Below are 72,089 nucleotides of genomic sequence, written 5' to 3' on the forward strand. Positions count from 1 at the left end.
TAAAGAAAATATGTCGTATAGTAGTGTCTGCAACTCATGACAAAGTTATCGGACACCAGGGCAGACAACTCTGAAAAGTTGCCTGCCCGGCCATAAAGTTGCCTGCCCGATTTTTCACAACTTGAAACACAATAAGACGACTAATCACAACAAAAAAAACACAGTGTTGCAAAGTATTAAGGATTGATAATCAGAATATATAACAGAACAACACCTTAAAATTAAATAATTGATGTACCTACCACAAATGTTCCCTTCTTAATTTGTTGTAAATATCCTTTGCAGATGATTTTGCTCCAGTTGTCGTTTGTCCATACACGTCCCGGCAGGTTGCACAGTGCAATATTTGCATTGCTTCGTCTGCTGCAAGCCACGGAAACTCCTCTTTTCACAATGCTCTCAATGTACGTTTATAGGACAACCGACGTCACTTTTTTGTTTTTTAACTGACACCAGAAAAATGTTTTATAGCATCTAAAATACCCAAAACACACAGTATGATATTTTTAGTTAAATGCAAAACACCAATAAAAATGACTTAAAGTGTCCAAAATCTGCAAAAAAATTGAGCTGCGAATTGGGCATTTTCAGAAAGTCCCGTCCCCAGTTTTTGAAGTCACGCCAGGACGTCTTGCATTGATAGTGAATCAAAACAATGGCTTCAGATTCGGAGAGTATGCTTTCTTGTTACACATCCAGTTATGAATATGATACAAATAGTTCTGAAGAGGAAAGCATACATGTTTGCAATCGATTAAAGAATTTATTTTTGCCATTTTGAGCCAACATTGGGGGAAAATCTCTCACCCAAAAAAAAGACGCACAAAATAGCGACCTCCTGTGGCCACCTCTGTTTCCACAGGCTGATACATTCCTTGTATGGAGCTTGGACGCCCTCTTCTGGCCTCCTGGTGGCTTTTGGGTGCAACACGAGGTCCCCAGACCAAACAGGTACAGCAAAATACATTGACGTGATGGAAGGACCGCTACAATGCGTCTTTTTTACGGTAAAGGGCGGTCCTTTAGTGACGTCACGTACATACTCGTCACCAACTCAAAAACAAGACTTCCTGAATATCCAGCGTGACTCTTAAAACGTAAAATATAGCTATAAGCGGTGGAATCTTTTTAAAATACGCTCAGTAGAAGTCATTTGAAGCCATTTTACAAATTATGGACACAACTTGTCCGGAGACGTCGGTTGTCCTTTAAGTTTTGTAGCGTCATAAATTTTGTGAGCTTCTTTTGAGTCTCTCTTCTGGGGCTGAGGTTTTGGCTTGATTAACCACTTATCCATTTTTCTTGTGTTCTCTGTGCGTCTACTTTTGAAAATGATATGCAAATGCATGACCTGATAACACTGGGGAAAGTCTGGGCGCGAAGTTATTCGATGTAGGCTTCTGATTGGCTGTCGAGTATGTCAATTGCGAAACAAACCGAAATTAAAAATTGCCAAACGAACCGAAATTTCAAACTGAACGAATATTTCGAAATCGGTGTATTTTGATTTTTGTTGTTGTTTTGACTTCAAGATGGCGCCGCAAGAGTGGCTGCCTTTACAGCATTCTATACATGTATTTTGTTTTTTTTACTTCTTCCTTTCCTTTCCTCATACTTTCGTCACTTTGTGGCTGTGAAATGCAAATTTCTCCACTGCGAGACTAATAAAGGCTAATCCAATCCAATCCAATGACACATAAAGGTATCTCTGAATAAAATTTGCTGTTGACCAATGCCTGTGTTATCAAACATAACCTCAAACAAATATAGATGTTGTGCCCATTACTGTACAATGAATGGCTTTCTTTCACCTCCAACTAATAGTACTTCTCATGATTATCCTATGTTGCTCACCAAACCCACATGTTGAAAGGATGCGTGAAAGGGTTAAGCACGTATATCAATTATGTTTGAAATTATGAGTTGCAAATGAATCCTTTGCAACTCACTTTTTTTTGCAGCCTGTGTTGACTTGCAAGTCTCAGTCCGCAAACAGTTGACCCTTCACTGGCCTACCCGCCCACAAACACGACTAATTGTATTTGCTAAAACGCACGGCTGTGATGGAAGCGCTGTTGCTCGTCATTGAATTTCAGCTCAGGTGATGGGGTGGGGGGACAACTTGACCCTTTGCACGTCTCTCTCCAAAGCAAATGACTGCTATGATAACACGCTTCCATATAACATGCGCTCAACATAGTTCCTCGACCAAAATGACAGCGTTGTCCTTGAAACCAATAGCCACTTGAATACACAATATATGATAATCAAATGTAAGACTCCTGTAGCGTTCTGCTGAAATGATCATTAAAACCGCATGAGGCATCAATTTCAACATTATGTCTAATGGCCTGCCCATATCTTTTCATCAGTGTCTTCAAGGTTGCTCATTTATTTCCGAGCTATCAAACCATCTCGACAGCGATAAAAGAACACACTGGTAGCGGGTGACCATTTTGCTGAGCCTTTAATTCAAATACTGTACGTTAACCCATTGACTGCCATTCAAAAATTTATTCGGGAATTGAAAATATGATGTCGAGCGCCATTCCCGAATTAGTTTTTTCTTTTCGTGCTTGGGTGCCGATAAAGTGCTGGCCAGACCGCTGGCAATATTTTTCCATTCCACAAGGGGGCAGCAGTGCCCTTTATTTTCATGTTAGCGCTTTGTTCCAGCTTCAACTGTGTTTAAAGGACAACCAACACCATTTTTTTTGTTTCCTAACTGACATCAGAAAAACATTTTATAGCATCTAAAATACCCAAAAGACGCAGGCTGATATTTTTAGTCAAATGAAAAACACCAATAAAAATGACTTCAAGTGTCCCAAAACTGCTTCAAAATGACCTCGGAAACGGTGAGTTTCAGAAGGTCCCGCCCCCTTCTTCGTGACGTCACGCCAGGATACTCCAGACACAAAACAATGGCTTTAGAGAGTTCAGATTCGCAGAAGATGCTTTCTTGTTACTCATCCAGTTATGAATATGATTCAAATAGTTCTGAAGAGGAAAGCATAAATGTTTGCAATCGATTGAAGAAGTCCTTCCGTTTCAATTCGAGCCGTCTGGACTCCAATGTAGCACCCAGAAAATGCACAAGATGGCACACAAGCTCTGTTGGAAATGGGCTGATTTGTCTGCTGAGAATTTGTGTCCACTTTTATGGTGTTACCACAATTGGTAGTGTTGGTGTAACACACAACGATTCACCATCGCGTTATTTATGTGTTTTTACTTCTAATTTCGCCATCAACACAATGTTTTCAGACCAAACAAAGTACCCAAAATGCATAGTGTGTCACTTTCTCGGTCAGGGGCGTTCCTGACGTGACGCCATGTCAGGCATCGTCATCAACTCGAAAACAAGACTTCCTGAATATTCAGCGCGACTCTTAAAATGTAAAATATAGCTATATGCCGTGGAATCTTTGTAAAATGTGCTCAGTAAAAATCATTTGAAGTGATTTTACAAATTATGGACACAACTTGACCGGAGGTGTCGGTTGTCCTTTCAGACGCTATATAAATCAATATGTACTGTATGTATTGCGCTGTATTTTGGACAGCTGCCCACATTTCAAGCTCTTATAACTCCAGACCCATATAATTTAGGAATTAACTCATTTTCTGATGAAAGAAGAGTCTACGGTTTGTTATGCTGCATTGAATGTTTATGTCGTCCTAAAACTCAATATTCTGTGGGTCCTGGAATTCGAGTGAGAATGACAAAAACCCTGGCACTCGAGTGGACACATTTTTGCACGTTTGGCAGTGAATGGGTTAATTGCCTCCACCCTCAAAATATATGCACCCTCTAAAGGCCAATTACGCTAGTATTTAGCTACACATGAACACATTTTTTTGTACTAATCTTAATCTGTCATGATCAAATCAAAAGGCACTTTGTGATATATTTATGCTCCACACTGACCAAGCATGCATGTAAGGAAAAGGAGACCACACAAACAAAGCATAAAGTTAGCTGGCAGTGGAGATGTTGTTGTCTTGCTCAAAGGCACCTACCTCGAACTGCTTCATACAACAAAGATGGTGCAGAAAGTGCTTAAAATCGAGTCACATTAGTTATTACAGTAAAGTCTCGTTATATCGATATCGGATATATCGATAGTCACGGTTATATCGATACTATTTCTATGCACGTGTTGCGTCACACGAGTGTATAATTTTGAAGTGCGCCTTTCAACACTTTCATGTCTTTCAATTTCTTGATCTCCTTGATGTGCGTATCACCCTGACGCATAGCACACGCTTGTAAATTGTATAAAAGGAGCTGTCGTGGGACAGAGAGATTGGGCGAACCACGGGGCAGAATCATCTCGGACTCACAGACCCAAAGAGACTTGCACGGACCCGCTCAGGCGCCCGGCTCGCGCCGGGCGTCGGACGGACATCACGGCACGACTTGCTCAACTCCACGATCAAGCTCTGCGCGTCACCTGCTTGGGAGATCTGACAACGAACCTACTTACAAATAAAGAGAACCATCAAACTCTTTACACGCACGGAGAAAATTACATGCAAACAGGGTCGGATATATCGATAGTCCCGGTTATATTGATATTTTTTCGGACTCCCTTGAATATCGATATAACGAGACTTTACTGTATTTAGTTTTTTTTTTTTTTTTTTTTTTTTTTTTTTGAATTCAAGATGATTCCACGAGAGTGGCTGCCTTAACAACAGCTCCTGTATTTTGTTTTTCTATTTCTTCCTTTCCTCTTATTTTCATCAATTTTCTGCTCTGAAATGTAAATTTCTCCACTGTGAGACAAATAAAGGCTAATCCAATCCAATACAATCCACGGAAAAGCCCTGCACTGGTATAACATGATTTATAATGGGTTAGCGATTCTTTGGAGGAGTGGTGGGTGTCATTGCAATATGACACATTTTTACAGAATTTTAGAATGATTATTATCAGTATTTTTAATCAAATGTAGAGCAAAAATAACATACGTCTATACGGTCTACGTAATGTATACATTGCCCGCATACTGTATACATTTCTTAGCGGAATAAAAAAAAACACGCTCGTTTGTTGTTATTACGCAGCCGTGCTCGATACCAAACTGAAATGTAAATCCTTTTTTTGTGGAAAGCCAGTTGCGAGTTAAAGCGAGGGGTGGCCGTTTCGCCTTTAAGAGTTAAGAAACTTGAAACCTTGTTTGCGCAACAATCAGTGCAGCTCACAGCCGCCAAAGTGTCTAGACTAGCACATGATGGTAGTCAGCCAATGGCTCCAACGCTCTCCTCGGGGGCCCCGAGTGTGAGTGTACGAGTGCGTGTGAGCGTGCGATAGAGAGAGAAATAGAGGGAGAGAGAAAGAGAGGGGGCGGGAGGGGTGAAAAAGAGAAACTGGGAAAGAAAGCGAGCTGGCTCACTAGCAGTTTGGTTGGACTCTTGAGGAGAGAAGCAGGAATGCGCTTCTTGGTCCCCGGGATCTCTCCTCTCCTCTTCTTCTCGTCCGCTCGCATGGATCCATTATTGGGATTGTAGAAAAAGAAGCATTGGCGTCTCAGGAGGACAAGGATGTTAATACCCAGCGATTTGTTTTGGGATTTAATCGTCGCTTCTGTACCCGGCGTGTGACAAAGTGGCAAAGTTCTCAAGTCTGCAGGTTTTTTTTTGTGTGTGTTACTTTTTACCTCCCACCTCAACGATGGACTCCGGGTCTTTCGTTAGCTGACTTCTAACCCACTTGAAGACGCTCATTATACCCCCTTCTTTTTGTTTTAACTTGGTCGCGTTGTGCTCGGAATGTGGCGTTTGGTCGCTAACGTTTTTGTCGCCCGCATAGACGCAAGCGGTGCGCGGTCCTTCTAATGTTGCCGTTTGGCCAGCGGTGCTTGTTGGTCGGCTGTGCATGTCTTGCACGGCGTTTCGCTCACTTCTTCATGTTGAGTGCGTGCAACGTTGGGGCAACTTTACACGAGTAACCCCCACCCCCCGACCCCGAATAGATAGTCAAGTCGTCGTATGTTCAGGACGAAACGCTCAGGTCTTGTGCGGCGACTCTGGAGAAGCCGTTTGATTCCAGATAAAGAGAGGGACGATGGAAATGGCCAAACAAGCGAGGGGTGCAGGGACGATGTGTTCGCAAACAACCCGCAGAAGATTCCCAAAACGGAGTTCCGACCGGTGACGCCCGGCGGGTTCTTGGTCGGCGACGCCGGCGGCCCCGTGGAAGTGGTGGACCAAGATGGGTGCTCGGGATGCGTCCAGGACCAGCGGGGTCCCCGCTCGGCGCAGGACAGCGACTCCGGGACGGTGACGTGCTGCTTATTTAAAGAGCGTGACCACTCCGAGCTCAGGGCTCCAGAGGCGGCCCCGGGTAGCGGGGACTTTGGGTCGTGCCACTTGACGTTCAGGGGTCTCGGCCAGCAGGACGCCGGCTCCCCCGAGGCCGGCCAGGAGGCCATGCCGCGCACCGTGCACGAGCAAGAACTCAAGCTAGCCACGCACTCGCTTTTAAAAAAGCTCAAGGAGAAGGCGCTGGATACTTTATTGGAGGCGGTGGAGTCGAAAGGCGGCCTCCCCAGCGACTGCGTCCTTGTGTCTCGGACTGAGCTGAGACTGGGTGGCCATGTGGCTTCCCCGCAGCTGCTTGTGTGTAAACTGTACCGCTGGTCCGACCTCCAGCACCCGGCCCAGCTCAAACCGCTCTGTGAGTGTAAGAGCTGTCGGGGCCCGGACAGTCCAACTGTTTGTTGCAACCCTTATCACTACAGCCGCCTCTGTGGGCCAGGTAAGGATTCCACTCGCTCACCCATTGCATCCACATTCATCATTTTACAGCAATGCTTCCCAAAAAAAACCCTCCAAAAATTAAATGTAGTGCTGCGAAAACAGACGTACGGTAGGGTATAGTACGAGCAAGTGTTCTTAAAAAAACAACTAATATGCTGGGTTATAATTACTAAAAATAAGTATTGTTCGCATGATGCACTGTTTTTGAGTATTAGCTCATTTAATGCCAGACAATGTCAAATTGTCCATTCCTGTGCCAGGGTTATTGTCATTTTCACTCACATTGCAGAACCCACAGAATATTGAGTTTTAGGACTACATAAACATTCAATGCAGCGTAAGAAGCCCTAGACTCTCCTTTTTCATCATAAAAAAAGTTTATTTCTAGCTTACTTGGTTGTAGAGTTATTTGCATTGAAAGTGGGTGCGGCTGTACAAAAGGTAAATGCTGCCCCCTTGCGTGAGAGAAAAACATTGCCAGAGGTCTGACCTAAACTTGAAACGCGCCCCCTCGCAAGAAAAAACAAAACCCGGACAAATTCAGGAATGGTGCTCCACGTCATGCTTTTCAATTACTGAATACATTCGGGAATGGCAGTGAATACCCTGCAATCTAAGTACTTATAAAAAACGACTGCAGATGCCGGACTAAATGTTCCAAAAATAGTCAACAAAAATTATATCCGAATGTACTCCAATTCAAATTTGAATCCAACTTCACTGTAATAAACAATTTTTTTACAATTAAATGTACTGTAAGATCATGCACAGTTTGAATGTTTAATTCAGTGATTCATTTGTCTACCACTAGAGGGAGCCAACCTGTTGTATAGAATCACTGATCTGAAGCACATTTTTTTTCATCAAGGTACATATTTTACATTTGTAAAAATCTCTGGGAACACCATCATCCAAAAATACATATTTGTGTGTATTGACTTCTAGTAGAAAGTCATTTAACTCATTCACGAATTTATTCGAGAATTAAAAACATGACGTAGAGCACCATTCCCGAATTAGTTCGGTTAATTTTCTCTTGCTTGGATGCTGATAAAGCGCTGGTCACACTTCTGGCAATGTTTTTCCCTTCCACGTGGGAGCAGCATTTCCATTTTTCCATGTTAATGTTTTTTTTTACAGTTAAAGCGCTATATAAACCAATATGTATGAATTGCATTGTATTTTGGACAGCCGCCCTCATTTCAAGCTTAGATAACTCCAGGCCCATATAATTTAGGAATTAACTATTTTTTTCTGATGAAAGAAGAGAGTCTATTCTTATGCTGCATTGAATGTTTATGTCATCCTAAAACTCAATATTTTGTGGGTACAGCAATTTTGAGTGACAATGACAAAAACCCTGACACTGGAATGGAGCCATTTTTGCATGTTAGGCAGTGAATGAGTTAATTATTGGAGCTGTCACTACATGGCACTGGCATAGATACAATAACCAAGATACATAATTTGCCGTACATAAATAATTTTGCATGACATTGAATCGTTTCCAACAGCTCACCTGATGATTTCAGCCATCTATATCTTAATATACTCATCTTTTGTAACTTAACTTATTTAAACATGCCCGAGTTATAATTTTTCGTTGCAGACATTCATTTTTTATCAGAAAATACAAAATATCCGCCACCTAAGCTTGCGTTGTTACCGATGAAATTTGAATTAACTTGTCTTCACTAACTGAGACATGACTGATTATTTTCATCACCCTTTTTTCCAAAGCAAACAAGAGTAACCTCACAGGGATAAAACGGGTCAATTTTAAGTGTAAATTTACACTGTGTAAATTTACTTGATTAAATATGTTTAGATAGGGATGTTTTTTGTCTTCTTGCCTTTTTTGGGGCTTCTGGCTAATACGAATGTTCCATCAAATTGCCTTGAAGTAAATGTTTTGTAATTATATGAACCGGAACATCAGTCATGCCGGTCTATGACATATCAACCACTTTTCATTGCATAATTTTAGACCAGGGGTGAGCAAACTTTTTGACTCGCGGGCTACAATGGGTTCTAAAATTTGACAGAGGGGCCGGGCCAGGAGCATTTGGAGAGTGGGTTTGGGCCAGATATACTAAACCCAAAGCATTAAAGGACAACCGACGCACCCGGACAACCAAGTTGTGTCCATAATTTGTAAAATCGCTTCAAATGACTTCTACTGAGCGTATTTTACAAAGATTCCACCGCATATGCTAGATTTTACGTTTTAAGACTCGCGCTGAATATTCCGGAAGTCTTGTTTTTGAGTTGGTGACGATTCCTGACGTCACGTCACGGAAGGAACGCCCCTGACCGAGAAAGCGACACTGTAGCTTTCATCACGTCATTGCATTTTGCGGTACTTTGTTTGGTCTGAAAACTTCGTGTTGATCTGTGTTGATGACGAAATTAGAAGGAAAATACATAACGCGATGGTGAGACGTGTGTTGCACCGGACAACTATTTGATATTGGATTGGATTGGATTGGATTGGATAGGCCTTTATTAGTCTCACAGTGGAGAAATTTTATCGCTGACAAAAACTCCCAGGAGCTTTGTCGCCATCTTCTGCCTTTTTTGGGTGCTACATTTCTGTCCAGATGCCTCAAAATGACACTGAATAAATTCTTTAATCGACTGCAAACATTTATGCTTTCCTCTTCAGAACTATTTGAATCATATTCAGAACTGGATGAGTCACAAGAAAGCATCTTCTCCGAATCTGAAGCCATTGTTTGATTCTAGGGCAAGGCGAAGACGTCCTGGTTTGACGTCACGAACAAGGGGGCGGGACCTTCTGAAACTGGCCACTTCCGGGTTCAATTTGAAGTTGTTTTTCGACACTTCGTCATTTTTATTGGTGTTTTGCATTTGACAAAAAATATCATCCTGCGTGTTTTGGGTATTTTAGATGCTATATTACACACACATTATACTGTGACTGTAAAGTGTACTTGAGAGTTATGAAAGGCGCTTCGTGGCTTGATGCAGACAACGCAACGCAAACGTTGTTTTGTGCCCCGTGACGGCAAACGACAACTGGAGCAAAATCTTCAGCCATGGATATTTACCGTAAATTAAGCAAGGTCGCATTTGTGGTAGGTACAGCCTTAATTAAAAAAAAAAAAAACTTGATTCTTTGCGACATTTTTTTTTCTTTTGCGATTACAGTACTCGTCTTATTGTGTTTAGGGTTGGGAAAAATGGGGCAGGCAGCTTTATGGCCTTGCCTGCCCTGATGTCCGCTAACTTTTTTGTCATGACTTTCAGACATTGTTTTTACTATAATTTGGACAAGTCCGGCGTGCCAAATTAAAAAGCCTAATGGGCCGTATGTGGCCTGCGGGCTGTAGTTTGCCCATGTCTCCTTTAGACTCTCAAAATTTTTTTCCCCCAACTTTTGTTGAAGTTAATTCCCACGAACAACCAGAATTGTCATACAAATTGTATTTGAAAGAACCTCAGGCTATTGTGCAACTGTTGTGGGCCTCCTTGACTTATTGAAAACATTAATCGTCCGGCAGCGGGCAAGCCTGCATTTTGGCCAAACCCCCAACGTTGGTCCACTTGACCCCTTCCGACGCCATGACAACGCACACTATCATGTGCATAGATGCCAAGTGTCAGTATTTCTGTCTCCTCTTTGGCACAGGAGGCGGATTTTCCATAACATCCATGTTTACAAGCCAGCTGGCTGCTTTCGCCTTTTCAAAGGCATGCGTGCGAACGATATCAAATTAAATGCAGGTCCGTTGTTGTGCATACGGACAAAAAATAATAAGATTGCATGTTTTTGTATTGTTTTCTTTGAGTTGATAACTTGGATGGGAATGTCGTTTTTCTACTGTTGTGGTCAATGTGCTTCCAATGTTAAAAAAAAACAGGAGCTGGATTTCACATGACACATTTCAGGACCCGGGCTCGTAGTAGACATAGCTCACATGCGTTCATGCGTGGCCCAGATAGAGATGGTATTTCTTTCATGCTATTCAAGGCCCGAGTTCTGGATCAAGATCTTAATCACTGGCTTGGACTTTGTTTGGGAATTGTAAGATGCATCAGATTTGATGATAAAAGTATTTTTGAGACGATTTGAAATCGATTTTTAAACATTAGTTTTTGTTTTTATGCCCTTTGTATTTGTTCAGGCATTGTACATTTCTAATGAGATCCGTTTCAAGTTGCGACTTTAAAAGCTTTTTTGTCCTAAGAGGTCCGTCCCCTCATCCGATTTAGGCAGAGGAGTGGTGATAATATAAAGTTTGCATACTCCCGGCGCCAGACTGACTCGCCGTGTATATGACTGAGTTCAGATCCTGGCAATTACTGCCGCCACTCTTAAAAGGACCCTCTGCTATTATGCTTTTCTCCTTCCCTCTTTTCCCTGGTGCAAGGTCACACACTTTCCTCCCGGCCCTCCTTGTGCAAAGAACTCTCCAAATGTCTCTTCTTTACATAAGACAAAATCATCCTGTAAAAAAATAAGCTCACGTTTACTTTCGGCGACTGGAACCGCTTCCTGTCCGTTTATGTTAAACACTGGCGCTGTTAGCATATTAGCGCTCTGGGTGTTTTGGATCAAGACATCGTTTGTCTTTTTTTATTTTTATTTTTAGGCTTCTATCCTGTCTTGTAAATGTTACTTTTAATTTTACATGCGTTGTAGATCATGTTCACATTTTGATGACCATTTTAATGTCTACACACAAAACTACGAAATGGGTTAAGCCGTGCATACAACTATAATTTTGCACAACAGGGTTTCTATTGGATCTTTTTGCCAAAGAAAATTGTATAGAATTACGATCATGTCCAAATTTCCCAAAGATATATGCTTATTGCTAAGTCCTTGCCAATACTATGTATTATTATTATTATTATTATTATTATTATTATTATTATTATTACTGTTACTATTATTATTAATAATATTATTATTACTAGTAGTATTGTTGATATTATTATTACTGTTACTATTATTATTATTATTGATATTATTATTGCCATTATTATTGGTATTGTTAGTATTATTGGTAATATATATTATTATTTGTATTACTATTATTACCATTATTATTGGTATTGTTAGTATTATTGGTAATATTGGTATTGTTATTACAATTATTACCATTAATATTATTATTATTATTATTATTATTGTTATTATTGTTATTATTATTACTGTTATCATTATAATTCTTTTTATTCGTATTATTGGTATTATTATTATTACGATTGGATTGGATTTACCTTTATTCGTCTTGCAGTGGAGAAATTTACATTTCACAGCAGCAAAGTGATGAAAGGAATAGGAAAGGAAAGAAAGAAGGAGAAAAACAAAACACAGCAGCTGCTGGAAAGGCAGTCACTCTCGTGGCGCCATCTTGAAGTAAAAAAAAATACCATTACTATTGTTACTACCATACTATTATTACCATTATCATTATATAGTACTTGTTATTATTATTATTATTATTATTATTATTATTATTATTATTATTCTTATTATTGTTATTATTATTGTTATTATTATTATTATTTGTAGGCTGATGACATTATGTGGCCAAATAAAATTCTGCTAGCTGATAAAATCACTTATTTGGGGGATGGTCCATTAATACATACAAGAAGAAAGGTATTGATGACTAGCATCACATTTGACTGTTTTGCTTTACTTTTTCCTTTAATATTTGGTTAAACTTTACAAGTGAGTAAAGTTGGTATAAGTCTCCCTATTATTTTTTTTTTTTTTTGGGGGGGGGGGGTCAGGATGCGTCATTATTCGTCTTCTAATATAATTAATCAACCAGGCCCCACGTACACAGCAAGGCTCTTTTACAACAAACCTTAGGGCTATTGTCAAAATATAAATACTCACACAGGGTTTTTTTTTTATAATGAATGGTTAAATACGTCATATGTGGATTTTGTTTTGCAGAGTCACCCCCACCTCCATATTCAAGGCTCTCCCCGAATGAAGAACACAAGCCACTGGGTAAGTGAAGCTAATTATTTCAGCCTTAATATACCTCTTACTCTTCAGCCTTCATCCTACAACGACTTTATCGAGTTGTATCAATCACTACTTTTACGTAATTCAAATCCAAAAAGCGCCGGCCGGGTCAGTCTCCTCCCAAGTATCCCTCGCATTCATGGCGCCACAGTGAGTGCTACGCGTCGTATAGGCTGCCGGGCCGGCTAGCCTAGTGCGAGACCAGTTGAGCTGTTCTGGAAGCACTTGTAGGGGGGATGTCATCAGTTAAAGCCTGTTAGGGAGCCTGCGCTGTTATCTATTATGGGATGAAACTAATAGTCTTTAGTGGATGGGGAACATGATATTGACACCGGCAATGATGAATAGTAGCAAGAGAGCGCCCTGGAGCAACATTGAAGGGAGGCTGATGCACCTAATGAGGGGGCTAATTCCTCTTTCCTTCTTCCCTGCAGACCTGTCAGACTCCACATTGTCTTACACTGAAACGGAGGCAGCCTGCTCACCCAACGTCACTCTGGGGGAATTCTCAGGTGGGTGTGCTCCTCCGACTGTCGTTAGTCCTCAAAGGAGGAGCTTGTGGTGGAAACTGTTCTTAACTCATTCACTGCCATTCACAAATCGATTCGAGAATTCAAAATATGACGTAGAGCGCCATTCCCGAATTTGTTTGGGTTTTGTTTTTTCTTGTTTGGGTGCGAATAAAGCGCTGGCCATGGCGTCTGGCAATATTTATCCCTTCCACAAGGGATCAGCATTTTCCTTTTTTTCCATGTTAGCGCTTTGTCCCAGCTTCAGCTTTTCTTAAAGCGCTATATAAATCAATATGGATGTATTGCATTGTATTTTGGACAGCCACCCTCATTTCAAGCTCATATAACTCCAGACGCATATAATTTAGGAAACTCTGTTTTTCTGATGAAAAAAGTGAGTCTAAGGTTTCTTACGCTGCATTGAATGTTTATGTAGTCCTAAAACTCAATATTCTGTGGGTCCTGGAATTTGAGTGACAGTGACAAAAACCCTGGCAATGGATTGGAGACATTTTTTGCACGTCTGGCAGTGAATGAGTTAATACTTACCAGAAGAGAGCAAAAAAATCTGCACATGTACCCTAGTACAGGACAGTAGTAAATTATTTCATGAAGAATTAAGTGTGCCATGGTGGCTTTAGAAAGAATCTTGAAATATGTGTAGTTTGACTTCAAGATGGCGGCGCGAGAGTGGCTGCCTTTACAGCTGCTCCTGTATTTTGTTTTTCTACTTCTTTCTTTCCTCTTCCTTTCATAACTTTGCTGCTGTGTTACTTCTGGTACACAGCAGCAAATTTCATTTATAAATGCCTATCAAATCTCTCAAGGTCACTTTACAGTAATAGGGTAAGTTTTTCTGTGGGTGAGCAGCGGCAGCCACACACGCGCCAGCGTTCACTCAACCCGGAATAACTCAAATAAATAAAAAGCTAGCTAGCTGGCTAATAGATAGCTAGCCAATAGATAACCAGCTAACTACCCCTTAATGTTCTATACTTTGCTCTGATTGCCCCATTCGCTCTGGTATCACCTCATTAGAATGACTAAGCCTATGTGTTAAAGACCTAAGAAGTCTGTTGTAAGCACGGTCTAAATTAAAATGTAAAAATGAAAAAAAATACCACTTTAAATGACAAGCAATCAAAATAATAGTTATTGATCGTTGTCCTTGAATCACACAACGCAAGTCGTCGTTTGTTTTACACGTTCACAACGCACACAAATTTGTGTCCTTGAGAGTTTCGAAAGGCGCTTAGAAATTAAATGTATTATTATTATTATTATTATTATTATTATTATTATTATTATTATTATTATTACTAGTAGTAGTAGTAGTAGTATTTGTGTTGTTGTTTTATAAATGGTACAATCTTAGTGATATATTTTTAAAATATTTTGTGTATTTTGTCAAAGTCATAAAATTATATGATTGTGTGTGTGGTGAGCATAGTTCCAAGTGCTAAACTTGATCAGAATCATCTTTATTGGCCAAGTAGAACACATAAGAAATGTGTCTCAGGTAAAAGACACTGCACTAGTATGGAGGACACTAATGAAGTCTAATCTAATCTAATTCCTTAATGTAAATTGTGCCTCTCAGGAACAACCATAAAACAATATGCAAAGTATCAAGCAGACAGTGGTTCATGTGAGTACAGAGCGGGAGCTACAATGATTATAACCGGATGATGTCCCGCAGGGTTGTGCAAAATTGCAAAGAGACACTATACAGTTAGATTTGGGTTACTGTTTCGAGAGTTAATGGCGACGGGGGAATAACCTGTTTAAATGATGGATTTGGTGCACATGGATCGGTAGCACCTGCCTAAGGGAAGTCGCTGGAAAAGGTGGTGGGCATGGTGCGGAGGGTCCAGTAGTATTTTCCGTGCTCTTGTCTTGATTATTGTGGTGTGCAAGTCCTCGAGAGTGGGAAGGGCGGTGCCAATGATTTTTTCCGTCATCCTAACTGTCCATTGAAGTCGGATTTTGTCCATTTTTGTGGCGGCCCCGAACCAAACGGTTATGGAAGAACACAGGATTGATTCGATGACTGCCGTGTAGAAATGTCGTAGCAACTCTTGTGGCAGGCCATGCTTCATCAGCAGCCTCAGGAAGTACATTCGCACCCCAAAAAATTAATAACGGTCTTCAAAAGCCACCCAAAAAGACGTAGAAAGTCACTCCTTTTTGATTTGAAGCTGCAATACTGCTCTGCGGTACCTTCTGGAATGATTTTTGCATTTCATTTCCCAAATCACAGAGACATTTTGGAGCATGAAATGTGGTCACTGTGTCCATCATGAGTCAACCCCTAACACACAAAAAAAAACAAAAAAAAACCTCAAGTGCTTGAAAAGACCCAGGGAAGTCATCCATTATGGTGTGACATAAACATTCAGATTTTAATTGAAAAATGTATCCCCAAAGCTTAGTTAATGGCGAGGAGGAAGAAGCTGTTTAAATGCAGCGTCTGAAACTCATGACAAAAAGTTACCGGACACCATGGCAGACAACTCTGAAAAGTTGCCTGCCCGGCCAGAAAGTTGCCTGCCCCATGTTTCACTTGAAACTTGAAACACAATAAGACGACGAATCGCAAAAAAAACCAAAACATTGTTGCAAAGTATAAAGGATTTTTTTTAATTAAGAAGTATCTACCACAAATTCTTCCTTGCTTAATTTATGGTAAATATCCCTTGCTGAAGATTTTGCTCCAGTTGTCGTCATGGTGCACAATGCAATGTTTGCGTGACGTTGTCTTCTAAAAGCCACGTGGACTCCTTTTTCTAAGCGCCTTTCAAAACTTTCAAGTACACTTTACAGTCACGGTATAGTCCGAAGCACGAAACAGGCTTCTGATTGGCTGCCGTGCCAAGTATGCAAATAGCGAAACAAACGTTTGTGTCGCAATTTGCATACTCGGCACGGCAGCCAATCAGAAGCCTGTTTCGTGCTTCGGACTTTGCCGTGACTGTAAAGTGTACTTGAAAGTTTTGAAAAGCACTTAGAAAGAGGAGTCCACGTAGCTTGTAGCGGTTTGCTTGTAGCTTGTCGGTTTTTGTTTTTCTTGAAGAAGTTGTCGGCCACCCTGGCCGAGACGTTTTGAAAGTTGTACGCCCTCTGGGCAGACGTTATTTCATCCATCCATACATCCACTTTCCGTATGCGTTATTTCAAACACTGTTAAATGTCTGTAGGATTTAGTGCGCATAGATCAGTAGCGCCTGCCTGAGGGGAGTTCCTGGAAAAGGTGGTGGGCAGGATGCGGAGGGTCCTGTAGCATTTTTCGCGCTCTTGTCTTGATTGTTGCAGTGTGCAAGTCCTTATCCAAACACTGAAACACATAATTTGTGGACCAATACTAAGAAAGCAAAACGCAACCGCGCACAAGTGCCTTTAACCCATTTGCGTGTCTACAGTCACTTTTTTTTCAAGAAAAAAAAGCATCATAGTTCTTTACGGCGTGCCCACTTTGACAACAACAGGTCAGAAGAGTATTTGGCACAGCTGCTGAGCAGGTGTGAATGAATACACCAACTGACCAGGTTTCATTTTGGCCTTGCGTTTTTATTCCTTCTCATTAAAAGCTATGAAGAGCGTGAGCTGCTCAGATAAAGGTTTCATTGTAAGTAGCCGTTCCGCAGGGTGTGCGGGCCTCCCCACCCTCTGTTTTCCTTTCAGAAATATTTGAGTGGGATAAAAAGCGTAATAAGAGCCGGAGGGTTCATTCAGAAAGACACTCACGCGCGCTGAACTTGTGTGAGTATGCGCAAGTCAGTCTAGCGTTGCTGTCGTGGAAGGGAGGCTTTTTTGGGGGGCGAGGGAGGGACCGCCGGTGGAAGTGAATAGAAGCAGACAGGCTGTCCTCTGATTTGAAATGAAACACACTTTTCTGGTGACAGTTTGCGCTCCCAAACCAATCACCCCACCCACCCGTCTCCGTATCAGCGCCGGTGGCGCCGTCGCATCAATGGGGACTACGTCCGAGCCCCCACTTTGCTAGCGAGCGCATTCATTGGAAGGTTGAGTAGCTGCTTACCTAGCAGAGAGGTCTCTGCTCTTCTCGTTGACAGTTGTCACCACCCAGTGTGTCGCAGTGAGGGCGACACTCCCTGAGTCAACAAATGAGGGGCTTGTCGGAGCGTGCACCACAATTCCTGTGAGACTGTGGTGAGCGGGGGAGTTGCTAGACACGCGAGGCCTTGCTTTCTTTCCTACTGTGTTACCGTTAGCGCAGGGCTGCACTCGGGATAAGAGGCGGACCAGTGGACCAGAAGCGGGTGTTTTTTCTTCCGTGCTGTGCGCTAATTATCGAAGCCGCCCTGGCTTCCGTCGTCTGTTTCAGCTGTGAGAATAGGCCGAAACGTGCGGCTTGTTTTTTAACATGCACAGGCAGGCAATGTTCACCGCGATGAGTCGCTGAACAAGACATTTGTACAAAAGAATCGGAGGAGACAATAAGCAGCAGTTTGGCATTGGGAGCAAATGTTCCCAAAATAAAAATCTGCAAACTGTTGTATAACACCCCCACTTGAACTTTACTCTCAAACGACACAGACAAAAAATACAGTTTGTGCATTGAAAACAAGCACTAGCTTAAAGGACAACCGACACCATTTTTGTGTTTCCTAACTGACTTCAGAAAAACGTTTTATAGCATCTAAAATACCCAAAACACGCAGGCTGATATTTTTAGTCAAATGCAAAACACCAATAAAAATGGCTTAGAGTGTCCCAAAACTACTTCAAAATGACCTCGGAGATGCCGAGTTTCAGAAGGTCCCGCCCCCCTGTTTGTGATGTCACACCAGGACATCTTGCCTTGCTCTAGAATCAAAACAATGGCTTCAGATTCAGAGAAGATGCTTTCTTGTTACTCATCCAGTTATGAATATGATTCGAGTAGTTCTGAAGAGGAAAGCATAAATGTTTGCAATTGATTCAAGAAGTCCTTCCGTATCGTTTTGAGGCGTCTAGACTCCAATGTATCGTCACAGAAAATGCAGAAATGCAATAATAATAATAATAATATCTGTATTATTATTATAGCATATACAGATGTTATTATTATTATTATTATTATTATTATTATTATTATTATTATTATTTAGTCTCCCGCCCCAAGCGCTATAACCCTATGCATGACTATGAATGCTTATCATTCACCCACCTACGCCAGTTCTCATTATATGACACATAAATAAATCAGATTGAACGTTACTTTGACCACAAATGGTGCGGCAACACTTGTAAATGGACACTCTCATAGTCATATATTCTTTATCATCTTTGATACACGACTCATTTCAGCGCAGGTTACTGACAAGAATTTAGTGTCTTTGAAAGGCTTATCAATGTCACGGTTTTGCAAGGTGGTGATGGCGGGTGCGGATCCCAAAAAGCAGGCAGGAGGGAGCAGGAGGTTGTTTGACAAATTGTATTAAAATAAAGGTCAGCAGTAACAAAATGTAAAACATCAAAATGATCTGAATGGAAAAAATACAAAGTAGCAAAAGAAAACCAAGTGTAAAAGTTCGCCAAGGTTAAACAAACACGTACACAATGCATGCAGCAAACAAACAATGAATCAGCACCGGATGATCGTGCCAGGTGTCCTTTTAAGTGTTATTGATTATAACGACCAGCACCTGCGAGGCTGCCGGCAGGGCTGACGTCGCTACCCGCTGGTCGGCAATCTGATCGGAACGACCAGCACCTGTGCAGGTGCAGGCGGGGCCGACAGCGCCCCCCGTTGGTCGCCAACCAGATCATGACAATCAAGCTTCAGTGAATTAGTCATGACGCACAAACCGTGTATTATTTACGTTCCATTTCATATAGAATGCTTTCATTGTATCCTAACATGATAATATGGCACCAAATAAAGTTACTAAAGTGCGATAATCATATTCACCACATATTTTATATAAAAAAGTGATGCATTATTCCACCAAAAACAGAAGCATGTGAAAATGTTTTCCTTGCCTTTTCAGCTCAACTTTAAATAAATATCCTTAGATGAGGCTGGCTATCTGCCTTTGCATAAAAACAGTCCCCACCCCCGCATAGCCCACACACATAAAAACATTACAGGGGTATTTTTTTCCAACCCTGTACTCCTGCAAACAAACAAACAAACAAACAAACAAACAAGCAGATTAAAACATAACCTCCCTGGTGTAGCTAACGATGTAAAATATCATCAGGAGCCTCGAGGAAGTCTCCGTCATTTAGCACTGACATATATTGATTACAGAGCCTTTCGACAAAGTTCTGTCTCCCACGCAGCACTACTAACTCTAACCTCCAGGCCAGTCGCACATATTGTCAAGTCATCGTACATTTAACATGTTGCCGAACTGGAAATCACACTCCATGTGATCCGCCCAGAGAGCGTGCGTGGTGCTTGTATGGGAGCCAGACTCCAAATACTGACAGAGGAACAAGTAAACACGAGTGGGTGGGGTGTTATGTGTGAAATAATCAAACCCAGCGTACGGGCCGGAGACACAGAAATGATCAATGTGCATTCCTCTGTGTAGCACAATAGAAATGATTCCGGCGGTAACATGTGGATTCACATCGATGAAACAGTTTCTTCAGCCGTCATCTGTACTTCTTTGAAAGTGTCGGACGTTTCGCTCCTCATCTGAAGAGCTTCGTCAGTGAACTAAAGTTGTGCTGGTAGCTCTGGCCTTATATCCCTCACATCCAGAGGTGGCGGTGCCAGACCTCTGCTTTGATAGGTCCCTGCTTAGATCTTAAATCGTTACCACGTAGGCTTGGTCATGCTGATGAGGTGATACCAGGGCGAATGGGGCAATCAGGGCCAGTCATAGACTATAATCAGTCAGGACAAAAGAAGTAAACAGTTTACCCCAGGGAGTGGATCTTCTGATCCCCCAACGTTAGATCAGGGACCTATCATAGCAGAGTCCGGAACCGCCACCTCTGGACACTAGGGATATATAAACAGAGCCAGAGCTACCAGCAAATTTTAGTTCTTTGATGAAGCTTCTCGGATGAGGAGCGAAACATCCGACACCTTGAAAGAAGTACAGATAACGGCTGAAGAAACCTTTTCATTGATGGACCACTCCTGTACGACTGAGAGCTTACACAGACCTGTGGATTCACATTTTTTACAAATAGTTTTAGTCCCTCGTGCTAAAAAAACATTCATGTCAAGTTTCCGGTCACGTCGCCGCTATTTATCTTTACTAATTTACAACAGATTCTTTACTGACAGACAGTGGCTTTTTTCTGTTGTAAATTGGTTATCTAGTAGACAGTATGAACGTAACACAACTATTTATCTTTACTGTTGTGTATGTCGTTAAGAAGCATCAAAGACCGTCTGGTCGTTATCAATATCGCGGGCTTGTGCTGCTATCTTTAGCTAATATGTACTGAGAGCCATCTGGACCATTCTCAGCGATTTATTTAAACATGGCTATGTCACATTGTGGGAGAAAGACAGGCTGCACCAGACATTTTGGGATGTCTGTTTACGTCAGGTCAACTCAGGAGCCTGTGTGTGTCTGTGTGTGCCTTGGCCTGCGTTGCACCCCCACCAGTGTGCCCGCACACCTGTTTCCTCAGCGTCGTGTGCACATCAGATTGAAGGCCTTTGAAGCAGGCCTCATTGCTTCCTGTATGACTGTCTGAGGGCCGCCGGCTCCCTACGCATTCACTTTATTATGGCACTCTCATTCAGGGAAAACTTGATTTCACTAGCTGGATTTCTCCTGGTGATAGACAATTCCCCGGCAAAGCCCTTGGTAGCGGAGTTTAACAGATGTGAGTGAGAACTGACTGGGGAGGCACCTTCTTCCATGCATTGTTATTACAGTACTGGTGAACATATTGACCTCGCAATCCATGACCCTTGTATGGTGGCATTACACATACAGTACCGACGCTCCCCACCTCACGAACGAGATACGTTCTGAGCGGTCGTTCATGAGGTGAATTTGTTCGTAAGTTGCTTCAGTGCTATATTTTGTATGGAATGTATGTTGAAGTCAAACACTGAACAGGGAAGTATAAAACAGACGCTCTAACAGTCATAAAATACATTCACTCAGACTGTAGTACGATGACATATCCTTGGGTCTTCACTAAGCCATTACTGAAGCCGTTGCAGCCATTATTTTTTTGTTATGCATCGCATCCTCCTGGAGCGTCAACTGGGAAGAGGGATTTCCTCCCCGCCCACATACTAAACGCAGCCAATTGTAAGCGAGCTCGGCGGATCGGGGCCTGAACACGTTGGCAACACTTCAGCATGCTGATTCGTCAGCATTGGTGTCCGTCGCGTAAACATCTAGCCCTTGACACCTCTATTGTATCTGTGTGCGTGCGTGCGTGTGCTTCAGCCAATCGCAAGCGAGCTCGGCCGGAAAAAGGCGCGTAATACAAAATCTAACTTACAGCATCACTGCCCAAACATTTTTCAACATACTGTACTCAGAAAAATGGTCGTATGTACCGTTTTTCTTAATTCAAATGTTCGTAAGTTGGGGAGCATCTTTACATGACAATACAGTGAGACCTCAACTTACGAACTTAATTGGTTCCCAGACAGAGTGTGTAAGGCGAAAAGTGTGTATTTCAAGTAAAAATTTCCCATAGGAAACCATTTAAATGGGAATAATCCATTCCCGGGTTTTCATAAAATATACTTTTCAACTAAATAAACCTTAAAACTACACACAACATACCTTATTCTATGTATAATAAATGTGCTATTGTATTGTAATGAAAGAAATACACTGCATTGTATCATAAAGTCACTTTATTTACATTTGTGATGGTCATTTATGGCTTGATGGAATGGCATTGGAGGTCGAGGTCAAAGGGAATTGCTGTTTGGAAAGAGAGGCGCATTACATGAGGACTGTAATTAAAGAAATAAACTGTGCTGTAAAATAAAGTTTTATTTACCTTTTTGATGGTCGTTGATGGCTTATGGAAGGAGAGTCACCTTCCATAAGGACTGTTGGTAACTTAGCGTCTGGTGCTGTTCGGTCATGTGCTTCCGCCGAAGATCACTCCGCCAGCCGTGGTGGGTGTGTATTATGAAAATAGTGCTTATTATATGGTTTAATTTTCATAAATTTGACGTTTGTATGACGAAAAGTTTGTAAGTTGGGGTGTTTGTAAGTTGAGGTCTCACTGTAGTTTGAAACTGGTGTTTTTCCCCCCCACAATTATCTGTCACCATGTTAATTGGAAATTCATATTTCTCAACCTTGGCTAATAGCTGCCCTTATAAATGATTACAATTCCTATATAAAAGTTGTATGTTGTACATTATTTGAAATGATTAAAAAAACGCTAACACAAGCGGAAATGGAGACAGCGACCCTTTTGTGGATAAAGCGAATCGGAAAATGGATGAATGAAGCAATGAATGAATGAATCAATGAATGATGTAATCCTTCTAACTTGTTCCTGCTTTAGTCGTCTGTAATATCGCGGCTCCAGTCTGCCTACACTCTTACATCATCACAGGTTGTGTTCCCAATCAAGCCAAAGAATTTGTCAGCATAACATTGTATACACATCAACACACACACACACACACACACACACACACACACACACACACACACACACACACACACACGCACACACACACGCACCCAGGCTACTGTGACTGCAGGGACTCCCTCGCATTTATGGGGATCATTTATGGGGATCACTTCTTTTTATTTATCTAGCAATCCAGCTCACTAGCTATCTATCTAGTTACCTATTTGCTATCTAGCTAGCTACCTATTTGCTATCTAGCTAGCTGGATGTTTTGATCCTCGCCTCTTTCATCTAGAACTGCTTCATGTCACAAAGAGGGTACAGAAAGTGCTGAAGAATGAATGACTCTGTGTCTTTGTGATGTCATATTATTTGTTATTTAGTTTGTTTTTGTTTTTTTGTTTTTACTTTGTTACTTCTGGGTTGAGTGAACGCTGGCGTGTGGCTGCCGCTGCTCACCCGCAGACAAAAATATCCTGTGACTGTGAAGTGTCCTTGAGAGTTTTGAAAGGCGCTTATAAATGAAATGTATTAGTATTATTTATTATTAATAATAATAATACATTACATTTTAAGTGCCTTTCAAAGCTCTGAAGGACACTTTACAGTCACAGACAGACAAGCATAGGTACTATAATAAATGAAATACAATCACAAATAGAATGCAAGAAATAAAATACAATTATAAATAAGAACAAGGGAGAGAGCTACACAGAAAATACAATTTTAAATAGGTGGGTTTTCAGATGGGACTTGAAGGTGGGAAGAGAATCGATGTTACGAATGTGACTTCCTTTCTTTTCTTCCCCTGTTGTGTACATAGGATGCCCTCTTCCCTGTAATGCACACTTACTAGAGGGCATCCGTAGTCAAAGATTCCCACACAGTAATCGTTCCGCTTTTGACATAATATGCCAGCCTGTCTCTTCGTGTTTGATTGATGGCTAATAGCTCTTGCTTATTACTCATTATCTATTTTATTTCATCTGCATTCTTAACTCATTCACTGCCAGGCATGTGCAAAAATGTGTCCACTCCAGCGCCAGGGTTTTTAATAATAATAATACCTTTTATTTCAAGCGCCTTTCAAAACATTTTTGTCATTGTCACTCGAATTCCAGGACACACAGAATATGAAGTTTTAGGACTACATAAACATTCAACGGAGCATAAGAAACCCTAGACTCTCTTCTTTCATACAACATACCAATGTGCTCCGTAGTTACAAAATATTAAAAAAAATCCTGGTTTTGTATGCTACTTTGGACCTTTTTGTTCTTATGACTGAGAGTTTGTTCCTGCCGACTTTATTTAATACAATTTGGCTACTACCTCGTGCCTGCATTTTTGGGGTCTACAACTGTGCAAATCATGACAAAATCAGCCCCGCTGTTGGACTATCTGAAATTAGAATTGCTCTTATGGATAGATGAAAGAAAATTTAGTAGTAGTAGGCGATTAGCAACTCGTTCCGGGGTGGAGGTGCGCCATTGACGCAAACCAAGATCTGCATCTGGCACACGTGTCACATAGCAACAACCAGATCAGCATCTTGTCGTTTTGGGCTCATCTTCCCACCGAGGCAGGCTGGCACGTATCCTCTGGTTTCCACCGCAAGACCCGAGTCTTTCCCAGCGTCTCGCTGCCCGCACTCCCTCAGGAACAGCGATGCTCCAGGATACGGGATGTGGAAATAATGTGACTGGAGTGCTTCCACCCCGCCTCCTGAAATCAGGTTTTGCGGATTGTTTATTTGAGGGGAAGGAGTCCTCAGACAAACATCCTGCTTTAAAAAAAAAGTGGGGGGTGGCGGACGCTGGGAGGGGCACTGCCCCCCTCTGACTGCGGAATGTTGGAGAGAGGAACGCTATGTTTGGGTGGTCGTGTAGGGGCTCTCGTCACCCCGTTTGTCATGTTCAGCTTGATGCCGTACATCCTGAGGGGTCTTGTGCTCTATTCTCTGTGTAGCCGTGTAAAAAGGCCTTACCCACAATCCCAAAGTCTCAAGTATCTGTTCCTGTCCTGGGAGGCTGGTTTCCGTTTCCTCTTACGTAACACACACATACACATACACACACACACACATTAGCCATTGATAAGAGCGATAAGCACATTTTTCATTTTCCCTTTCTCAGCATTGTTAGGCTGCGATCAGAAATCCACTTTCAACTTTTCCTCTCGGGGGCCGCGCCGCTGAATGTCCTCAACTAGAATTCCACAGCAGTGGTTAATTAACATGACCCCACCTCCCCCCCTCCCCCACCCCCAGTTGTTGTGTATGCAAGGGTGTGTGCGTGTTTGGTGGTTGTTTTGTTTGCGGATTGATTGCAGTCTAGATTGTTTCCACTCTGACCAAAAATAAAAAAAGGTCACCTGGCGTTTCGATTAAGAGGTATCCATATTTTTACCCTCAGTTGAAAACGTGTCGACAAAAGACGAAGTAAACATTGAGATGTAGTTAACTCATTCACTGCCATTTCTGAATTTATTCAGGAATTGAAAATATGACGCAGAGCCCCCTTGCTGAATTTGTTGATGTTTTTTTTTTTTTTTTTCATGCTTGGGTGCCGATAAAGCGCTGGCCATGGTCTGTGGCAATGTTTTTCCCTTCCCCAAAGGGGGCAGCATTTCCCTTTTTTGCATGTTAGCGCTTTGTTTCAGCTTCAGCTGTTGTTAAAGCACTATATAAACCAATATCTATGGATGTATTGTATTGTATTTTGCACAGCCGGCCCCATTTCAAGCTTAGATACCTCCAGACCCATATAACTTAGGAATTAACTCTTTTTTTCTGATGAAAGACGAGAGTCTAAGCCAGGGGTGTCAAACTCATTTCACATCGTGGGCCACATATGGCCTCGGTTGATGTGAAGTGGGCCGGACCATTAAAATTATACCATACATGCTATAAATAAGCAAAATACCGAAACCTTTTGAAAACACACCAATCACAAAGGTTTCCCATGGATCTCTGTCAAAAAATATGACGTCGTCCATTTTTCATTGAAAATTCTACATTCCTTATCTACTTTTCTCCGCTTGGATAATGACATTTTGGCCGGTGAGGGTGTTGAAATCACGGTTAAAAAAAACCCCGTTGTTTTCTTCTACGTTGATCGAAACAGCACCACTCTGTCCCCTAGTGGACAATTCTTGAATTGCACTACATTAAAAATATGAATTCCATGTCGTTTGTGCATTTTTTTCCACTTATAAATTATTCTGCGGGCCTGATCAAACCTCCTTGAGGGCTAGTTTCGGCCCGCGAGCCGTATGTTTGACATGTCTGGTTCAAGCGGTTTCTTATGCTGCACTGAATGTTTATGTAGTCCTAAAACTCAATATTCTGTGTGTACTGGAATTCGAGTGAAAATGACAAAAACCCTGGCACTGGAGTGGACACATTTTTGCACATTGTCTGGCAGTGAATGAGTTAAAAACATTTTATGACTTTTTTTTTCTTCTCGGGGAAAAAGAGGAGGAGTCTGTTCGTGTGTCCAGTTCAGTGCTGCTCGCCATGGGACCGTTTAGAACACTAATCTCTGATCTGATTTGTCCTTCCCCTGCGGGGGGGGGGGGGGGGGGGGGGGGGGGGGCACAAGATGGCGATAGCCGTGTCTGTGCCGTTCGTGCCATTAGTGTGGCATCGCAGCGGCGCGGCGCCTGCTTATTAATTCTGCAAAGAGGACAGCATCATGTGTCTTCTCATTACAAGACACGCTTTGTTTGGGGAAGAAGGCATATTTATGCACTCTTCTCTTTACGAGTGGCGGAATGAAATTGTGGCCTTTTTGGGGGGATAGGGGGGGAATAAATCAACTGTCTAAAGGAGGTCAAGCTGCAACCTTTGCGTACGAGACCACCTCTGAGGTTGGTTCTGTCAAAGAAGGAGGCCAAAATTAGATGCATGGTAATTGACAAAGTGCATAGCTGTCCTAGGCTGCAAATAGTTAACAGCGGTTCTTGTCACATAGTAAATAGTAAATAAGAAGACAAATAATGCGGCAATATACAATGTTTGTTGATGGTAGTGCACATTTAAAAATAGTAATAATAATAATACATCCAAGTGATGTGCTCGGGTTATTATCGTAATCGTGTTTATGATTTACCCATTTATATTTATACCGGAGTTGTTTAGGAGAATTTTGTGAAGTTGTCACTTTACACGCTTGAAAGACTGCCAGTGTTTAGCAAGTTAAACACTGGGATTGAAATAGATAAAATGTCTTTCATTTGAATTTGACATTATTTATGTATTTCTTTATTTATTTTGCCGAAATAATTGTGTATGGTTATTGTTGATTATTATGGATCAAAGTATTGCTTGTTTTTTCTTTCATTAAAATAAATAACTAAATTCATAAATAAATACCTAAATAAATACACAAATAAATAAATATAAAATAGATAGATTAATAAACACACAAATAAATAATTAAATGAAAAAATACATAACTACATCTACAAATAAATATATAAATGAATAATAAATAAATACACAAATAAATACATAAATATAAAAATAGATAAATAAAAGCACAAATACGTAATTTAATGAATAAATAAATAAAAAATAGATCGATTAAAAACAGATAGATAAATAAGCACAACAATAAATAACTAAATGAATAACTAACTAAATAAATACATATATACTGTGCATAAATAAATGCACAAATAAGTACATAAATAAAAAAATAGATAAATAGACACATAAATAAATAAATACATAAATATAAAAATAGGTAGATAAACAAACGCACAAATAAATTACTAAATGAATAACTAAATAAATAAATACATACATAAATAAATACATAGATATAAAAATAGATTGATAAATAAACACACAAATAAATAAGTAAATGAATAAATAAGTAAATAGATATAGAAATATAAAAATAGATAAATAAACACACAAATAAATAATTAAATGAATAACTAACGAGATAAATATGTAAATAAATACATGAATAGAATAATAGATAGATAAATAAATACATAAATAAATACATAAATAGATAAACAAACACATAAATAAATACATAGATTGATAAATAAACACACAAATAAATAACTAAATAAGTAAATACATATAGAAATATAAAAATAGATAAATAAACACACAAATAAATAATTAAATGAATAACTAACTAGATATGTAAATAAATACATAAATAAAATAATAGATAGATAAATAAATAAACACACAAATAATTAAATAAATAAATGAACACAAAATAAATAACTAAATAAATAAATGAATAAATAAATACATAGATAAATAAATAGATTGATAAATAAACACACAAATAAATAACTAAATGAATAACTAACTAGATAAATATGTAAATAAATACATAAATAGAATAATAGATAGATAAATAAACACACAAATAAATAACTAAATGAATAAATAAATACATAAATAAATATAAAAATAGATACATAAGCACACAAATAAATAACTGCATGAATAACGAAATAAATACATACATAAATAAATAAACATGAATAAATGAAAATATACGCAAAGAAGACCTTGAAAGAAATCACACACAAAAAAAAATTAGGGGAGGAAAAGCCCTTTTCTGAATCGTATTTATGTTCATGGTTTGAGTCACATTGGCATTCAACAGACCCTTCCACCCAAGCAATTATATAATGGCACTACAAGTATCGGGAAGTTAGACAGAAGGCAACCGCGTCACACTTTTGTCCCTTTTGTAAACAATGTAAACTTTGTTGAAGTTCCGTGCTAAATGGAGGCACATTGTCGTTATATAGATGCTCTTTGTAGAACAAAGAGCAACAAATTTCATGGTGACTCTACCACTTCGGCCTGGCCCCTCTGCCTTTTGACGAAGTCATATAACGTTACCAGCGCGCATACATACATAACGCGGCTGCACCGCTAATCTAAAGCAGTCCTCGGCTCTAAAACCTTTTACATGCCACGAGAAACAAGCATGCGGGCTTAGTATTTATCTGCCTTTTGGCCAGCCAGTGCGGTGCCAGCCAGCGCTGTTGGGCGTTTGATTAACTTCTGAAGGGCGCGCGGATATAGATTCATCAAAAATCTCATGCGTGACTCTGAATCTAATCTCCCGGCACCACGCTTGTCATTCAAGGTAACACAGTGTTCGCTGTGTTAACCGGGATAACGTGTACGCTTTTTTTTTTTTTTTTTTGGGGGGGGGGCGTGCAAATGACCTAATCGTGCACGCGGTGCCTCCGCCATCTTTGCTGGCTTCACACCGCAGCACAACAGCAAAAGCTCCATTCATTCAGCTCAAGGGGGCATGAGGTTACAGCAACAAATAAGGAGCGTGCAATGCTATTAAAAATGTATGGAATGCCCAACTGTTAGTTTAGCGTTTTAGTGTGCCTCCTTCTCAAGGCTGGGGGGGGGGGGGGGGTTGTGGATACAATGCTCCCTATTGAGCAGCCACTGTAAATGTGCTTGCCTGGCAAAGGCGAGTGAGCGGAGGAGGTGCCAGTTGTGGAAGCTGTTTTTATTTTCTGACCTTTTTTTATTTTACCCACAATTATAAATTCAGACACTGGCCTTGGTCGGTCATGATTTTTGGCCTGCGGTCTGATTGCCGGCGAAAATAGACCCCCACCACCACCCCCACCACCCCACTCAGTCCCTCTCTTCCTCCCCAGAGGAGCACAGACAGTTGCGCCTCAATCTATAGCCGTCAGTATTTTCAGAATAGCCGGTGCATTCATTGAGCCACCAGAATGTCGTGCGCGGATTAGCTGCTGAGGCCCACGTCGGTCGGACATCTCCAAACAAGCCTTTTTACAGCGAGGAGGGATGGCGAGGGGGGGAGGGGCGGAGGACAGAAGCTCATTGTGGACAGAGAGGAACAATAAAGTGCTTCATTTTCTCTGGCTGTTCACATGTAACTGGAGAAACATGATTTTCTCTCCTTCATTATCTTAAACTTGATCTGCTGGGTATAAATCTCTCACACAGTGAACACGGGACCAAGAGTCGATGTCGACATTGTTTTTTTTTTATGCTTCAGCACCTTGTTTTCAATTACCTCAAGTTTTAATCTATTTTATTTATTTTTATTTTTTAGCTTAGCTAAGTTATTCACGGAAGCGTAGTATACGTACGAAAATATTGAAACAACCGGCGGTTAACTCATACACTGCCAGCTGATGTGCAAAAATGTGTCCATTCCAGTGCCAGGGTTTTTGTCATTTTCACTCAAATTGCAAGACCCACAGAATATTGAGTTTTAGGACTACATAAACATTCAGAATCAGAAAGCCTTTAATAGTCCCACACTGAGGAAATTTGCAATACAGCGTTAGGAAAAAAGAGTTAATTCCTAAATTATATGGGTCTGGAGTTATATGAGGTTGAAATGAAGGCAGATGTCCGAAATACAATGCAATACATACATATTGCTTTATATAGCGCTTTAACAACAGCTGAAGCTGGAACAAAGCTAACATGGACAAAAGGCAAATGCTACCCCCTCGTGGAAGGGAAAAAACATTGCCAGAGGTCTGAACAATGCTTTATCGGCACCCCCGCAAGAAAAACCAAAACCCAAACAAATTCGGGAATGGCGCTCCATGTCACACTTTTCAATTCCCGAATAAATTCGCCAATGGCAGCAAATCAGTGAAAAATAACGATTTGGTTCTTCTTTAGGGGAAACATATTTCGGAGTGCATCTACGGAATCAGGATCATGTTTATTGGCCAAGTATGTAGAACACACAAGGAATTTGTCTCCGGTAGACCTAGTATCATCATAGAAATTTTGCAAAGAGGGACTATACAGTTCTATAGTGATACCTTGGCTTACGAACTTAATTGGTTCCCAGACAGAGTGTAAGGCGAAAAGTGTGTATCCCAAAAAATTAATTTCCCATAGGAAACCATTAAAATGAGAATAATCCATTCCCAGGTCCCATCAAACATAATTTTCTACTTTCTAATTTTCTAAGCCTTAAAACTACACAAAATGTACCTTATTTTATGTATAATAAATGTGTTGTGGTATTATAATTAAAGAAATAAACTGTACTGTATAATAAAGTAATTTTATTTAGCTTTGTGATGGTCGTTGATGGCTTGATGGAATGGAGTGGCCGGTTTCATCAGCATTAAACACTTGATGAGGAACGTAGCCTTCTTCTTTCACCATCTTGAGGAATGATCCCTTGTAGGTGCTTTCTCTGCGATAATTTTATCTAGTTCCTCATCAATGGTGTTCTGTTTAGCTGGGTTGATAGCTTTTTGCATCAAGTGTACAGATGGCTTGTGCGGGTTGTTTGTGGAGCCTGATTGATGGGATATTTTAACCTTGCAGTCTACACTCTGCCTTTGAACTATCAAAGTTAAAATTCTCTCACTGTTGTCTGCCTGTCTCTTTAGTGTTTAAACCACCTACCCTCACTGCTGCGTTCTTGACCAATCACGTGACTGGGGGCCGGGAATAGAGGACAAAAACAATCGGCTGCCATTTTCTTGTTAGAAAGGGCTTTTTCGCGAACGACACATCACTTATTGTGGCAGCTCCGTGTGTATCCTGAAAAATAGTTTGTATGCCAAAGTAGAATTTTCATAAATGTAACGTTCGTAAACCAAAAAGTTTGTAAGCCAAGGGGTTCGTAAACCGAGGTATCACTGTATTTGGGGTACTGTTTAGAGAGTTCATGGCGACGGGGGAAGAAGCTGTTTAAATGTCTGCTGGATTTGGTGTGCATGGTTCGGTAGTAGCTGGAAAAGATGGTGGGCCGGGTGCGGAAGGTCCAGTAGGATTTTCCTGTGCCCTTTGCATCCATTCACGCAAAGGAGCTCAACTTTGTCCATTTGAGTTCACCTCGAAGGTGTTGGGTGAGGTTGCAGTCGGTGCTTCGGTCAGTTCTTCGACACCAAAACCCACCGAGCGTTTACTTTACGGACTTTGCCCTTAGCCCTCGTAAAAGAAACAGGCGCTCCCCAAACCTTTTCCACAAAATTGCAGGTGCGGTGACTTAAAATTGAAAAGTAGCTGGATTCAAAATCACAGGTTTTCTCAATACTTGAGTCCATATTGAGGACGTTTGACCTCAGACAACCCGAAAGATAAACAATGCCGACTGGTGAAAAAAGTCGAGAGATGCGACGTGTAAAAAAATCCGATTAATTTTGTCCCTGGCTTTGGGTTGGGAAAACAAAATCTCTTGACGTTTGAACATTTTTTTTCTTCTTTTCTTTCCGTGTCTTTTCTTTCATGTGCCTTTCTTCTTCAAGTCTTGGCTTTGTCACTTGAGTACGTGCAGTCAGGCTGTCGCATTTCAGGGTACGGTTTCGATTAGAGCTCTGGCTGTAACTTCCCCCTCTTCTCCTTCTCTGTGAAAGCCAGCACATAATTTTGTAAATTAAATCCTGCCATCGCCTTTAACTCCCAAGACTTTTCTCAGATGTTGACAGGGGAAGGGCCGATTGCGAATGTAAACTGACGCATTTTTAATTGATGTCTCACTTGTTGTGAGCGGACTGAATGGAGGCGGTTGGGGGAGTGGGGGCTTGTTGTCTGTGTTTGGGGGAGCTGGTGTCTGGATGTTCACGCCAGAGCAGTATGTCGTACAGGTCGGTGAGAATGTTGTGATTGAAATATAACCTCGTGTGACACACGATCCTGACAGAACAGTTTTCTTCACCGACTCTGACCCAGTAGGCCCGATCAATAGTTTCAACGTGTTTCAACAACGACCGCGTCCGTCCCAGACGTTGGAAAGCAAAAACAGGCCTTTCGCCTCAAATTAGTCTTGCTAATAAAACTCAGAATAAAAGAGTTTCTTGTTACTGTTCATTTGATACCCACGCCTTTAGGACTTTTTTTTTGGTTTACATGGCAACAGCTTTTTGGAGCCTGTTTGTGTTCATGTCAAAGTTGCCGTTATTATTTTTCATCCAGCAACTAAAAACTGTACACTTGGCTATGAAGTGTTGTGTCATCAGACATGAGTATCACAGTTAAAGCAACAGTAGTATTGGAGACCTGATGTGTTGTTATTGTCCTTATATGCCCATACAGACGCTCCTCAATTTACGAACGAGATGCGTTCCCAACGGTCGTTCATAAGGTGAATTCGTTCATAAGTTGCTTCAGTGCAATATTTTGCTTTACTTACACTGTCTGTATAACTGGAGAGAATAAGTAAAAGTAGACGCCGAAACATGAGGTATCTGTTTTAAATAATCTGTTTTAAATTACATATCAAGTAGACAGGATGAACTTAATACAAAGAATATGACATTTGTTCCAACAAAAATGTTTGTATGTACCGTTGTTCATAACTCGAACATGAGTGTCTGTATATGGTCAATTTGGTATTTTGTCAAAAATTGATACCATTGGCTTTTTCCCTTTATGTTTTTTTATTATTCAAGGATTGGAAATAGCAGCTTGAGAGCATTTTTTTGTCAGGATCTTGAGGATTTTGACTGTCTGACACATTTTGTAGAATTCCAACTTGACTTTAAGTCCAACTTGTACACCATTATGTGGTCTCAAGATTGGAGTTCTTGGTTTCCGTTATGTCTTAAACTATTTAAATAAATATACAGTCAAACCTCGTTTTTCAACGTTCTTCAATCAATTTGGTTTTCCCCCAAAATTATTTTATGACTCGGTTTACAACCGCGAAAATCAGTTCACGACCAAACTGAGCGCACCTAAACGCACCGCTTGACTCCACTCTGCTTCCTTATATGTCACTTCCTTGTGTCATGTCTCATTGTGACAGACGCATTATCATCGTGTAGCGCTCCATTGTGAGCAGGCATGCTTGTAATGTTCAATCACAATTGTAAAAGAATCTTAATCAGAAAGCCTTTAATATTCCCCACAGTGGGGAAATTTTCAATCTACAGCAGCAAAATCGAAAGAGATTGAGGGTGGGTGTGGGTCAAAAAGAAAAAAAAAACATTGTATTGCATGTACCAAAAAAGGACAGAAGACATAACTGCACAACTGCACAAAAGACATTGATTACATTGGGAACTGTTTCGGTTTTCGAACAAGTTTCTGGAACAGATTACGGTCCAAAACCGAGATTTCACTGTATATAATTTTATTAGCAACTGAACATGATTATGGCAACTATTTTCCCAGGAGAGTCTTGGAGTTGTGAAGATTTCTCCCGACTGCGACGATATGATACTTTTTAAAAATAAACCCACCATCTGCCAGGGAGACGATATTAGCTAACCCCACTTTTTTACCCCACACTCTTCCCGATGCTACAGTGCTCGATTTTCTTTCCTGCACCAATCCTCTCTTGGATTAAATTATTCCCATGGTCAAAATCTACACGTATAGATTGATGTAAAAACTACACTAGTCCTTTTCATTTTTTGCAGTTAGTGTTTCTTGTTGCAACGGGTGTGTTTGGATTTTCTTCGCCGTTTCCCGCTGTACGATTTTTCACATGGAAAACGGAGAAAATCCATCCCTGGATCTAAACAAACCACACAAAAGATCAGAGTTGGGATTTGGACCCCTAACCTGTCCTAGCAACTATCTACCATGCTGCCCAGTGCAAAGTTCCGTTCAAAAAGTAGACCTCCTTGCAGTGCCCTGCCCCCACATCCTAACCAGAGTAGGAAGTTTGTAGGCACAGGGAGGAGGAGGGTGCCGGGAGGAGGTGGGGGGTGCAGTTGAGGAATGTGCAGGGTCCTCTTTACTCAAAGACTCCAGCCTACTTGGCTGAAATGTGCCTCACGCATTCGCAAACAAACACAAGCGCACACGTAGGTTGTACGAAGGGGGTGGCGATGGTGGGTGGGTGCGGGGTCAAAGAGCGCAGCCACCCAGCAGGATGTTCACTGAGTGTTTTGCTTTCGGTGCTCGGCTGCTTGCCCTTTTTCCCGTCTGCGGGCCTTGAAGGCGGCCTGGAGACGCAACTTTCGCAACAGCAACCCCCACCCCCACCCCCCACCCCCTTTCGCGACACACACGTATGAAGGACAACGAAGGATTCCACTACACAACTCATTTGAGTGTCATGGCTTTTGGCACTTTGCGGCGCTTTTGGAGGAAACGAGTAGCACGTAGTCTTCCTTTGTCCTTCCAGAGCCAACGCCACTCCTCCGTCTTAGGCCCCTTTTGCTCCCTTGTAGCCTTGCTGTAATTTATTGATTGAATTTATGGACTGCATTTGTTATCTGCTATGCAAAAGGATGCAACGCTTTTCCTCCCTGGAGGCGCCGTTGCAGAATGGAAAGAAAGTATAAATGGACCTTGGTGACAACTTGGTGCCGAGATAGGCTCACTTTGCTGTATTCAATTTTGCCTTGGACGTGTTTTGTAAGGGGGCGCATATCTTTCTTTCCTACCCCCCCCCCCTGCCTCCTTTCTCTGGCAAGCACACCAGACCTCGGGGAAAGAAGGAAAAAAAATCCATCCACATATAAAAAGAAGCTTCAGTTAGCGTGTCTGACTGATAAAGCTGACTGATGGCAGAGATAGCCCAGACGCCAGCCTAAATGTTGCCTGCTCAAGGGTTATAGTCTGCCAGCGGGGGCCATTGAAAGGCGCGTGGGGCTGGGGGTGCTAGCTTCGGTTGTTGTTTTAGGTCTAAATAAAAAAGGTAAAGAATGTAAGGGGCGAGCTGCAAAGGAATGTTCACAAACTGTTACAAGTGCAATACAAAGACCACAACGTAAAATACGCCTGCACCCCCCCCCCACGCCCGCGTTCACCGCAGGCCCCCCTCCAGCCTATCAGTTCATTGGGAGAGACTAATAGCCGGAGGGGAATCTAATCCTTGGCACAGGATGAGAGACTCCTGCACCCCTTGCCTCCCTTTTCTCCTTCCCCTCCACTGGGCTGCTCAAAGCTGGACGAGAAATGATTTTTTTAGGGGGCGTGGGGTTGTTGTTGTTGTTTTTTCTCCCCTCCGCTGTCGACCAGGAGAGGAATGAGTTCATGCGCGCGCACTCCGCTCTGGAGTAGATGAAGTGACACGGAGGTGAACACGGAAGGGAAATAGTTCTTTGTTTGCCTGCCCTCCCAGAGGATGTTATGCCGTTTTTTTTTTTTTGTACGCGGATTTGTTCCTTTTTTTTTTAGGCTTCAACACCCCCTTAAAGGACAACCGACGCCTCCGGACAAGTTGTGTCCATAATTTGTAAAATCACTTCAAATGACTTCTACTGTGCATATTTTACAAAGATTCCACGGCACATGGCTATATTTTACGCTTTCAGACTCGCGCTGAATATTCAGGAAGTCTTGTTTTCGAGCTGGTGACGATTCCTGACGTCCCGTCAGGAACGCCCCACACAATGCAATTTGGGTACTTTGTTTGGTCTGAAAACTTCGTGTTGATGGCGAAATTAGAAGGAAAAAACATAAATAACGCGATGGTGAATCGTTGTGTGTTGCACCAAGACTACTATTTGATACTAGTTGACACAAATTCCCAGAAGACAAATCGGCCCATTTCCAACGGAGCTTGGGTGCCATCTTGTGCATTTTCTGGGTGCTACATTGGAGTCCTGATGGCTCGAATTGATGCGGAAGGACTTCTTTCATCGATTGTAAACATTTATGCTTTCCTCTTCAGAACTATTTGAATCATATACATAACTGGATGAGTAACAAGAAAGCATCTTCCCCGAATCTGAAGCCTGTTTTGATTCGAGAGCAAGGCAAGACGTCCTGGCATGACGTCATGAACAAGGGGGCGGGATCTTCTGAAACTCGCCATTTCCGGGGTAATTTTGAAGTAGCTTTGGGACACTTTAACTCATTTTTATTGGTGTTTTGCATTTGACTAAAAATATCAGCCTGCGTGTTTTGGATATTTTAGATGCTCCAAAACACAGGTGTCAAAGTCAAGGCCCGCGGGCCAAATCCGGCCCGCCACATATTTTTTTTTCGGCCTGTGAAAGCAAATCAAACTTGTTAAATTCCATGATGATTGCTAAAATCTGAGCCAAAACTTCATTTTTTTAGATGTCAACCACAATAAAAGTCATTATTCTTGACTTCAGATTTGAAAACGAGTTATTCATTAATTTGCTGTGTGCTCTATATGTAATATTTGAAGGGATTTAAACATTCTAATGGGTTCCCCAAATTCATAATGGCCCTCGAGAGGAAACCATAACTACAATGTGGCCCGCGCAAAAAATGACTTCGACACCCCTGCTCTAAAACATTTTTCTAATGTCATTTAGGAAACAAAAAAAATGGTGTCGGTTGTCCTTTAAAGTCCTTTTCCGGACTGCTAAATAAACTCTTCCAATGCTTCCATTTTTGTGTCATTTGCTCAAGGGTTTTTGGATGTGAACTTTCTTTATCATTTATCAGTAATCCCTAGCTTTTTTTTAAACCATATTTTTATGTTGTTTTTCCTTTGACTGTCACAGTCTTAAAATTGTCATTGAATGACTTGAAGTGTAATACAATTACAGAGTGTGTTTGCTGCATGACAGTCCATGCTAATTTTCGACTAATATTGAGCCTTAAAGGGGAAGTTGACTCAAACATTTTCTTTCTACATAAATTAATTAACTAATTCGCTGCCCTTCCTAAATGTATTTAGGAATTGAAACACATGACGTGCAGCGCCATTCCCGAATTTGTTCGGGTTTTGGTTTTTCTTGCGGGGGTTCAGTCAGATAAAGTATCGGTCAGTTGAAAATGTGTAGACAAAAGACGAAGTAAACATTGAGATATCTTTCTCTCATTCACTGCCAATTGACGATATGACGTAGAGTGCCATTGCTGAATTTGTTGAGGCTTTGTTTTTTCACGTTTGGGTGCCGATAAAGCGCTGGCCATGGTCTCTGGCGATGTTTTTTTCCCCTTCCGCTTGGGGGCAGTATTCCCCTTTTTTCCATGTTAGCGCTTTGTTGCAGCTTCCGCTGTTAAAGCGCTAAATAAACCATTATGTATGTAATGCATTGTATTTTGTACAGCCGCCCCCATTTCAAGCTCAGATAACTCCATCCTATATAACTTAGGAATTAAATCTTTTCTCTGATGAAAGTAGAGGGTTCTAACGCTGTATTGAATGTTGATGTAGTCTTAAAAGTAATTATTCTGTGGGTTCTGCAATTTGAGTGAAAATGACAAAAACCCTGGCACTGGCATCTAGCAGTGAATGAGTTAATATAATTATACTTTTTATAGTTTCGCAGATGCAATTGGTTGACCCTACTTATTTTAAGAAATCTTGCCAAATTGCAATTTCCTTTTTGGGCAGATCATGTTTCTTGAATACAGTCATTTATTTTTAATGTCATTACACAATGATGGAGGACATTTTAGAGACAGAACTTTGACTTCTCACCTTTTAAGTGTGTCAGGAATTGTTTTTCCAAGTCATTTGCGCGTAACAACTGCGCACTTTGAATTCCTTTACATAACGTGTTGCAGCTCATTAACTCCTTTGCGCGTCGGAAGAGGAAACGTACACATGCCGTGTTGTGGTCGGGTGCGTGGACTCTGAGAATGACACTAAGAGGAGAGGCTTTTGAGAATAAAACAACAATAATAACACATGCTACTTTTCTAATGGGTAAACGGAGCTGTTAAAGGGCGATGGGGTTAAATGGATGCAGAGCAGCAGTAATTGCTACCATCCTGCCATGACTCCACCATGAGCAGACCCTCTCAAAGGCCAACATGGATTCAAAGAGTTGGGCGCCTCTGCTGTGGTCAGAGGGGAGGAAGACACACGCCCTCCCCTAATTCACCGCCGCGTGTCGTATTTGACCGGGGGCCGCCTGTGTGTTTCCTCACGCTCGCTTTCTTTCTGTCGCAGTTTGCTCACAGACTTTCATATTCATGGCCAACGAAGTTGAGGCTTTTGCCACCAGGTCTTTGTTTGTTAGCGGGTTGTCGACTGATGGAACTCTTGGAGGGACTTTAGTCGCAACTGGAATCTCCCGTAGTTTAGTCTGCCGGGCAAATGTATTTTTTTACCTGCTCGGTGAAAAAGAGTCTCGCCCAGCGTGCTTGTGAAATTCAGCTTTGGAAATGACAAACAGACGCTCGTAGATGGCGCCGTTGGATCACTTTGGATTTGAGATCAGCACAGATTTTAAGTAGAAGATAAGGATTGGGATGTTTGTGTATTTGTTTACGGAGTGGTTAGTTAGTAAAATAGAGTAAGTAAAGTGTCCTTGAGGGCTTTGAAAGGCGCTTAAAATGTAATATATTATATTATTATATATTATATAAAATGCTGCAAAATAATAGGCGTCAATATAACTGTTTCAATCACAAAATGAATAGTGAAAAAAAAATATTAACGCTTTTATGCACCCCTTAATGTACATCTGTGTAAACTCTCAGTCGATGAAAAGGTTTCTTCAACCGTCATCTATACTTCTTCTCCTCATACGAAAAGCTTCATCAACGAACTAAAATTGTGCTGGTAGCTCTGGCCCTAGATATATCCATAATGTACACAGGTGGCAGTGCCTTTGAAAGGTTTCTACTCTAAGGTTGGGGGGGCGCAGTGGACTACTCCCTGAAGCTAATCTGATTACTTCTGTTGTTCTGTCTGATTATGTTCTATGACTTGCCCTGATTGCCCCAGCATGCTGATGAGGTGATACCAGAGCGAATGGGGCAATCAGTTTCATGGAGTAGTCCATTGCTCCCCCTAATCTTAGTGCAGGGACCTAGCAAAGCAGAGGTCTGGCACCACGACCTCTGTCCATTAGGGATATATATAGGACCAGGCTTACCAGCACAACTTTGTTTCGCTGACTAAGCTCTTTGGATGAAGACCAAAACATCCGACACCTTCAAAGAAGTGCAGATGATGGCTGAAGAAGTATTTTCATCGACTCCTTTTGCATTCTTTTGGTCAAAAGAAGTGAAATCATAAAACTATTGGATAAATATGGCAAGGAGATTAAATGTTTGAAAACACTGAATCTGGCATAACCAAATGTTGACGTCTAATCTTCTCTTCCTACCTAACACTCTTTGCCCCAACTTGTTTTGCTAGAAATGTGTCACGATCCGAGCTAGGCCTACTTCTCGCAAAACATTTGGTCGACTTCCGTGTCGTATGGAATCAGAATCATCTTTATTGGCCAAGTAGGTAGAACACACAAGGAATTTGTTTCTGGTAGAACACACTGCACTTGTATCATCATAGAAAAAAGAGGCATGACACAGTTATATTTGGGTTACTGTTTAGAGCGTTAATAGCGACGGGGGAAGAAGCTGTTTAAATGTCGACTTGATTCAGCGCGCATTGATCGGTCGAGCCTGCGCGTGGGGAGTCATGGAAAAGGTGGTGGGCAGGGTGCGGAGGGTCCAGTAGGATTTTTCGCTCCCTTGTTTCGATTCTTGTCAGAGGTTCCACCGCAAAAGAACAATTGCATTCAGCCCGACGCCTCAGACATGCGTCGCCGAAGAGAGGCGTGCGGTTACCTTGGTGATTTTCCAAGCTTCCAGCTGCTTGCGGATAGTCGTGCTCAGCCAAAGAGATCCTAATGCGGCCTTCTCTCAAAGCTCTCATCCTCCATGCCCCCCCTCCCCCCTTTTCCGTAGCCAAAACATACAAGTCGAAGACAAAAACACAAACGCGTGTGGGTCGCAGACACGTGCGCTAAAGCACACGTATACACTTTTGACACAACAGAGAAGCAGGAAAAGGCTTGACTCTTACTGTGCCTTCATTTGGCTTAACATTAGGTACCTTTTTAACCGTTAGAGTCTCTGAAAAATTGATTATCATTTTGATTAATATCACGATTGATAAGCACGATAATTTAATGGCTTTAAAACGTCGACTCCCAAAATGCAGCTTGAAACCTAACTCGAAAGAAGTCTCTTTTTTTTCCCAGTTTCTAATCTCCTCTCAATAACAAAAATTCCACTGATTAGTTTTTGTCGATAAAATAAAAAAAAAAACGCCTTGGTAAGACTCTTGTACCATTGGGACAATGCGGTCAGACGTGCATGCGGCTCCCATTATTTCCGTGCTATCAATATCTGCCTACACAAAGCTAGCATAGGAGGAATTTAGAATATTTTGACTTAACTTCGTAACCGTGAGCATACCGTAGGAAATGTAGTTTTGTTTCATGCTGTTTTTTTTAAAATATCATTACTATTCCATCTTTGTTTTATGTATATACAGTGATACCTCAGCTAACGAACTTAATTGGTTCCCGGAAAGTGTGTGTAAGACAAAATGTTCGTCTGCCAAACATTTATTTTCCATAAGAAACCATTAAAAATGAGAATAATCCGTTCCCAGGTCCCCATAAAACATAATTTTCTACTACATAAGCCTTAAAACTACACAAAATGTACCTTATTTTATGTATAATAAATGTGCTATTGTATTGTAATTAAAGAAATAGACTGTACTGTATAATAAAGTCGTTTTATTTACCTTTGTGATGGTTGTGGATGTAGTTGCCTCTTGATGATATCCGAGTGAAGTTGCCGTGCTTTCTGGGCAAGAATACCCTCACTCACACGCTGTGCCCTGCTAGTTGCTTTTTGTTGATCCAAATCAACAGAAGTTTTTCTACTTCTTCTATTGCAGGGGTGTCAAAGTCATTTTTTGCCGCGGGCCACATCGTAGTTATGGTTTCCTCTCGAGGGCCGTTATGAATTTGGAGAACCCATTAGAATGTTTAAATCCCTTCAAATATTACATATAGAGCACACAGCAAATTAATTAATAACTCGTTTTCAAATCTGAAGTCAAGTATAATGACTTTTATTGTGGTTGACATCCAAAAATATGACATTTTGGCTCAGATTTTAGCAATCATCATGGAATTTAACAAGTTTGATTTGCTTTCGCGGGCCGAAAAAAATGATGTGGTGGGCCGGATTTGGCCCGTGGGCCTTGACTTTGACACCTGTGTTCTATTGCCTGAGACCGTTCCTCATACAACACAGAAACACCCGTAGCCACACATAGCAATGGTCGACTTAGCGTACTGATACTGGGGCGCTAAGTCACACAGACGCACACCTTGTTCGTGTTTTTCGATGATCTCCTTCTTTTGCTCAACCGTAATTTTCTTTTGTGTCCTCTTCGGCTTAACACTAGCCTGTGGTGGGGTCTTTTTCCGTCCCATAATAGCAAAGGTACTTCACTCGATAGTAAACCACGTCTTCACTCAAAGGGGGTGTAGAAAACTAGTCCGCCAGCCACCATGGCACTGTTCGACCCTGTGGTTTGGTGTTCATCCGCCGAAAACTAGTCCGCCAGCCACCGTGGCGCTGTGTGGTTTGGTTCGTCCACTGAAAATTAGTTTGTATGCCAAGATTATATTCTGGAGAATTTAATGTTCAGAAGGCGAAAAGTTTGTGAGCTAAATCGTTCATAAGCTCATCAGAATCAGAAAGCCTTTAATAGTCCCACAATGGGGACATTTTATCTACACATTTATTTGGGAATTTGGAACAAAACAGGCATCCTGTCACTCAAAAATAAAAAAAAAAAGGTAAAAACAGCTGTCAGATCTCCATCAACAGAAATTATGTCCCCAAATGTGATGTTTTTACAGTTGTGTGAAGCCATATTTGAAATCGTGATTATATTTCAATGAATCGCTCAGTCATTCTTTGCTTATGTGTCAAGGGTGGATAGATGGCGGTGACTAGAGATGAGACATTTGTTTACACACAACAAGTTTACCTTGTTGTGTGATCTCTGTTTGATTTCTGAAACAATGGCGAGGGCTCGATGAAAAGGGTTCTTCAGCTATCATCTGTACTTCTTTGACGTGTCGGGCGTTTTGCTCCTCATCCAAAAAGCTTCGCCAGCGAACTAAAATTACGCTATGCTATTGTGGGATTATTAAAGGCTTTCTGATTCTGATAATGGACAGAGGTGGCGGTGCTGTAAACAAGTCTGATTTCTTTGTACACTCTTGCAGTAAATGCTGAGCTCTAAGTGGAGGAGTCGCCGTGTGGAATTCACTAATAGCACATGCGTTTTGGGGCCCCAGACATCAGGGTGAGCTGTTGGGTTAGGAGAGAACAGTGGGGAGGGGGGTCGTTTTAGCCACACACAGCCCATCTGCAGCCCCCCGACTCACACTCAGTCACTCCTGGTCCTACACTGCACCGAAAAACTAGTGTCTGCGCACGTCCAGCTCTTCACTAATCTTTTCCGCAAACTTCATTCACGCGGCGCAGAGTGTCACTCTGACGTGTCTTTGGTTCCTCCACCTTCGAGGCGTTTGTTAATGTGGCGAGCAGTCATTATGCCCCGCCCTCTCCCATTCCTCTCCAAAAGCTCACAGGGTGAAAGGAATGGGGCCACAGGCCTTGGGCTCTAAATCCTCTGTGCCAATAGACTCTGCGAAGCAAAATAATAGCATCACTCTGTGTGTGAGTTAATGGGAGCTGATAGCATGAAGGCTGGGGGGGTCAGCGGGTCATGGGCTTGTGCTAAGTTGTCAGGGAGCTGAATGCCGTCCCTGGGCCCACAGCAGGGGGAAGAGTTGTGCTCTAGGGGAGAGGACCCCCTGCCTCAACCCGATCACCCCCTTCCCCCTTCTCTGTTACTACTGAGGAATGTGAGGAGGAAGATCGAATTATATTCTCGAGATGAAAAAAAAAGTCTTGTTGACCATGGACGTACAGTGATACCTTGGCTTACGAACTTAATTGGTTCCCAGACAGAGTGCGTAAGGTGAAAAGTGTGTATCCCAAAAAATAATTTCCCAAAGGAAACCATTAAAATGGTTCCCAGGTCCCCATAAAACATAATTTTCTACTTTCTAATTTTCTAAGCCTTAAAACTACACAAAATATACCTTATTGTATATCTAATAAATGTGCTATGGTATTATAATTAAAGAAATAAACTGTACTATATAATAAAGTCGTTTTATTTACCTCTGTGATGGTCGTTGATGGCTTGATGGAATGGATTAGCATTAAACACTTGATGAGGAACGTAACCTTCTTCTTTCACATCTTGAGGGATGATCCCTTGTAGGTGCTTTCTCTGTGATAATTTTATCTAGTTCCTCATCAATTGTGTTCTGTTTAGTTGGGTTGATAGCTTTTTGCAGCAAGTGTACAGATGGCTTGTGCGGGTTGTTTGTGGAGCCTGATTTATGGGATATTTTAACCTTGCAGTCTACACTGTGCCTTTGAACTATCAAAGTTGCAACTCTCTCACTGTCGTCTGCCTCTATCATTAATGTTTAAACCGCCCGCCTCACTGCTGCGTTCTTGACCAATCACGTGGCTTTAACCAAAGACTGGGGGCGGGGAATAGAGGACAAAAACAGTCGGCTGCTATTTTGTTGTTAGAAGAACGGGCTCGTTCTCGAACGACACATCACGCATTGAGGCAGCTCCCTGTACGAAAAAAGTTCATATGACAAGGTAAAGTTCGTGTGCCAAGGTAAAATTTTCATAAATGTAACATTCGTAAACCGCAAAGTTTGTAAGCAAAGGGGTTCGTAAACCGAGGTATCGCTGTATTTCACAAGGCACGAAAACGGACAGCGTGTGTGTGCGCAAAACGGGACATCCACCGAGGGAGCACTAAGTCACCTCAGGACCGTTGCCATGAAATGTGGATTAGCAAACGGATTTACTGGTCATTGGTAAATGCCAAATTCATTCCTCTGTGACAAGGATGTTTTTTGGGGGGGGGCTTTGTTTCACCAGTGGAAAGAGTGAGTGTGTAGATTCGCCTGGTCTTCATCGTTATGGGGACCTCTTGAGATGGTGGCGAGGACTGCGGGTCTTCCCTCGGATTGACCTCCATATGCTCTCGGGATATGTATAGTCGGTCGTGTGTGTGTGTGTGTGTGTGTGTGGATGGATGAGCAAGCAGCGGTATTTATACAGGGCTTCGATTTCAATACAGCGCCTTAGTCGGTATTTATAGCGTAGCCATCTGCTTCCAACAATAAAAAGCAGATCCCTCCAAACGTAAGCCTTCCTTTTTACTCGCCGTGTTTGCCGGTGTTGATGTTTTGACTCCAGCGCGTGTCCCTTGCTTGTGTCTTTGCAGACGCCAGCATGTCACCCGATGCCCCCAAGCAGAGACACTGGTGCAACGTGGCGTACTGGGAGCGCCGCACCCGCGTGGGCCGCCTCTACACAGTGTACGAGCACTCCGTCAGCATCTTCTACGATCTACCTCAGGGCACGGGCTTCTGCCTGGGCCAGCTCAACTTGGAGCACCGCAGCAGCACGGTGCAACGAACCCGCAGCAAAATCGGCTACGGCATCCTCCTCAGCAAAGAGCCGGACGGCGTGTGGGCGTACAATCGCAGCGAGCACCCCATCTTCGTCAACTCGCCCACACTGGACGCGCCCAACGGGAGGAGCTTGGTGGTGCGGAAAGTGATGCCGGGTTTCTCCATCAAAGTGTTTGACTACGAGCGCTCGTACTTGCTGCGCTACACTGCCGAGGCCGAGCTCCTGGACGGACCCTACGACCCCAACAGCGTCCGCATCAGCTTCGCTAAGGGTTGGGGGCCTTGCTACTCCAGACAGTTCATCACCTCCTGCCCTTGCTGGCTAGAGATCCTCCTGAACAACCACAGATAACACACAACGGACCCCAGACACTATCCCAGATATCATATACCTAGATTTAATATAAAGTTTTATATATTATATGAAATATATATATATATATATATATATATATATATATATATATATATATATATATATATATATATATATATATATATATATATATATATATATATATATATATATACTTGTAAATATGGAGTCCTTTTTACAATGTCATTATTTATGTATGGTGCAATGTGTAAGAGGTGAAAAAAATGGAAAATGCACTTTGGCTTTATATATATATATATATATATATATATATATATATATATATATATATATATATATATATATATATATATATATATATATATATTTTCTTAAAAAGAAAGATAATTTCAATATCAACTTGAGAAATTATACAGAAAATTTAGGACAAAGCCTGGATTTGGTGTATAGATTTTATATACTATTAATATCCAGACGAAAAGCTAACCATTCACACATTGATAATAAAGTATTCGCATAATACATTCGCCTTGTTTTCATCTGTTCCACCCAGGGTTTCCTTTGCTGTGACAATTTCTCAATGAATATTATTATTATTATTATTATTATTATTATTATTATTATTATTATTATTATTATTATTATTATTATTAAGAGCGCTAGATAACATGGGTGTTGAGTGGTTAGCATGTCTACCGTACGATTCTCAGGGTTGAATCTCATTGACCTTCCGATTTGTTTCTCCTCTGCTTTAGTGGATCCAGTCATACCTCAGTTTATGAACGCTTTAGCTCACGAATTTTTCGCCTCACGAATATTAAATTCGCGAGAATATAATCTTGGCTGACAAACTCGTTTTCGGCAGACGAACCAAACCACACAGCCCCACGGTGGCTTACGGACTAGTTTTTGGCGGATGAACACCAAACCACACGGTCGACAGCGCCACAGTAGATGGCGGACTAGTTCTCCACACCCCTTTTGAGTGCAGACGTGGTTTGCTCTCGACTGGAGTACCTTTGCTATTATGGGACCAAAAAAGACTCACCACCACAGGCTAGTGTTAAACCGAAGAAGACACAAAAGAAAATTATGGCCGAGCAGAAGAAGATCATCGAAAAACATGAACGAGGTGTGCGTTTGTGTTACTTTGCGTCCCACTACCAGTATGCTAAGTCGACCATTAGTACGTGTGGCTATGAGTGTTTCTGTGTTGTCTAAGCAACGTTCTCGGGCAATAGAAGAGGTTGAAAAACTTCTGTTGATTTCGATTAATGAAAATGAACTAGCAGGGGACCGTGTGATTGAGGGTATTATCGCCGAGAAAGCACGTCAACTTCAGTCAGATATCATCAAGAGGCAACTACATGCATGACCATCACCAAGGTAAATAAAACGACTTTATTATACTGTAATTTATTTCTTGAATTACAATACAATATCACATTTATTATTCATAAAATAAGGTATATTTTGTGTAGTTTTAGGGATTATTTCGTAGAAAATAATGTTTTATGGAGACCTGGGAACGGATTGTTTTCATTTTTAATGGTTTCTTATGGGAAATAAATGTTTGGCAGATGAACTTTTAGCCTTACACACACTTTCTGGGAACCAATTAAGTTCGCAAGCTGAGGCATCACTGTATATTTGTCCTCCATCTTCCTACCGTATTCCAAAATTCTAACAAAGTCATTGAAGTCACATTAGACTTGCCGACTTGTCCTTGAGGTCCTAAGAAGCCCAAATGCCGGAGACGATGGTGCGGTTCTATGAGATCATTTCCGTCAAGCTCAAACATGAATATGAGCCATTCGCGTTCGCCGGGGTCTCACAATGCACGTTGAAAGAGTCCGGGGACCCAGCAACTTGAGAACGGACTTTGTCATTGTGGAATGTGCATTTTTTTTTCTTTTTTACAAGCCTCCTGGAATCTTCCGAACTGCTGCCAGGGTGGATGTGGTTTTTCTGGCTTCCTTCATAATTGCTGGTGTTGGGTTAGATTGGTGGTGTGCTGGTGGTGAGCGTGCGTCGATGTTTTCCAGCATTCAGCAAAGGAGCCATTCAGCTCCACTCATTCTGCTTTCATGGGCAGCTTTTAATAGACCGGCATCAACGTCCGCTAAAGAGAGCATTTGGAAGAAGAAAAAAAAAAGTTATTACAATGAGGAGCGCTTTTAAACTCGATAATACGATTTTCCGATTGAATGTGCTGCTGAGCGAGGCGTCTCGCTCCTTCCACTTCCATAAAGAAGCCCAGACAGCCTCCTCCAGGCCCCGCTGCCTGTCTGGAGCCAACGTTGTGGAGAGGAGTGGCTCCACTCTGCCTCTGCTATCTTCCCTACAACTGGAGGCCATTATCCTACACTTTTGTGTCTCTGTTATGGGGGAAAAAAGGTCCAGATCACCACTGGAGAGGAACTAGCAGACAATTATATACAATATACGGGGGTGGGTGATGAACTAAGGCTCCTAGTGGCCGCGTTATACAAGCCACCACAGAGGAGAGTAGGGGCTTTAATTAGATGGGGGGGAAGCCAAGTCACAGTTCATAAGCAGTGTCGTGCTCACATCTTATTTAGCGATTTCACTGAAAGTAAAAGTCCATATAAACTGCTTTTGTTCATGCTTCGGATTCGTGGGCCTCAACCATTTCTTTCAGAAGTCAACTCGGGAGATATTCCACCATATCGCAGAATATGTGCTGAACTTTGCTGTATCGGTGTTACGGGGCATGTGTGTGAGCACACTATTGCTTTTTAAAGCTCAGAATTTCCAAAGCCTGTTATTAGGGTTTGTGTGCTGCCAAAGCCTCAGTGCATTCCTCAGACTGGAGCCTTTTCCCGATGGCGGGAACCCTGCAACAAAGCAATGAGAGCTGTTGCCTTATTCCCCTTAAGTCACGAAATAAAACTGAAGAAACCCCCTCTAACACGCACACACATACGCACTCACATACATACAAATCTTTACGTTTGGTACAATAGAAAAGCAAGGGAAGTTTCATGAAGAAAAATTGGGTTATGGACCAAAAAGCATGACAATTGGCAACCTACTGATTGTCCAATCCAGAATTTTCTTTATTTGTTGCTTTAACAAAAGTGAGTCATATTATTTGGTACCGGATGACACAAAGAACCTCCTGTAATTGCGGTGTACAATTTTTGTTTTCCGTAATCCAAAATCAGTTTTATTTTGAAAAGATTACCCAATTCTCCTTTACATCCGGCCATGTCATGAATGACCATGTCGAAGAGCCCTTCTCGGTCACGTAATAGTTTACGGTAAAATGAAGCGTATGAGTTCGCAAAATGTGTAAAAAAAAACACGAAAATGTGGAAGGTTTCTTTGGGAAGATGAAACGACAAGAGAGAGGAGCTTTCCAATTTGAAGAGAAACAAAGGTACATTTTAAAATAATTTAGTTGAAGGCACGTTTAAACATTACTGTAGCCACCTGAGTGTTGACATCATTCGTGTTTATTATAACGTTTCGAAAATATCACAGTTTTAACGCAGGTTTTATCTTATTAGTGTGTTTTATTTATCTGCCACTACCCTAAGGACATTTGGTGACAATATTGTCTGACAAAAAAGTCGAATGGAGTTGGACTCGATGTTCTCCATTGTGCATCTGTAGAACTTTGAGAGGAATTTTCTCTTTGTTGAACCTTAAGGGCATATACCTGAAAAATCACACTGTGTAAAGTAGCACAAGAATAGTGATGGTTTGTTTATTTTTTCCTCACCACATCTATTGAGGTGGAGGATATCCCATGTTGACATTGCATAATGGAAACCAAGTCAGATCTGACTGTACTGCTCAAAACTGTACAGAACTACGCGAAAATGACCTGCCAAGCTCGGAGGAAACATGGCTGTGAATCAATTGTTTCGTTAAGTCAGGCAGATGTGGAGCAGCTTGCTGCCACTCCATTTCATGACCTCTCCTTGCTGCACATCTGGCACCTCCAAAAAAAGAAGAAAAAAAAACATGCAAGTGAGTTAATAGCACTTTTGGAGACGAATGGAGATTACACAGAACAGTCCGGAACAAGTTCCTGTTCTCTTGTCATCAACGCCATCCCACAATGTGTCTTCTTCTCACCTCAGCGGCGAAGGGTGTTAATTACGGCTCCTCGCAGCTGCCCTGCTCACCACTTATGGGGCGTGCTGACACAAGCCAGCGTGCTGGGGATCTTCGCTCTCATGGGGGATTATGGGAAGGCACGGCGGCACCATTTGCCTCTCTAAAATGTGCCAAATCCTGATTATCCAACGCTGTTGCGAATGGGAAGCCAGTTGAGCATTTTTTGATATCTTTCAAGTCCAATTTCAGATCCGTGTACTGGTAGGAGTATCCCCCTCGCCGGTAAGACAAAACAGCGCGCGAGTAGCATGACTGTGTCTTTACAGTCATGTTTCTCTCTATTTGACATTTCTGCGCACACATAAGATAGCTTTTGCACTTAACTGCTGCTCTATTTGACAGCTACTGCTCATCCCATACAGAGTACCATTTAAATTCCGACCACTGTTTCACTGGTACTAGTAGTGTACAGATGTCAACTAGTGCATTTTAACTGCACCAGTAGTGACAACAAGGTACTTGATAAACTACATACAATGTACCTGTCAACGTATAAGTCTTTCCAGTATTTTATACGTTATTTTATCATTTCAAATAATGTACAGCGTACTACAACTTTTATTCAGGAAAAATTAAATACAAATTGTGAACCGATCTTACAAAGACCATTTTGACTGAAATCCAGTTGGTCTCAACTGCTGTTAGCCAACGACAATGCTGCCGCCGATCGCGACGATTGTCACGGCAAACCAGCAAAAGTCTTCCTGAATCGTATATTTTTTTTATTTCTGCGTATCATAGGATTGATAAAAGCATAAGATATCTGCATTTCCGCTTGTGTTAGTGTTATGTTTATAATTTCAAACAATGTACAGCATACTACAACTTTTATACGGGAATTGTAATCATTTAGGGCAGCTATTAGCCAAGTTTGACGGTTATGAAACTGATAAGCTGTCCACTGTAGTAAACGATGTCCCTGAAAGGGTTAAAAGGTGGCAAATGTGTGCCGATCTCCATTTAACTTAATTTTGAATGTCAGTTAACTCTGACCACAGCCACCTCCCCATATATTTAAAGGACAACCGACGTCACTTTTTTGTTTCTTAACTGACATCAGAAAAACATTTTATAGCATCTAAAATATCCAAAATACGCAGTATGATATTTTTATTAAAATGCAAAACACCAATAAAAATGACTTAAAGTGTCCAAAATCTGCAAAAAACTGAGCTGTGAATTGGACATTTTCAGATAGTCCCGCCCCCAGTTCGTGACGTCACGGCAAGACGTCTTGCATTGCTGGAGAATCAAAACAATGGCTTCAGATTCGGAGAATATGCTTTCTTGTTACACATCCAGTTATGAATATGTTTCAAATAGTTCTGAAGAGGAAAGCATACCTGTTTGCAATCGATTAAATAATTTATTCCGTGCCATTATGAGGCAACATTGAGCGGAGGTGTCTCAATGAAAAAGAGGCACAAAATGGCGACCTCCTGTGGCCATCTCCGTTTCCACAGGCTGATAAATTCCTTATATGGAGCTTGGACGCCCTCTTCTGGCGGCTTTTGGGTGCAACACGAGGTCCCCAGATCAAACAAGTACAGCAAAATACATTGACGTGATGGAAGGACCGCTGCAATGTGTCATTTTTTTTTCGGTCGGGGGCGTTCCTTTTGTGACGTCACGTACGGACCCGTCACCAACTCAAAAACAAGACTTCCTGAATATTCAGCGCGAGTCTTAAAACGTAAACTATAGCTATATGGGGTGGAATCTTATTAAAATACGCTCAGTAGAAGTCATTTGAAGCCATTTTACAAATTATGGACACAACTCGTCCGGAGATGTCAGTTGTCCTTTAAGGGTGTGCACACTTGTGCAACTACACTCAATTGCCAGATACCAAGATTAGAGCCACAAGAGCATTGATTCCCCGTAAAAGACTGTCGTAACTCAGAAAAAAAATTGTTGTTTTCAATTGAGTTGGATTATTTAGTTAGTTTTTAAACTAAAATAACTCATCGTGGAAGATTTGTTCAGTTATGACAGTTGTCCTACTGGTACACTGAATTGTCTTTCCAAGACATCTGACAAAGAATGTACGACTACGAAGTGGTAATACGTTGAGGTGGTTAGCAGAAATGTAAATTATTAAACAGCTTTTACTACCTGGATAAAAGCGGTGAGCCAATTATGAACACAGACAGGAAGTGTGAATGGAAGGAATCCGATGTAAAGAAAAGAAAAAAAAAAAACAAATTATGAACCCATTTAAAGGACAGCCGACACCATTTTTTTGGTTCCTAACTGACATCAGAAAAACGTTTTATAGCATCTAAAATACCCAAAACACGCAGGCTGATATTTTTAGTCAAATGCAAAACACCAATATAAATGAGTTAAACTGTCCCAAAACTACTTCAAAATGACCCTGGAAATTTAGAGTTTCAGAAGGTCCCGCCCCCTTGTTTGTGACGTCATGCCAGGACGTCTTCGCCTTGCTCTAGAATCAAAACAATGGCTTCAGATTTTGAGAAGATGCTTTCTTGTTACTCATCCAGTTATGAATATGATTCAAATAGTTCTGAAGAGGAAAGCACAAATGTTTGCAATCGATTCAAGAAGTACTTGCGTATCAATTCGAGCCATCAGGACTCCAATGTAGCGTCCCAGAAAATGCACAAGATGGCGCCCAAGCTGCGGTGAAAATGGGTTGATTTGTCTGCTGGAAATTTGTGTCAACTAGTATCAAAAGGTAGTCTTGCTGCAACACACAACGATTCACCATCGCGTTATTTGTTTTTTCCTTCTAATTTCGCCATCAACACGGATCAACACGAAGTTTTCAGGCCAAAGTACCCAAAATGCATTGCGTGTCACTTTCTCGGTCAGGGGCGTTCCAGACGTCACGTCACGTCTGGAATCGTCACCAACTCAAAAACAAGATTTCCTGAACGTTCAGCGCGAGTCTTAAAACGTAAAATATAGCTATATGCCATGGAATCTTTGTAAAATACACTCAGTAGAAGTCATTTGAAGTGATTTTACAAATTATGGACACAACTTGTCTGGAGGTGTCGGTTGTCCTTTAAGGCTGGATTGAAGTCACTGATGGAAAAGCGACTGGCAGATGAAGGCAGGATATTCTGATGCGGGTGTGGGAGGAAAGGGGGGGGGGTGTTGGTGGGTTTACAAGCTGTGTCAGGCCACCAAGCGAGCCTTCAACACACGACTTGCCACTTTCTCAGGAGCCAAAAAGCAAAGCAGTGGGGATGCTCCTCTGCAAATCTTGTCTCTTGCTCCCTCCCTCCAGCGTCTCTTCCCGCCCTTGGGTAATTACAGGGTGCAAAAAGAGGGCCTCTCTGACGTACAAAAAGGATTTATTTTAGTGAGTTTCCACAGAGGTTAAAAGAATGCCACAGTGTAAGTGCAAACACACACACTCACATACGCACACACATTTGGATTGAAAAAAAATATCTTGACAGTATTCATCTACAACCAATCACCTTGTTTTAAAAAAATATTTCAGAAACAAAACAAATTATGTGGAACTGCCGTGGCTTGGAATTGAAGCGGATTTACCATGGACAGGAGATGTAAAACAGACTCTTTTTGCCAATGGATGTTACAGTTTTGTGTTTGCTGATAACATTTAGCTTGTAGCTGATGTGCACATTTCACCATGATGTCCCTGATGCACTGGTGAAAAGGATGCTTTGATCCTCTCCTATTTCAACTAGAACTGCTTCATACAACAAAGAGGGTGCAGAAAGTGCTTAAAATTGAATGACTGTCTTTTGTGTTGTGTCACACATTATTTGTTATTTAGTTTTTTGTTGTCTTGACTTCAAGATGGCGCCGTGAAAGTGGCTGCCTATACAGCATGCTCCTGTATTTTGTTTTTCGACTTCTTCCTTCCCTTTCCTCTTACTTTCATCACTTTGCTGCCGTGGAATGTAAATTTCTCAACTGCAAGACTAATCAAATCTAATCCAAACCAATCCAAATTCACATTCTGCTACTTACAGATCACATCGTGCAAGCATCACACGCACATTCAATGCAATACAATGCAGGCGTATGTCTCCGTTTCACCGACAATTCAATTTGCTTTTAATTACACCATTGCAGAAACTCATTTAATTGCATTAAGTCGCATCCTTTGCGTGCTCGTAGCCCCCGCCCCACCATGTACAAAGAGTTTCACTGGTGAGAGGTGTGTATGTGTTTGTGTGTCAAAAAGTATGACAAAAAAGGCCCTGTAATTTCATGTAGCCTTTAATAGAGCTCCTTTACAGGCTATAATCAAACCTCTTCCAGACCCTGCTATCTAAATTGTGAGGCAATAGCACATGAATGCCGCCATGCTCATACTCATTCCGCCTGTGGCACTTTTGAGGGGAAAATGTGATATATTTTTTTTCTTCTGGGGGTGGTGGGGCTTTCATTGTGCAGTGGTGGAAAGTAACGTAGTAAATATACTTAATTACTGGCCTTGGTTGTAAAACCTCTGGCAAGATTTGAATTGAGTCACTTCAGCCTTCTTTTTATCAGCAATTGTTGGACTAAAAAAAACGAAGTATTTATGTCATCTTAAAAAAAAGTTATTATTAGCAATTTTCTTTTTGTTCATCAGATCACAGATTATAAAACGCATGCGAACACTTTGTTGTGATAATTGTTAGTAATTATTTTTACATTTTAGTCAATATTTCTATATCCATCCATTAGTTTGTTTATGTCATTATTTATTTGTTTGTTTATTTCATTATTTATTAGTTTATTTTATTTCATTATTTATTTGTTTCTTTATTTTCTTTTATTGTGTATTTGTTTTTTTCGTTATGTATTTGTGTGTTTATTTTCTTTCATTATTTGTTTTTTTTATGTAATTTAATTATGTATTAGTTTTTTTATTCATGTCATTATTTCTTTGTTTATTTCATTATATGTTTGTTTATTTTGTTCATTATTTCTGTGTTTATTTTCATTGGTTATTTATTTCTTTATTTTCTTTCATTATTTGTTTCTTTATTTTCTTTCATTATTTGTTTATTTTCTTTCATTAACTATTTGTTTATTTTATTTTATTTTATGTATTTGTTTTTATTTCATCATTTGTGTGTTCATTTTCTTTCATTATTTATTTCTTTCGTCTTTATTTCATTATGTATTTGTTTTTTATTTGTCATTATTAGTTTTTAAAATTTATGTCATTATTTGTTTCTATTTTATTTTATTCAATTGTTTTTTATTTATTGCATTATTTATCCTGTTTTTTATTTATTGCATTATGTATTTGTTTGTATTTATTTAGTTTTTTTCATTTCTTTGGTTAGTTGTTGTTTTTAATTTATTTAGTTAGTTGTTTCCTTATTTATTTATTTAGTTGTTCTTTTATTCATTTATTTATGTATGTATTCGTTTGTTCATTCATTCATTAGTTTATTTCATTATTTATTTATTTGATTCTTTATTTATTTAACCAGAAATGTTTTTTTAACACAAGTATCCATAAATCTACTGCACACAAGTACTGAGTACTTACGCCACCCCCACCATTGCAGAATATGTTCTGCAGTATTCAGAAGTCCGTATATGAAAGGCCGTCAAGCTCTTTTCCGAGAAACTATACAAGAGAAGATCTTGGATCTCTACCCCTGGCCGTCTCCTCCTCCTGTCTTTTTTTCCCTTCCGACTAATACGTTCCATATTGTGAGTTTAAATGGGGTGGATTCAGGAAATGCAGTCACACTGCGTTGCCTTCCAAGCTTCCAGTCTGAGGTTTGGCATGCGTCGCCGGTGGTTGAGCGCAGGCGGGTTGATTGCGTGCTGCTCATGTGGCCTTCCCTCCTCCTCGACATGTCCACGTCGCCACTTCTCTTTCGACTTGGCTCGCAGGTTTTTTTCTTCCTTCTCTTTGACCTGTGTTTACATCCTGTCAACTTGTGTGCAAGTGCGCAGCGGAAGTCCGAATTTGCAGGGGTTGAAAAAAAAATCTCCCCCTTTTTCACGCTAAAAGCCACATATAAGGCTGCAATTTGTGAATAAAGACTGCGTAAAGCCCCACCACGTCAGCTCTTTCATTAACCTGTTGGTCTTTTTTTTAATCATCCGTTGGTTGCATTCAGTAATTTCCTGTCGCGTTGTCATCACAGTTAAATCATGACGCATGTCACGAACAAGCATGTCCCCCTTTTTTAACGTTTGGTAAAGTCAACAGAAGTGATTTTTTTTAAAATGCTATGTAAATGCAGGTACTTCTGACTAAATTGTTGAGGAGATACCCCCCCCCCCCATCTTAAGGAAAACAGCCAAAACAAGACAAGCAGATTCCTGTGAGTATCATCATGCTCTGCGCATTCGAATGGAAGTAATGTTGATGCTATACTTGACATCCGAGTTTTCCTATAGATGCTCATCCGGTGTTGTGGGAGGGGGAGCAGCCATCACTTGTTGGTGAGAAAGCAGAAGATGAGTGGGGAGGCAGCAGAGGTCAGGTTACACATTCCACGGCCACGCACTACAGTCTCCACACCAACATACCTACTGAGTGTGTGTGTCTGCGCGCGAGTGTATATGCCAGCGTAGGGTCTGGAATGTGTGTATGCGTATACACACATTTACACACATTTTGGCCACTGTGTTTTACACTCCGGTGACTATACTGTGAGCTTCACAGCGACATCATCTGACAATGGTATGATCTGTTGGATAGAAAGAGAAAACCTGTCCAGTGACCAATCTGTGGCTGTTGGCGAGTTCTCCACCAGATGGCGCTGGTTTTCACTTGACATATATAGATTACAGTAATAATTCTAAGCGCCTTTCAAAACTCTCAAGGTCACTTTACAGCACAGATGTCAAAGTCAAGGCCCGCGGGCAAAATCCGGCCTGCCACATCATTTTTTTCGGCCCGCGAAAGCAAATCAAACTTGTTAAATTCCATGATGATTGCTAAAATCTGAGCCAAAATTTCATATTTTTAGATGTCAACCACAATAAAAGTCATTATTCTTAACTTCAGATTTGAAAACGAGTTATTCATTAATTTGCTGTGTGCTCTATATGTAATATTTGAAGGGATTTAAACATTCTAATGGGTTTCCCAAATTCATAACGGCCCTCGAGAGGAAACCATAACTACAATGTTGCCCGCGGCAAAAAATGACTTTGACTCCCCTGCTTTACAGTCACAGGATAAAAGTTTCTCTGTGGGTGAGCAGCGGCAGCCATATGCGCCAGCATTCACTCAACCTCGAAGTAACTCAAGTAGATGGAATCGATAGCTAGCCAGCGAGATAGCTAATGGATAGATAGCCAGCTATATAGCTAGCCAGCCAGCCATATAGCTAATAGATAGGTAGCTAGCGCTTTGTTTCAGCTTCAGCTGTTGTTAAAGCGCTATATAAATCAAGCCGCCCCATTTCAAGCTCAGATAACTCCAGAACCATACAACTTAGGAATTAACGTTTTGCTGATTAAAGAAAAAAGTCTGATCTTTTTAGTCAAATGAAAAACACCAATAAAAATGACTTAAAGTGTCCCAAAACTACTTCAAAATGACCTCAGAAAGTTTCAGTTTCAGAAGGTCCCTCTTCCTTGTTCGTGATGTCTCGCCAAGACGTCTTGCCTTGCTCGAGAATCAAAACAATGGCTTCAGATTCGGAGAAGATGCGTTCTTGTTACTCATCCACTTATGAATATGATTCAAATAGTTCTGAAGAGGAAAGCATAAATGTTTGCAATCAATTAAAGAATTCCTTCCGGATCATTTTGATGCATGGACTCCAATGTAGCGGAAAATGCACAAAATGGCGCCCAGGCTCCGTTGGAAATGGGTTGATTTGTCTGCTGGGAATTTGTGTCAGCTCATATCAACTAGTAGTCTTGGTGCAACACACAACGATTTACCATCGCGTTATTTATGTGTTGTCCTTCTAATTCCGCCATCAACACGAAGTTTTCAGACCAAAGACCCAAAATGCATTGTTTGTCGCTTTCTCGGTCAGGGGCGTTCCAGACGTGACGTCAAGTCAGGCATCGTCATCAACTCGAAAACAAGACTTCCTGAATATTCAGTGTGAGTCTTATGACGTAAAATATAGATACAGTAAAGTCTCGTTATATCGATATCGAATATATATAGTCCCGGTTATATCGATACTATTTCTATGCACGCACGGAGAAAATTACATGCAAACAGGGTCGGATATATCGATATTTTTTCGGACTCCCTTGAATATCGATATAACGAGACTTTACTGTATATGCGGTGGAATCTTTGTAAAATACGCTCAGTACAAGTCATTTGAAGTGATTTTATAAATTATGGACACAACTTGTCCGGAGGCGTCAGTTGTCGTTTAAGTGTATATGGCGCTGATAACTGTCCGTTGATCCTTAGAAAATTGTTGTGTGAATGTGAGTGTAAATTATTGCATGTCTAGACAGTGTATTCCTGCAATTGATTGGTGTGGAGTGTTGGGGTGTAAAATCAGTTAGTTCATAAAACGAATGGTGATTTGCTCCCACTGTCTTACTGCAAGAGAAATTGGAAAATAAAATAGCATTATGTATACGGGCGGGTGTCCAAGACAGTAGCAAATGGTGACCTGTCCTTCTACACGTTCAGTCATTTTGTTTTAATTTGAATTGGGAGTGTCAAGCCACTAACATTTGTGTTTATTTGACTGTTTTGGAACTGCACCTGTGTGATTCATAGGAGGGTTGGGCTGCAACTGCTTTTTACTGGTCTGCCGTTGTGTCAAATAATCATTTGACTTTCAGTTTGTCTCCCAGCAAGCTAATTATACCCAGAAAGAAAGAAAGGAAAATGTGTTTGACAAAAGACTGCTATGATTACAAATTTTAGTTTAAATCACCTTCCATTAACCAGGATTTCCTGCCATCGTGTGGCCAAAGGTAAAATCCAGATCAGTTATTCTGCCTATCATTGTCAAACAAGAGGAATTCTCATTGCCGGTGTCGAATCAGGCTGTAGCCGCGTCGACAGTTCTCTGGAGGGGATCAGCAGCATCCTAAAGCTAAGCTAATGAGCTGAGACTTTTTTCCCCTGGGGAAAACCGCCATCATTTCTTGCCATCTGTGACGGCGTGACAAAGGGGCTAACGACAGAGGTGTTGATCCACTGCCACGATGGGCTTTGTTGACTGTGCAGTTGATTTAAAACTCATTAGCTATCTAACTAACTAGTCACATACACACACTTGCACTCAATGGTTATAATTCATGATCTTTATTTCTCATGTTGCACACACTCAAAGAAAACAAATGAACCCCATTCACTCTTTGCGCTTCGCTAATAAACTAGTGGGATACAATCAAGGTATACATTAGCTGAAGGTTGTGTTTAGAGTTTCCTGGGTCGTGAATCGGTCTTGGACTTTGAGAGAAATATTTATGATGCTCACTCCATCGCAAGGCATAAATCGATGTCATGCTAGGCAGTAAACTTTACATCTGCGTGTTGCGAGTGAAATACACACTGACAGATTATTAAATAGCTAACGCGAGGCGTTGCGTATTCTGCTAGCAGCTTCTTAAAACTTATTAAACACTGAGTGGCAGGAACTTGGCCTGTGAAGTATCCACAGGAGACATGTTTAGTCCCTCAGGCGTGAGGTTTTTAGCAGAGGGGGCGTCAGGGGTGTACCACAAGTGTCCCTCGAGGGCTCCCGACCATGAGGGCAGCCACTCCTAATAACACCTCTTATTCCTGAAAGCCTGTGCAACACGATCCCTGCATTTGACATTCCTTCAGCTTTTGTTTGCCTCCATACATGCTGTGTTCATTCACTTGTTCTGTGCCATCCCGCACCAAACATGTTAATCGGCTGCGATCTTTCATCTGGCTTCCTTTAGAGCCCAGAACGTCAAAACTGCGAATGTTAACGTCTGTCAGCACCTCTATGAAAAAGAGCAGGCGAGCGCGTGCTTTCTTGGATGAAGACAGAGATGGGAGTGCATGAAAAGATATTGCTGAAAACAAAGTGAGGCTCTAACGTCACAGTTGCTGATTGCAGTTCATGCCCTCGGCCAACAATTATTTATTTATTCATTAACTCATTCACTGCCATTCACGAATATATTTGGGAATTGAAAATAAGACGTAGAGCGCCATTCCTGAATTTGTTTGGGTTTTGTTTTTTCATGCTTTGGTGCAGAAAAGGCGCTGGCCATGGCCTCTGGTAATGTTTTTTTTTTCAATTCCACAAGGGGGCAGCATTTCCTTTTTTCAATGTTAGCGCTTTGTTCCATCTTCAGCTGTTGTTAAAGCCCTTCATAAACCAATATATATGTATTGCATTGTGTTTTGGTCAGCCATCCTCATTTCAAGTTCATATAACTCCAGACCCATATAATTTAGCAATTAACTCTTTTTTTCTGACAAAAAAGAAGAAAGTCTCAGGTTTCTAACACTGTACTGAATGTTCATGTAGTCCTAAAACTCTGTATTCTGTGGGTCCTGGAATTCAAGTGACAATGACAAAAACCCTGGCACTGGAGTTGACACATTTTTGCACATCGGCTGGCAGTGAATGAGTAAATGTTTTCATCCGTCCGTTTGTATGTTCATTCATTTGTTTATGTATGCATTTATTTGTTTATTGTCTGTTTGTTGTTTGTTTATGTATTTTTTTTAATGTTGTAAACTTTTTATTTTGATGATTTCAAAAGTCATAGAGATCACCATTAAGATCAAGGGTGTCAAACTCATTTTTTTTGCCGGGGGCCACGTTGTTGTTACCGTTTCCTCTAGGGGGCTGTTATGAATTTGGGGAAACCGTTAGAATGTTTAATCCCTTCCACACATGACATATTGAGCGCACAACATATTAATGAATAACTACTTTACAAATCTAAAGTCAAGAATAATGACTGATCGTGGTTTATATGGGACAATTTTAAATTTCGGTTTGGACTTTAGCAAGCGTAATGGCACTTGACATGCTTTATTTGCTTTCGTGGGCCAAATAAAATGATGTGGCGGGCCAGATTTGGCCCCCGGGCGTTGACTTTGACACCTGTGTCGTATGTGAAATCGACTGACTTTTGAGACATATCCCCTCAGCCACTCCTCACATTTGATCAACTCTATAATTTACTACTTGGAGGGCATTCCACTGTGTGTCAATTGATTCCACTGCTCGTGTTTCCCCCGAATGCGGAGCGGCAGTCCTCCATCACTACACGGATATTTGTGTTGCCCCTGCAGCCATTCCCTTTATCCCAGAGATCAAATACCAATCATCAGCGTATCTGACGTTGCGCTGAGGTGAACCGGCTCCTTTTCTTATCTCTGCTACTCTCCTGTCATCTCGCTGACGTGCCGCTCTGAGATTCTCGGGCAGATTTATGTGAGGAGCGTTCCCCCGCTGGCCTGTGGCGGCAGGTCCAAGTGACTGTGGCGGCGTGTCAGAGCCGCTTGTGTTCTTATAGCCGCTCGTGTTCTTACAGTCATTAACAAAGTTGTTTGTTGCAAATGGAAGGAATGAGCCTCCGGGTAGGGGCGGCTGGGTCAGTTAGAGCGCAGTCAGAGTGCAGAAGGTTTTGTGAAGGAGTACACCGTTGTACAACATCAATGGAGAAAATGTCTAAAATGGGTGAATGTGAATGAAGACATCATATGATTTTGTGTCGTGGTGGAATACTGAAAAAAATGACAAATAGAAAGAATAAAGGCAGCACATCAGCACAACCATGCAAATATGCTACCTTGTGGCTGTTAACGGTATAGATGAGATCATCACAGCAGCGTGATTAGATTTGAAATGAAAAATCCATTTTTACCTTAATGGATGATTGAAATGTGAATACCGATAAAGTGCTGGTCAGCCCTCTGGCAATGGTTTTTCCCTATACACTCTGAATTGGTGACCAGCTGGAAGGTTTTTTTTTTGTCTGTCCAATCAAGTTGGAAAAGCAAATTGGGGTAAAAAAAATATGAAACTAAATTCATTCATTGCCGTACACAAATGTATTCTGGAATTGAAAATATGACGTAGAGCCCCATTCCCGAATTTGTTCCGGTTTTGTTTTTTATCATAATAATAATAATAATAATAATAATAATAATAATAATAATAATAATAATACATTTAATTTACAAGCGCCTTTCAAAACACCCAAGGACACTTTACAATTAAAAAAACAATAAACACTATAACAATAAAACCAAACTTTTTTTTCTTGTTTGGGTGCTGATAAAGTGCTGGCCACGGCCTCTGGCAATGTTTTTTTCTTTTGCTTATGCTTATTTAGTCCTAAAACTCAATATTTTTTGGGTCCTCCATTTTGAGTGAAAATGACAAAAACCCTGGAACTGGAGTGAGAATGAGTTAATGACAAAGATGGTACTGTGTTTTTCACAGCACAATATGTATGTTATTATCTTCTTCAACTTTTGCATCTGTCAGCATTCACTTTTTTCAGGAGAATTGAAATGTCTCGTTATTTTTTGTAGGGTAGCTCCTTTGGCCTGTACTGACAGAAAGGGATGATCCTTAAGAATTAATCTAAATGCAGTAATGACTGCCCTGCGGCCTGCTGCTAATCAGGATAATAGCGCAGGCGCCTTCGCAAGTGCCGAAAAGCACAACTGAATCGTCCTCACATTTGACTCCTGCGTTCTTTGCTCGGATGGCTGACATGCAGCAGCTTGTCACTCGTGCTTGCACCCTCATCTCAACACGGCTGCCCTTCATTCCACAACACATGCAAACTGAATTATGCGCTTGTCAAACATGGTTTATAGGCCCCGAAGGTCCAGTGTCAACATTTGATTATCGTCCACCGATCAAGCTTTACTATACGTAACATCCATCACTCGAGTGAGATTTTCAGTTAATTTGTTACTTTCGATGATGTTCACTCAAGTATTTCGATGGAATGTATGTTGGTCACTAAATTACAAAGGTTATATAATGTCATTTGTGTTCAAATGTGTCATTATAATTCCTACATGGGATATTTATCCCCCACTCAGGCTAGCATTGCTCCAACATTAGTTTATTTTCCCCTACAGCAGTCTAATCATAACTGCCGTAAAACAAAATGGAGGAAAGTACAGGACTATGTCTATCTGCCATCCATCCGTTTTCTTATCCGCTTATCCTCACGAGCCCCTATCCGAGCTCTCTTCAGCCAGTAAGCCAGGTACAACGTCAACAGGTTGTCAGACAATCGCATTTGTGTGAGTTGAAAAAAATGACTTCCAAATGAATTGTTGTCTTAGCACGTGCTAAACTTAACGAGTGCTTGGGTGCAGTAGGTGCTTCGCGTTTTTGTTTGGGCCGCAGTGGACCGGCGTTACGCACAAGGAAGAAAGTACTGACGTCTTACGAGGCCACACAGTGTGCTCTGTACGGCACTCCAACAGAAAAAAAGCAGGCGGTTGGAAGGTTGTTGGATCCGCAGACACGCCGTTGGAAGGCCATCCAGCTTGACCATATGACATACTGGTGAGCTGCTCTATTTTTTTCAGACTGCACAAATATTAGTGCCTCCGTTAGGTGGTTACACCTACAGACTATACGGCCTGACAGACAGTCTGAATTTGTTTTCATCTTTTATATCTTCCCCCTACTTGATCCCCGCTGACTTGAGCAGACTTTTCATGTCAAAGTGTGCTTTCAAACAGATTTACCGGTAACTCTCAAACAAGAGTTTGTTTGTTAGCTGGCTCTTTTGCCACATACAAAAGACATTGTTCGGGTGTATGACAGGGAATATGAAACAAAATACGTTCTTATTGTCAAACTAAAGAAGAGGCATTCTCATGATACAGCTGCCCCTAGTGAGTCAATCTAAGTATAGACTTGAGAGCTGTTTTAAAATGTGTTTGCGGTGTTCGCTTAAAAAAATACTTGGTTGCAATATGTCATTTTAATAAGAAATCTACAGTAACACTCCACTTTTGACTAAAAATTGGTTTTACACATCCCACCTCTCCCACCTCAGGTTCTGAGCTGCTTGCATGTTATGCGCAGGGCTATACCTTCAAATATTGGGACTGTAACTTAATATCAACACATTATCATGACCAGGTCTCAATTTTGCTGTGTTTTCCCCCCAGGTATGCCTACATTGGAAGGAGTTAGCCTTAGGTAGGAGTTCTTTCTTCGAGTGTGGAAACGTTACAGCTAAATGGTCAGATGATTGGTTTGGATTGGATTGGCCTTTATTAGTCCCGCAGTGGATACATTTACATTTACAATACTACTATCCTTTTTGTGTCTGAGTGAAATAAGTAAGCTTTTCCCCTGAAGCTTTGCCCTGAAAGTGTGTTAATATGTGTTAATATAGTATTACTGACTAGCTAACAAAATGGACGCCCATTGTCACGTTAGATTCAATGTTCCATCTCAAATAGTACTTCTCAATTAGTTTCTGTTAGCATCTCAAAACAGTACTTCTCAATTAGCTTCTGCTAGCATCTGAAAACAGACTTCTCAAGTAGCTTCTGTTAGAATCTCAAAACAGTACTTCTCAATTAGTTTCTGTTAGCATCTCAAAACAGGACTTCTCAATTAGCTTCTGCTAGCATCTGAAAACAGACTTCTCAAGTATCTTCTGTTAGCATCTCAAAACAGTACTTCTCAATTAGCTTCTGTTAAAATCTCAAAACAGTACTTCTCTATTAGTTTCTGTCAGCATCTCAAAACAGTACTTCTCAATTAGCTTCTGCTAGCATCTGAAAACAGACTTCTCAAGTATCTTCTGTTAGCATCTCAAAACAGTACTTCTCAATTAGCTTCTGTTAAAATCTCAAAACAGTACTTCTCAATTAGTTTCTGTCAGCATCTCAAAACAGTACTTCTCAATTAGCTTCTGCTAGCATCTCAAAACACTACTTCTGAATTAGCCTCTGTTAGCATCTCAAAACAGTACTTCTCAATTAGCTTCTCTTAGCATCTGACTCCCTCCACCCTCGCCCCACCAAGTTGCTGCTTTGACTGCAAACTATTATTTGTCAATGAAATAGCTGTATAACATATATCTGTGTTCATGTTAAAAACAATTACAAACAAACAAACAAAAATATATGAATTAAAACAAAGAATAACTTTAAAAGCTCATTGCCAGGGATCCCACGGATCAATGCAAAACTGCACGTCGTCCCTCACAGGACACTGCTTTGTATGTATTTGTTGACAAAGATCATCACGCAGATTTCCACAGTGATATTTCACTTTGTTCCCACACACACCGACAAATGGGGGATGACGTCATAGCCGAGAGGACATTCTTCAAGTGTGTCACCTGACCACAGTTAGACGTCAGTGGAGTATTTGTTTGTGGGCAGCGACCTGGCACCTGTGACAGTCAGTCAGAACACGTCCGGTGCCAAGTGTGAACTTTAGCTGACCTCTATCGGCAATGAAATAGCTATGAGCTATCGGCGTGGAAATGAATGTTTAGGCTGACGTGTGATGTACATCATAGGAGGAGATGAAGAGAACTGACCAGCTGAGGCGCCTTATGTGCATACTTTTTTGGGCCGGGGCCCATAAGCACTGCAAGCATGTCGATTTGAGCCGGCTACCGAACGCACTCGGAGGGATCTGGCCGGCAGATGACGGCTCGCAGCGTGACAGCGAACTTATGGACTATTAAGCCTTTAAGGGATGGATAAGACAATGTTTGAATACATCAAAGCGGGGTCGTGAAATGGATTTGCTGCAGATAACTTTGATATTTCCATTTCAATATGAAACCAATTGAATAGGATGTGTGTGACATTTTGTTGTGGTGAGTGGTGATCTCATATGACAGTGCAGTGGATGACTAACGTCACCAACAAGGCCATCTATTTTTATTTATTATTTTTTTTTTGGGCCACACTTGGGTAAAACCGTAATGGTTCTTTTTTTATTGTTTTTTTTTAACTAATTCCCGAAGTTATTCGGGAATTGAATATTTGACGTGGAATTCCCAAATTTGTTCAAGTTTTGTTTTTTCTTGTGGGGGAGGATGTGCCGATAACGCGCTGGTCGTACCTCTGGGAATGTTTTTCCCTTCCATGAGGGGGCAGCATTTGCCTTTTGTACAACTGCCCCAATTTCAAGCTCAGATAACTCCACACTCACCTAATTTAGGAAATAACTTTTTTCTGATGAAAGAAGAGAGTCTAAAGTTTCTTGCGCTGCATTGAATGTTTATGTCGTCCTAAAGCTCAATATTGTGTGGGTCCTGGAATTTGAGTGAAAATGACAAAAACCCTGGCACTGCATTAGACACATTTTTGCACGTCTGGCAGTGAATTGGTTACTATCCATCCATCCATTTACCAGACCGCTTTATTTTTGAAAACATTCATGCAAATATGATCTGAATGACTGACTACATTCAGACTGGCCCTTTGAATAACAACCCCCCGCCCCACACACACACAAATAGATGGTTGAAGTACAGCATATGATAAGCAAATATTTCAGTTTACAACTATTGTCTATTGATTTATTTTAAGTCATTCACTCTCATTCACAAATTTAGTTGGGAATTGAAAATATGACGTAGAGCGCCATTCCCAAATTTATTCTGGTTGTTGTTGTTTTTTTCCTTGTTTGGGTGCAGAAAAAGCTGGCCATTGCCTCTGGCAATGTTTTTTTTTTCCTTTCCACATGGGGCAGCATTTCCTTTTTTCATTTCAAGCTCATATAACTCCAGACCCATATAATTTAGGAATTAACTCTTTTTTAATGAAAGAAGAGAGTCTATGGTTTCTCACGCTATATTGAATGTTTATGTAGTCCTAAAACTCGGAAAATACGTTTTGCGTACACTTGCCTACTTGGCTAAACCGTGATGAACAATATACTGGAACCCCACTCATTGACTGTGACCTTGCTCGAATGTTAGCGGGAAATGACGGAACATTCCTGGCCGATGAATCTCCTACTTGACTATGTTCGCGTTTTCTCCTCTTCTCGCCCAGCATTTACCTTTTTTATGCGGTCAGTGAGAGAGAAGGCTGCCTGTTCCCACACTGACACGTGAACATGGGTCCGGCTCAACCCTGTTTGCTTTCTACTGAATGTTACACGGGGGGAAACAAATTGCACTATTTTGAGACCCTCGAGAGTGGGAGGAGGGAAATACTCCACCCTGCGCGTCATTCACTTTTATTCATGTAAAAAAAAAATTATGAATGGCTAACATTTTGTCGAAGGCCACATGTGGAGGTTTCAGGTGGCCGGCCTGAGTGAGCGTGCAGCAGCTCTTTGAGTGAGTGGAAGTGTTCTGTCATGGTTAAACACCAGCGCCTGGTGTTGATTAAGGACCATTTGTTTCTGTCAAGAACACAAAGCAATTGCCTCCTCCCTGATGATAAATAAGTTAGTGGAATTAAAGTAAGGCGAGGATGAAAGGAGGCATGTTCATCAATGAAATACGTTCACACTTGGATCTTCCACTTTCACGAGCTGCCGTGAAAAGCTTTTTTTTTTTCATCCAAAAGCCATCGCCATCATTTGTAATCGGCTTCCATCAGGTTTTAGTAATGGCTTTTGGAAATCATTGTCAAAACAATCTCTGTTGATATACAACTGCGAAATTAACACCAAAAAAATGAAGCCCCGATGTCAGGATAGTTGATGCATTGAATAGTGCTTGGCCGCTTGGCTCGTTTTAATAAAAAGACAGCTCAGCATACAGTTTTGACTTTCTGTAGCAGAAAATACACCCAAAAAAAGCAACCCTTCCTAAGGATTAATCTTTTTATCCCCACGAGCTGCCCTTCAATAGAGAACAAAAACGTCCGACAACACTCCTTTCAAAGTCAAGGCCCTGGGGCCGAATCAGGCCCGCCACATCATTTTATCCGGCCCGCGAAAGGAAATCAAGCGTGCCAGTGCTGTGATCCTTTCATTTCATGTTGTCCCATGTGTACCACAATAAGAGTCATTATTTTTTACTTCAAATTTGAAAACTAGTTATTCATTCATTTGTTGTGCACTCCATATATCTAATATGTGGAGGGGATTAAGCATCTAATGGATTCCTCAAATTTATGACGGACCCCGAAAGGAAATCGTAACGACAATGTGGCCTGTGGCAAAAAAAAAGAGTTTGACACCCTTGTTTTAGGATCACACAGTGGCAAAAGCTAGTTGAACTCCACCCTTGGGGGGGGGTACATAAATTATGTACTGCTGTTTTAAAATGTCAAATGTTTGACTTTAAATTCAACAAGTGTTATCTTGTTGCCGTGTGTTTTATTAGTCTACTTCAGTGATGACATAAGTTCTGATTTGAAAAACAGTCTTTTTGTACCCGTCATTGGACATCAAATTTTGGTGACCGGGGTGGAGCTTTATTTAACTATTGTTCCAGACAACTAAATATTTTTAAGAGGGCATCAGTTCCATCAATTTTACTGTATATTGTGCGTGTGTATGTATATATATATATTTATATATATATATATATATATATATATATATATATATATATATATATATATATATATATATATATATACAGTAAAGTCTTGTTATATCGATATTCAAAGGAGTCCGAAAAAATATCGATATAACCGGGACTATCGATATATCCGACCCTGTTTGCATGTAATTTTCTCCGTGCGTGCATAGAAATAGTATCGCTATAACCGGGACTATCGATATATCCGATATCGATATAACGAGACTTTACTGTATATATATGTGTGTGTGTGTGTGTGTGTGTGTGTGTGTGTGTGTGTGTGTGTGTGTGTGTGTGTGTGTGTGTGTGTGTGTGTGTGTGTGTGTGTGTGTGGCGGCCCGGTAGTCGAGTGGTTAATTAATTTGGGAAATAATTATAATTTGGTTAAATAATTTGTAAAATGGCTTCAAATGACTTCTACTGAGTGGATTTTACAAAGATTCCATCGCATATAGCTATATTTTACGTATTAAGACTCGCGCTGAACATTTAGGAAGTCTTGTTTTTGAGTTGGTGACGAGTCCTCACGTTACGTCATGAAAGGACCCCCCCCCCCCTCCCTGACTGACAAAAAGACACATTGTAGCAGTCCTTCATAACGTCAATGTATTTTTCTGTACTGTTTATCTGAAAACCTTGATGTTACATCCAAAAGCCGCCAGCAGAGGGAGTCCAAGCTCCATGAAAGGAATCTATCAGCCTGTGGAAACGGGCTGATAGATTCCTCACGGGAGCTGGTCGCCATTTTTGGGTGTGACATTCCCCCCTGCCCGTTTGCCTCAAAATGACATGGAATAAATTATTTAATCGATTGCAAACATGTATACTTTCCTCTTCAGAACTATTTGAATCATATTCATAACTGGATGTATCACAAGAAAGCATATTCTCCAAATCTGAAGCCATTGTTTTGATTCTCCAGCAATGCAAGACGTTTTGGCGTGATGTCACGAACTGGGGGCGGGACTTTCTAAAAATGCCCAATTCGCAGCTCAATTTTTTTGCAGATTTTGGACACTTTAAGTCATTTTTATTGGTGTTTTGCATTTGAATAAAAATATCATAGTGCATGTTTTGGGTATTTTAGATGCTATAAAACGTTTTTCTGATGTCAGTTAAAAAACGAAAAAGTGACATTAGTTGTTCTTCAACATCAATATGGAGTAACCGCGTCAACCGGTTTGCTCAGCCCCAACAATGAGAGACTCAGAGTCTCACAAGATTCGCTGACCTCTACAGGATGCCATTTGCGTTTTCCAAAAACATCTCATCTGACTTGCTTTCCAATGTTTACGCTGTCAAAAGTTACTTTCGCCACATAAACAAATGACCAAAAAAACAGTTTGTTTCCATTTTCCCTCTGATTGAAACGACCCCTCCGTGATGTTTTCTTTTCATTCTACATGCGCACACACAGTGATTGGCATGCATAATAAACCAAGCAGCTGATGACCGGCCTAATGCTTGTTCTTGGTCTAAATAGCCAATATAAAGACGGAAAGCAGAGTGGTAAGCAGCAGTAGCCTCACCACTCCCCACTCCCCCTCCTCTCTCGTCCTCCCCAAGGGGATCGGATGTTCTCAGCCGTTATAAGCAAGCAAAGCTGGCGGCCGGCAGACCGTCTGGCTCCAGAGCGCTGCGGGCACGCACGCGCGCACTCGCACACACAACGCCAGGCCTTCTGTCATGAGGTTTGCTTTCACTGAGGTCGGTCAAACAAGGCCGGAGACCTCCAAACGTGGTCGTGAGGCTCCGCTGGCGTCACACACTCAATGACAACACACTTAACTTTGTTTCCTTCCTCGGGGGTGACAGTGTCAGTGTGTTGTTTGTGTTGTTTGGGTGAGGACTGCATGTGTGCATGTTTGCACTGTCACTCCGTCCTGGGCGAAGTTACATCGCGTTCCACCCTCTCACCTGAAATGTTGTGACTGGAATAAAACTGTGTGGGATGTTCTCACTGTTAGGTTCAACTGCTGTGTGTTTACCCACATTTGAAACTGTTTTTGTCAATATTGTCACTATTACCAACGCGGATCTTTGCGAATACAATTTCAACTGATGATGAGAACCAATTTTTTTTCAGCTTGCGTGTAGTTTTGTGGGAGGGGGATTCAAACATCACCTTTTTCACTCATTCACTGCCAGACGTGCAAAAACGCGTCCACTCCAGTGCCAGGGTTTTTGTCATTTTCTGTCAAATTGCAGGACCCACAGAATATTGAGTTTTAGGGCAACATATACAATGCGCTCCACCTCATATTTTCAATTCCCAAATAAATTTGGGAATGACTGTGAATGAGTTAAAGCTTACAACCAAAACATGAACATCTGCTATGTGGAGATTTTTGTTTTTATTTCAAATCATTTGTTTAAATGTTCTGCTTGTTTTAACAAAGCCAATTAAGTCCACTTTTTAAGGATTTTGCATTATGCTACATCGACAAGTGGTAAATATTATATGATACCAAAACAGGAAATGACAATCGCAAAAATATTGTCAAATGGTGTGTCAGAAGCCAAACATTTTTGTAAGGCTCTTATTTTACTTTGCCGTCGATCAAGGGTGTTAAACTCATTTTTTTGCCGCGGGCCACATTGTAATTACGGTTTCCTTTTGGGTGTCATTATGAATTTGGGGAAACCATTACAATGTTTCATCTCCTTCACATATTACAGCTATCTATTTGCTGGCTAGCTATCTATCAAGCTGGCTGGCCATATAGCTATTATCTATCTAGCCATTAGCTAACTAGCTAGCTAGCTATTAGCTATATAGCTATCTAGCTATTAGCTATCTATTAACTAACTAGCTTTCTATCTATTTGAGTTACTTCCATGTTGAGTGAACGGTAGTGTATGCGACTGCCGCTGCTCACCCACATAAAAACCTATCCTGTGACTGTCAAGTGACCTTGAGAGTTTTGAAAGGCGCTTATAAATTAAACATATTATTATTATTATTATTATTATTATTATTATTATTATTATTATTATTATTATTACCTATAGAGCGCACAACAAATTAATGAATAACTAGTTTTCCAATCTGAAGCCAAGAATAATGATTGTTAGTGTGGTTTAAATGGGATAATTTAAAATTTTAGTTTGGACTTTAGCAAGCATCATGGCACTTGACATGGTTGATTTGCTTTTGCGGGGCGAATAAAATAACAGGGGCCAGATTTGGCCCCTGTGCCTTAACTTTGACACCGGTGCCGTTGATTGTAAATGTGTATTTCGAGAGGGCCCGTGATTACATCATTATTTTTAACAATAATAAGGATTTTTTAATCTTCAGTGTGCTAATTCTTTGAGATCAAGTGTCCATCGTGATATCAAGCGACTGTTGACATTCGCTCACTTTTATTTGGGCTTGCGCCAGCTTGAGTGCATTCAGAGTAAATAGTAACTTTTTTTCAGTGACTAATTCCCGTTGTGGGTGTTTTTCATTTCACAGTTAATCCCCTTCCTCGTGGCCCACCTTTAAGAATGCCCACCCCGCCCTCCCTCACCACCCCTCCTTCTCTCCCCCTTAAATGTTCTGATGTTCACTTCCAACTTAAAATAGCTCCACTCACTGGTATGTTTACACTTACTTCGCTTTGGGAGGTTAGAAATCAAGTTTTTTTTTTTTTTTTTTGGGGGGGGGGGGGTCGGAGTCTGTGAGTGTGTTTTGTCTTCACTGTTTCTCAAAATGTCCTTTGCAGACCACTAACTGTTCCCGAGAAAACCCCTAATTGGTCTGGGAAGAATTTAGGGACATTTTATATGAGGGCGCTTAACGGATGAAAGCTCCCAAATTTTAGATGTTCGTGGCATTTTGGGACTTTATGACACAAAATTTGAAAATAGCCTCCAGAGTGGAAAAATTATACTATATACGATCTGCGGTTACATTCCTATACACTTGGGGGAGGGGGGGGTCTGCTTATGTCTCGTACATGTTTACGTCTCATACCTGTGCCAATACAGGTAATTAAACAAACATGTCTACTCTTTTGAAGGCTCCAAATAGTGACGTTTTACTTACATATGAAGATAATTGGGCTGTTCCTCCTTCCCAAACAAGGATGTCAAATGTCCTCGTATCTAATCTTCCTCAATTTTTCAATAAGGATTGAATCATGAATGATACAATGAATAAAGTGTTCAGCTATCAAAGCAATTAAAAATGGCCGAA

At 41.0% G+C, this 72,089-nt stretch overlaps 1 protein-coding gene across 1 annotated transcript; it reads left to right on the plus strand.

Annotated features, from left to right (window-relative positions):
- Window positions 1-5,362: 5,362 nt before the first annotated feature.
- On the plus strand, window positions 5,363-45,442 carry smad6b (SMAD family member 6b). The gene is made up of 4 exons (XM_088996293.1): window positions 5,363-6,766; window positions 12,707-12,763; window positions 13,216-13,293; window positions 44,835-45,442. The coding sequence occupies exons 1-4, from the start codon at window positions 5,998-6,000 to the stop codon at window positions 45,374-45,376; spliced, it is 1,446 nt and encodes a 481-aa protein (XP_088852419.1). The 5' UTR covers window positions 5,363-5,997; the 3' UTR covers window positions 45,377-45,442.
- The last annotated feature ends 26,647 nt before the right edge of the window (window positions 45,443-72,089 follow it).

Source organism: Hippocampus bargibanti, linkage group LG05 (assembly GCF_051943395.1).
Source record: "Hippocampus bargibanti isolate YZ-2025 linkage group LG05, ASM5194339v1, whole genome shotgun sequence".
NCBI classification, from domain to species: domain Eukaryota; kingdom Metazoa; phylum Chordata; class Actinopteri; order Syngnathiformes; family Syngnathidae; genus Hippocampus; species Hippocampus bargibanti.

Bases quoted from the DNA above. Each gene is read 5' to 3' on its own strand.
- smad6b (XM_088996293.1), top strand. From the start codon at position 5,998: ATGTTCAGGACGAAACGCTCAGGTCTTGTGCGGCGACTCTGGAGAAGC. The intron at 12,764-13,215 runs GTAAGTGAAGCT...TCTTCCCTGCAG, and splicing joins TGAAGAACACAAGCCACTGG to ACCTGTCAGACTCCACATTG. The intron at 13,294-44,834 runs GTGGGTGTGCTC...GTGTCTTTGCAG, and splicing joins CACTCTGGGGGAATTCTCAG to ACGCCAGCATGTCACCCGAT.